Genomic DNA, 72,089 nt, shown 5'->3' with positions numbered 1-72,089 from the left:
AGTGGCTGAGCGGTTCTACGAGCTTCAGTCTGGAATCGCTATGACCACAGATCAGAATCCTGCCTCGGGCATGGATGCGTGCGATGTCCTTAAATTAGTTAGGTTTAAGTAGTTCTAAATTCTAGGGGACTGATGACCTCAGATGTTTAGTCCCATAGTGTTCAGAGCCATTCATCTTCTAGCATGTACGGCATTATGCCATAATAAAGCACCAAACTTGAAGTAATACAGCATTGATACTTCAAGCAAAATTTACATCCCGAAAACCACATTGGAAACCTTAATATCAGGTAGAGACCTACTTCATTGGAAATCTGAACATATGAATGTGCATTTAACCCGAATTATACATTTTAATATGGTTCACGAAATTCCGATGCTCTTGGAATATCCTCTGAAATCTTGTTTCTTTTTTGACATAATGTAAGATCTTTTAATGTTTTACACCCACGAATGTATGGGCTTCCTATGTCATCGTAGCTGAGCAAGTGCGGTGACGCCTCTTATGTGGCAACTGCTGAAATGAACCTGTGAACTGTGGTTTGAAAAGCATTACTTTCAAAGTAGATGAACTATTACGAGAATGTACGAGGAATTTCTTAAATCACAGAGCATTTTTCTTTCGCTTAGAAATCAACTCATTGATGATTTTTAAACAAAAGTCAAAGAAATTTGGAATTTTGACCCAGATCAGACATTTACGTCATTATTAAAATTTTTACTGGCACATTTGTGTGATGTAGCTTAAAGTGTAATATGCGAAAGAAGTTAGGCATTATATGCAAGAGCTTAGCTTCTCTTGTAACTTATTAATCTTAGAGACAAATATAATATATGAAGGCTTTACTTTTCTTGTAGCAAAAGTATGCATATTAATTTAAACTATTAGCTTTTTCCTGTTTTTGTGTTCGCACTGCTTAACAGTGATGTTGCTATTGGCCAACTCATCAATTGTCTTATGATCTGACTATCCGCTGTCATCAGCTGGCGAGATCACATGACATGAGCTATGACTGGCTTACAAAAGTGCATCACAACTCGATTTCAATGCTTCAGAAAGTAATGTGGTGTTCGGTGGAATTAGAATTCGTACTTTCGTAATACGAAAATATGCAGAGTACATGTTGCTGTACATTAAAGATATTTCCAAATCGTGGTTTTTGCCCCAAGTTTCGTTTTGTAAAGTAAGAGGAAATTCTACCTTACTGTATAAAACTACAACCATTCAAAGGATTGACAAAATTGTTCAGTTACAGGCTGGTGTTTATTTAAACTTTAGTTTCTAGATTACCTTTATTGTTAGTTTTATTTAGGGTTTATGATTTTTCTAATACTTTATATTTTCTTTTGTTGTTTGATTTTGGTTCATATTTATGTTTTTAGAGGGAATGTATATTGTCACTTAAAATGAAAAAATTGTATTTTCACTCTGGAGAAAGTGTATTTTTAACCAGGATTTTTTTCCTGGTCCATGTATACACCACAGTCTAAAGTAACAGTCGCAACACTCACTGCTGTAAAGGTTGTTAGCGTTTGACAACTGGAGCGACACTAGTGCTCCAAGCGGTGAGGAAGGAGAACTTCAGATGCGTCGTAAGCATAATATTTGTTTTGCATCTCTTTCCTACGTGATTTACGAAATATTTGAATTATTTTTTGTCTCCAAGAGTTTGTGTAATATCAGAAGACACAGATGTTTCTCAAAATTATTCTAAACACAAGTAGGGATAAAAATCATGAATCCAGTGGCAAGTTATAATACATTCATGAAGAAACACTTGTGACACTGAATAGAACTGTAGCTTACCATGTTGATAGCAACGAAATATAAACACATAGATTCACACATAAAAAGCACAGACATCTCTACATGCAAAAGGGATCGTCACTCCATTTGTCTTTCCATAGGGCTACTCTGTTTTAGTCACTTTTGGTCACCTGTTGCCCCGAGCACGACCTTCATCTTTATATTACTCTACATGGGACAAGCAACTGCCAAATAGTGCGGTAAATATACTATGAGTGTAAACCCCCAAGTCCTCATTTAAAGCCAATAACACTGTTAAAAGTACTGTCCCATGTTAAATTTGCCATTAGAGACGTTCTGTCCAATGATATATGCACTAGTTTATCAGTACCAAAGAACTTCTGCATCAAAAGGTGGAGCATATTGTCACTCAACCCACATTTTATTTGTATGCCTTCCACATACCTTTGTAGTGTACACACTGATGGAAACATAAAACGTCTTGACAAAACTTGTTTGCCTGAGTGCTGTAATATAATAAATCTAGAGCAAACAGCTTATTTTCGTCTTTCCATCTTCACAACAAGTAAAGGGAATCTTTTTTTTTGAGTAGAGGAGTCCTAGTCTTCAAAATTTGTTTGCCCTCCTTCACTTGGACCTAATGATACAGTTTCTGTTGCTGTCCGTACTTGACCTTGTCCCATAACAATTTTGCATGAAGTCTAGCGACCTGCGCATTCTGATACTCTTCACGCTGTTTCTAGATAGGAATAACTATACTTAATTTTACAACTTCATCGTCAAAGCAGGTCTGTGTTGACAATTCGGATGAATCTGGCACTGATATATGGAGAGTTGAGGTGGCTGCTTCTGTACCATAGGAGTGTTTTAAAGCTTTAGACGGATTGTCAAACCTTAGTGGCACTTTCCTCCTCATCGCCAGTTGGAGGACGCCATTTGGAATGTCAAACAATGTGGTTAACTGGATTCCACAGGAGCCTATTATTGCCTGCGTTCGTGAACTGGTTTTATTCGAGGTGTAGCGGACAAAACTTGAGATATTATAAAGGTAAACAGGGTATATTTTTTCATAAGATCTTGTCTGCTATTCACAGCCATTTCATGCCCCTTAAACGAAACATTAACCATCAATATTCATGTAATTTGCAAGTGAATCCTGACGATACAGTTAAAAAAATTAAAAAGAAGGTGACATGTTCCATATCCACGAGAATCTCCTCAACACGGATCTATGGCACGAAAACTAATCCAATCTAATCTAATCTAGTATATATAGCCCTCAGTCCTTAGGGAAACTACAAAAAAGATGCGATGTCTTCTTGTTTTTACGTTACGCTACGCTTACATGTGTAAAAACCATTGTACAAACGAAAATAAACAACTACTATTCACTTTCGCGTCGAACTCAACGGTTTAACTTACTGGCCGCTTGGCGCAATGGGCAACAAAATCGAGGCGAAGTGTCGCGACTGTGGTATATACCCTGTTAATGTTCCTCAGAAGTTGCGTGTTCTTCCAGCTTCTATCGAAACAGTTACACCCATCAGCCACCACGCCGCGGTTGTGGTTGGCAGCGGCAGGGTTGAAACGTGGGTTGAAATCACGATTTGTTCAGACTTAAGATTTGCTGAGTGTAGCACCCTGGTGTCAAGAAAAGTGCACTGTGTAACCTTTGCAAACACTACTTGAAGACAAACGCAGTGCCTGCGTCATTTTATGTCAATCATATCAGTTTTTTCCTGCACGAACATTATTTCATAAAACTTAAATCGCAGGAAAATTATCGATAAGTTAATGTAAAAACAGGTGCGAATTAACATGTGAACATAGGAAATTTGAAGGGAGCGATATAAAAAGCCATAAACGGCGAGAAAACATTAGTTCCGGGAACATAAAAGTGGGGTGATACTGTATTTTGTACATTGGCCTTCTTATGAGAATGAGATCACTTGAGTGTGATTTGCATGACGACATACACTATGTGATCAGAAGTACCTGGGCACTTGTCTGAAAATGACTTACAAGTTCGTGGCATCGGCCATGGGTAATACTGGGAATATGGCAGTGACCCACCTTAGTCTTGATGACAGCTTCCACTCTCGTGAGCATACGTTTAATCAGATGCTGGAAGATTTCTTGGGGAGCGGCAGCCGATTCCTCACGGAGTGCTGCATTGTGGAGAGACATCGATGTCGGTCAGTGAGGCCTGGCATGAAGTCAGCTTTCAAAAACATCCCAAAGGTGTTCTGTAGGATTTAGGTCAGGACTCTGTGCAGGTCAGTCCATTACTGGGATATTATTATCGTGTAACCACTCCGCTAGACGCCGCATTATGAACAGCTGCTTGATCGGTTTGAAACATGCAGTCGCCATCCCCGAATTGCTGTTCAACAGTGGGAGGCAGCTTAAAACATCAATTTAGGCCTTTGCTGTGATAGTGCCATGCAAAACGACAACAGGTGCAAGCCTCCTTCATGAAAAACACGACCACAGCATAACAGCATTGCCTCCGAATTTTACTGTTGGCACTACACACACTGACAGACGACGTTCACCGGGCATTTGCCATACCCACACCCTGCCATCGGATCGCCACATGGTGTACTATGATTTGTCACTCCACACAACTTTTTCCACTCTTCAATTGCCCAACGTTTGTGCTCCTTACACCAAGTGAGACGGTATTTGGCATTTACTAGCATGATGTGTGGTTTATGAGCAGCTGCTCAAGCATGAAATCTAAGTCTTCTCACTTCCCGCCTAACTCTCATAGTACTTTCAGTGGATCCTGATGCAGTTTGGAATTCCTGTGTGATGGTCTGGATAGCTGTCTGCCTATTAAACATTATGACCCTATTGAAATGTCAGCTGTCTGTGTCAGTCAGTGGACAAGGTCGGCCTGTACGCTTTTGTGTTGTAGGTGTCCGTTCATGTTTCCACTTTACTATCACATTGGAAACAGTACCCATGTATGTTTAGAAATGTGGAAACCTCTGTACAGCCGTATGACACAAGTGACACCCAATCACCAGACCATGTTCAAAGTCCGTGAATTCCGCAGAGTGCCACATTCTGCTCTCTCACGAAGTGTAAGGACTACTGAGGTCGCTGATATGGAGTACACGGCAGTAGGTGGCAGCACAATGCACAAAAACGTATGTTTTGGGGACTGTCTGGACACTTTTGGTCTCACAGTGTAGGTACTGCTACCTCTGATATTTCCTTTTTTGTCACACCTTTGTTGAAAACATTGATTTCAGTCCATCATCTAAAATTCATTGAAGGTCCTCTTAATCAGGATTTTGCCTGGTTTATTAGAAGCAACTTTTATCCATTAAAGCTTTGTAATGTTAACTTTCGCTGTCAAGAAATTTTTGCAGTTTTTTTTTAAATTTAACATCTATAATGAATTTTATGTGTTCTGGTGCACTGCATTTAATCTTTTTAGCTTTCCAATAGTGGCAAATTCATTGTCAAAATTTAGAAATGTGTCCCCTGACTAAGAATTTATGGTTTATTTCTGTGTACCCTACCCCCATGAACCATGGACCTTGCCGTTGGTGGGTAGGCTTGCGTGCCTCAGCGATACAGATGGCCGTACTGTAGGTGCAACCGCAACGGAGGGGTACCTGTTGAGAGGCCAGACAAACGTGTGCTTCCTGAAGAGGGGCAGCAGCCTTTCCAGTAGTTGCAGGGGCAACAGTCTGGATGATTGACTGATCTGGTCTTGCAACACTAACCAAAACGGCCTTGCTGTGCTGGTACTGCGAACGGCTGAAAGCAAGGGGAAACTACAGCCGTAATTTTTCCCGAGCGCATGCAGCTTTACTGTATGGTTAAATGATGATGGCGTCCTCTTGGGTAAAATATTCCATAGGTAAAATAGTCCCCCACTCAGATCTCTGGGCGGGGACTACTCAAGAGAACATCGTTATCAGGAGAAAGAAAACTGGCGTTCTACGGGTCGGAGTGTGGAATGTCAGATCCCTTAATTGGGCACGTAGGTTAGAAAATTTAAAAGGTAAATGGATACGTTGAAGTTAGATATAGTGGGAAATAGTGAAGTTCGGTGGCAGGAGGAACAAGACTTTTGGTCAGGTGAATACAGGGTTGTAAGTACAAAATCAAATAGGGGTAAGTTTACTAATGAATAAAAAATAGGAGTGTGGGTAAGCTACTACAAACAGCATAGTGAATGCATTATTGTGGCCAAGATAGACATGAAGCCCATGCCTAATACAGTAGTACAAGTTTATATGCCAACTAGCTCTGCAGATGATGAAGAAATTGATGAGATGTATGATGAGATAAAAGAAATTATTCAGGTAGTCAAGGGAGACGAAAATTTAATAGTCATGGGTGACTGGAATTCGAGTGTAGGAAAAGGGAGAGATGGAAACGTAGTAGGTGGATATGGATTGGGGCTAAGAAATGAAAGAGGAAGCCGCCTGGTAGAATTTTGCACAGAGCATAACTTAATTATAGCTAACACTTGGTTCAAGAATCGTAAAAGAAGGTTGTATACGTGGAAGGATCCTGGAGATACTAGAAGGTATCAGATAGATTATACACTCCTGGAAATTGAAATAAGAACACCGTGAATTCATTGTCCCAGGAAGGGGAAACTTTATTGACACATTCCTGGGGTCAGATACATCACATGATCACACTGACAGAACCACAGGCACATAGACACAGGCAACAGAGCATGCACAATGTCGGCACTAGTACAGTGTATATCCACCTTTCGCAGCAATGCAGGCTGCTATTCTCCCATGGAGACGATCGTAGAGATGCTGGATGTAGTCCTGTGGAACGGCTTGCCATGCCATTTCCACCTGGCCCCTCAGTTGGACCAGCGTTCGTGCTGGACGTGCAGACCGCGTGAGACGACGCTTCATCCAGTCCCAAACATGCTCAATGGGGGACACATCCGGAGATCTTGCTGGCCAGGGTAGTTGACTTACACCTTCTAGAGCACGTTGGGTGGCACGGGATACATGCGGACGTGCATTGTCCTGTTGGAACAGCAAGTTCCCTTGCCGGTCTAGGAATGGTAGAACGATGGGTTCGATGACGGTTTGGATGTACCGTGCACTATTCAGTGTCCCCTCGACGATCACCAGAGGTGTACGGCCAGTGTAGGAGATCGTTCCCCACACCATGATGCCAGGTGTTGGCCCTGTGTGCCTCGGTCGTATGCAGTCCTGATTGTGGCGCTCACCTGCACGGCGCCAAACACGCATACGACCATCATTGGCACCAAGGCAGAAGCGACTCTCATCGCTGAAGACGAAACGTCTGCATTCGTCCCTCCATTCATGCCTGTCGTGACACCACTGGAGACGGGCTGCACGATGTTGAGGCGTGAGCGGAAGACGGCCTAACGGTGTGCGGGACCGTAGCCCAGCTTCATGGAGATGGTTGCGAATGGTCCTCGCCGATACCCCAGGAGCAACAGTGTCCCTAATTTGCTGGGAAGTGGCGGTGCGGTCCCCTACGGCACTGCGTAGGATCCTACGGTCTTGGCGTGTATCCGTGCGTCGCTGCGGTCCGGTCCCACGTCGACGGGCACGTGCACCTTCCGCCGACCACTGGCGACAACATCGATGTACTGTGGAGACCTCACGCCCCACGTGTTGAGCAATTCTGCGGTACGTTCATCCGACCTCCCGCATGCCCACTATACGCCCTCGCTCAAAGTCCGTCAACTGCACATACGATCACTTCCACGCTGTCGCGGCATGCTACCAGTGTTAAAGACTGCGATGGAGCTCCGTATGCCACGGCAAACTGGCTGACACTGACGGCGGGGGTGCACAAATGCTGCGCAGCTAGCGCCATTCGACGGCCAACACCGCGGTTCCTGGTGTGTCCGCTGTGCCGTGCGTGTGATCATTGCTTGTACAGCCCTCTCGCAGTGTCCGGAGCAAGTATGGTGGGTCTGACACACCGGTGTCAATGTGTTCTTTTTTCCATTTCCAGGAGTGTATAATGGTAAGACAGAGATTTAGGAACCAGGTTTTAAATCGTAAGACATTTTCAGGGGCAGATGTGGACTCTGACCACAATTTATTGGTTATTAACTGTAGATTAAAACTGAAGAAACTGCAAAAAGGTGGGAATTTAAGGAGATGGGACCTGGATAAACTGGTTAAACCAGAGGTTGTACAGAGTTTCAGGGGGAGCAGAAGGGAACAACTGACAGGAATGGGGGAATGAAATACAGTAGAAGAAGAATGGGTAGCTTTGAGGAATAGTGAAGTCAGCAGAGGATCAAGTAGGTAAAAAGACGAGGGCTACCAGAAATCCTTGGCTAACAGAATAAATATTGAATGTAATTGATGAAAGGAGAAAATATAAAAACGCAGTTAATGAAGCAGGCAAAAGGGAATACAAACGTCTCAAAAATGAGATGGACAGGAAGTGCAAAATGGCTAAGCAGGGATGGATAGAGGGCAAATGTAAGTATGTAGAGGCTTATCTCACTGGGGGTAAGGTAGATACTGCCTACAGGAAAATTAAAGAGACCTTTGGAGATAAGAGAACTACTTGAATGAACATCAAGAGCTCAGATGGAAACCCAGTTCTAAGCAAAGAAGGGAAAGCAGAAAGGTGGAAGGAGTATATAGAGGGTCTATACAAGGGCGATGTACTTGTGGACACTATTATGGAAATGGAAGAGGATGAAGATGAACTGGGAGATACGATACTGCGTGAAGAGTTTGACAGAACACTGAAAGACCTGAGTCGAAACAAGGCCCCCGGAGTAGACAACATTCCATTAGAACTACTGACGGCCTTGGGAGAGCCAGTCCTGACAAAACTCTACCATCTGGTGAGCAAGATGTATGAGACAGGTGAAATACCCTCAGACTTCAAGAAGAATATAATAATTCCAATCCCAAAGAAAGCAGGTGTTGACAGATGTGAAAATTACCGAACTATCAGTTTAATAAGTCACAGCTGCAAAATACTAACGCGAATTCTTTACAGACGAATGGAAAAACTAGTAGAATCCGACCTCGGGGAAGATCAGTTTGGATTCCGTAGAAATGTTGGAACACGTAAGGCAATACTGACCCTAACGACTTATCTTACAAGCTAGATTAAGGAAGGGCAAACCTTCTTTTTTAGCATTTGTAGACTTAGAGAAAGCTTTTGACAATGTTGACTGGAATACTCTCTTTCAAATTCTGAGGGTGGCGGGGGTAAAATACAGGGAGCGAAAAGCTATTTACAATTTGTACAGAAACCAGATGGCAGTTATAAGAGTTGAAGGACATGAAAGGGAAGGTATCAGATAGATTGTGTTATTCAATCTGTATATTGAGCAAGCAGCAAAGGAAACAAAAGAAAAATTCAGAGTAGGTATTAAAGTCCAGGGAGAAGAAATAAAAACCTGTCAGAGACAGCAAAGGACTTGGAAGAGCAGTTGAACAGAATGGACAGTGTCTTGAAAGGAGGATATAAGATGAACATCAACAAAAGCAAAACGAGGATAATGAAATGTAGTCAAATTAAGTCAGGTGATGCTGAGGAAATTACTAGTGTTATTCTGGAAATGGAAACTAAGGTTGAAATTTGAAAACTGACTTTGGTAGTACATATTAGTATGAGTTAAGGTTGGTAAAGAGAGCATATTTTCTAAATCAAGTACTGCTCTAGATGTATTAGGAATTCGATTTTTTTCCCCTAGATTTCAAATAATGAAGTTTTAGTTTATTTCTGAACTCTGTCTTAGCTGTTCCAGAAGCTGCGATTTGACAAGCTAACGAATCACATGCTGTACACGTCTCTTCTTGGTTGTTTAAAGGATAGTTTACTTTTAAAATGCTTATTGTACATTAGATAACAGAAACAGTACTACAGAGTGCTGTCAGGATATTGTTTCTTAAAATCCGCATACAAATCCTGCATATATTCTGTCCCAGAATCCTGCCTCCCATAGTGGCGTACACCCCCTGGAAATGATTGTGTATGCTCATGAACAAGAGCGTTGTCATGAGTAAATTTTCACAGACTGGGTTAGCACTATTCTCAATTTTTACTAACAGCTGACACCTTTCACTGGATGCAGCAAAAATTTTGCAGAAAATATTCTTACAAACTTCTACAATTTCCCCTTTAACATTTGGAACAGTATACATCATGATTGTTTGACATCTATTTTTTTAAGCACCTCCACATGTACCGCACCTGTCTCTTGCAACATGCTTAACTTACATTGAGCCTAGAAGACTGTTTTGTTGTTTACAATGATCTAACTTATAAAAATCATCAAAGAGTGAATGTTTTTGGTCATAAGGTACATGTTTTAGCTGTAACATAGACCTTGCCAGCATTTCTCAACTTTGTATTTCCTTCAGATAATCTTCCTTCTCTTTTCAAGGCCCTCATCTGCCATAGTTTACACTGAACAACAATAATAAGCCTTTTCACTGTAGGCCTAGTTGCTCACAACACACTACAAAAATAGGCTGCAACATAACCTAACAAAGACAACTGACAAACACAAAGCACAGTGCTGGCACATCAGTAGTTGATCCCTTTACACGAGGGTGAGTCAAATGGAGACCTTAAATTTGTAATAACAAATTGAAATTTCACGCCGTTCTCCTGTAAGTTGGTAAGCATGTACAAACAGCGTGCAGAATGGCCTGTACGTGGCAGCATAGTGCAGATGCACACATACCATCACAGTATCAGTATAAAGATGGCCCGCGACTTGCACCAGGGAAGAACAGCGTTCTGTTATTCAGTTTTTGTGTAGTGTAGGTGTGAAACCTATTGAAATTCATCGACGAACGAAGTTTCAGTACAGTGAGGCATGTTTGCCACAGCAGCAAGTCTACGAATGGAGTAGGATGTTCGCAAATGGTGTGACTTCAGTGGAAGATGCTCCTTGTCCACGCCAGGCACAAAGAGTTGTGACTCCACAGAACACTGTAGCATTTTTACACATTAGTCATGGGCTCGGCACACCACATTGTGCATGATGTGCTCCAGAGTCTGCAAGATGAGGGCCATAGCAGCTGACTTCTAAAATGAGAATGACATGTTGATGCTTGTGAATAACTTCTTTAGTGCTTTGAACAAGAAGGTGATGGCTTCCTTGCAAGAATTGTTACTGGGGACGAAACCTGGGTTCACTTCCACCAACCGGAAACCAAGAGAGCAAGCAAGGAATGGCGCCATTCCTCATTACCAAGTGATTCCCATATGTTTGGACCATTCAAAGACCCAATGGATGGAAAGAAGTTCCGTTCTGATGAAGAGGTACGCCACGCGTTGTATGGGTGGTTGCACGCACAACCAAAATAATTTTTTTTCTAAAGGAATTTATGTACTTTGTAAGTGCTGGAGGACTTGCATTGAGCATGGGGGAGATTATGCTGAAAAGTGATACAGCTTTTTACCACTTCTGCACAATAAATAATATTAAAAAAAATTAAGGTTTTCATTTAACTCACCGTCATATATGCGGACCACCTGGCACATATACCCAGTATGTGCTATTATCGATTGCTGTATCTAATAGGTACATTCTTGGCATTGAGCCATAGATAACATTTTCAGTTAAAAAACAAAAGACATAGAACCCAATTTACTTTAAGCCTTCAAATGTCTTTAAATTACTCCGACAAACCGATTAAGCCAGAATAAGTCTTTGATCAGACAACGAAAACTGTTATCATTTGAAAACTGAAGCCTAGTACCAGGATGACTAAGAATTTGAATTTAGCTTAAATTGTATGACAAATATGTAGGCAACTGTAACAATCCTCTGAGGCAGATGTAAGCTTACTTGGCAGTTTTCCAGCAAAATGCCAAATGAGCAACACGCCAGTTACTCTTAACCCTCAAGTGTACATGAAGTTTTTCATAACATGAGCGAGCGCATGGTGTACTTTGCACATGTTTAAAAGAATAGCTGTCTGCATTACCAAGGTAAACATGCATGAGTAAAATCCAGTTTAATTAAACAAAAATAAAATGAACTTACATTATATGAGCTAAAGCACTGTTTATATATTCAGACTGAAAACATAGTCAAGAATTGTGCAGCAAACCAAAATTGGGGATATTGGTCTGTAATTTTACGGGTCCATTCTTTTACCCTTCTTATACACGGGAGTCGCCTGCACTTTTTACAGTCTCTTAGGACTTTTTGCTGGGCGAGATATACATGATGTATGCAGGCCAGGTAAGGGGCCAATGCTGTGGAGTACTCAACCGAACTGAGGTTCCAGCCAGACGTGGTGACTGATTTGGTTTCCAATCTTTCTGTTGTTTCTCTACGTCAAGGATGCTTATTACTGTGTTGTCCATACAGGAGTCTGTCGATGGTCAAATGATGGTATGTTTGCATGATTGTCCTGCGTGAATGATTTCTTGTATGTGAAATTTACAACTCTGGCTTTTGTTTTGCTATCTTCAACTGTTGCACCAGACTGGCAACAAGGGACTGAATGGAAGCCTGAGGGCCACTAGTGATTTTACACAGGTTCAGAATTTTCTCGTGTTCTCTGTCAGATCTTTTGCAAACGTGTGACGCTGGTAGCTGTTGTATGTTTCACACATAGATCTTTCCATAGACACATAAATCTCTACTAACCTTTACTTGTCATTTGTGCATTCTCTTTAGAATAATGAGTGCAACAGCCTTTGCTTCCTCAGAATCTTCCGAAATTCGTTATTAAACCATGATGGATCCATTTCATCCTTTATCTACTTACCAGGAACATAACTCTCCAGACCACAATTTACAATCTGCTTAAACTTTTCCCATAATTCCTCTACATCCATCTTACTGAAACTAAGTGATGTTAATTTACAGTCTGAGTGAGATGCTACTAACTGTGTACCCGCTCTACCTAACGCAAACACTCTCTAGTCTTCTTGACTGATTTATTAACTTTCATAAAACATTGCAGTCTATGCTCGGTAGGAAGTCTTCTCCAGCTAGTATTGCATGATCTGGGTATTTACAGCTACTGACAGTAGACTTTCTTTGAATGACACTAGAACTGTCACAGTGGAATCGGGTGGCCAGTAAAAACATCCAACAATGAACTTGGTTTCACCTACACCTGTTATATACAACCAGTTAACTTCACTGTCACACTCGACTTGAGTTGTCGGATGAAGGTGTTACCACACAGTAATCACCCACTCGAAGCATCAAACAGCACAGTTGCATCAGGGACCAGCCAACTGCCTCATTTTGGGATTGTGCTGCTAGTACGTAACTGAGTCACTTTCTTGCGCATATTGTAGTAGGAGCATTTTATACACAGGTGCGTCCACTAGTGTGTTAACAATGGACAGTAGAGCGCATCTTCATTTATTGGTTTTGGCGGATGAATCTCAAGGTGAAAATACTTGTTAAATAAGCAGCTGCTGTCTTCTCACAATATTTCGATTAAAATTACTTTCTGATTGATGTTTCTGTGAGTCGAGGGGCAGGAGACAGCCATTCAATCCTAGTTCTTTCTCGAGTGCCACATGCTTGCTGTGTTGCCTGTTTTGTAAGTATGTATAGTGCCTTTAGCACTATTCTGTATCATTTGCTCACTGTGTTCGTCGGTTCGGTAGGCGAGCACAGCGAGCGGTAGGTTTATTGCAAATGAGCCTCTGTGCAATTCTGTAAGCCGTTCAGTAGCAACTCAGTGTGGCTCCCAAGGAACCGAGGTGGGCCTGTACCATGTTGCTGTCTCTCCTTGTGGCAGCCAATCGAAGACAAATGACAAAAGCTGTGGGCACGCTCACCCCGCAGCACCCTCAGTGCCCCACACCCAAAGCAGCCAGCCAACACAACTACTAGACACACTATTGCCACTACTGTTCTCGATTGCAGCCACAGTGAGAATCCTCACAGCTTCGTCAATGCCCCGAGACACTTGGCTGACTCATGGCAACTGAGTTGTCAGCCCCTACTGCTTTTGATTATACCCATGTCCCAAGAGACATTGAATTTGAAGACTGATAAGAATTGTTCAACTGATTTAGTCATTCTAGGATTTGCTAAACAAATGTAAAGTACAAAGGGATGGCTGTAGCTTTTTGATGGGCCCTCATGTATGGCTGTAGTTCTTAAACCAAATTACAGACTGCCTCCCTGCTCAGTCTGTAAATTGCCACAAAGTTGCTCTCGGGTATTTCAGAGGGGCTCAGCTCATTCCGCAGATTACATTGTCAAATTACATGTTGCCGCATTTCCTCGAGCCACCTTGCACCTTGCCTGCGTTTGTTGCTCTTGCCTTCCTCTTAACAATGCCATGTGCACTTCCATGATTCTCAGCTGAAATATGCACTTTCCACTCGGATGTTTCCCGATGATTCATCAATAAAATCTAATCATTAAGTCTGAAACTAAAAATCATCCAATATTTCTAAAATAAGAGGAAGGGGAAAGATGAGAGCTTTCTTGTCAGTTACAGCTAGAAGAAAGGTAACTTTAACTGACAGCAGTCTCTTACAATGTTGCCAGCTAGTGTTGCACAGATCACTCCTCATTTGGCTCCTCCCCCTCCATCCTGTGTAACCTGTCCTGCCTGATAAGGCTCTGTATATTCTGTCAAAACAGAGTGAGCATGTGGGAGGGGCCAAGAAAGAACTGTTGCTAGCTGACATCTGACTCCAATCACCAAACTGATAACCACTAAATTATTACTTTAATAAACGATCAAGGCTGGTTGCTGTATTTCTTAAAGTAATATGATCCACAGCCACAGAGCTCAACAACTAGTAAAATGGATAAATTAATACTAAGCTACTTAAACCAAAGTGTAATAGGTTTTGACATCTTATGCAATGCAACTGTTGGCTTATCATGAACAGTGTCTACGGCTCATGGTCTTGCGGTAGCGTTCTTGCTTCCCGCGCATGGGGTCAGGGATTTTCTCTGCCTCGAGATGACTGGGTGTTGTGTGTCTTTCATCATCATTTCATCCTCATTCATTCGCAAGTTGCCATATTGGCACTAAAGAACTTGTGGAGCGGTGGCCACCAATGCCATACGCTCATATATCATGAAGAGTGGTCTTCCTTATACACAATGGCGGTTAGTGTTTAACGTCCCATCGATAACGAGGTCATTAGAGACAGAGCGCAAGCTCAGGTTAGGGAAGGATTGGGAAGGAAATCGGCTGTGTCCTTTCAAAGGAACCACCCCAGCATTTGCCTGAAACGATTTAGGGAAATCACGGAAAACCTAAATCAGGATGGCTGGAGACGGGATTTAACCGTCGGCCTCCCGAATGCGAGTCCAGTGCGCTAACCACTGCGCCACCTCGCTTGGTTTATACACAATGAATAATGTATGTGCAAAATGGGTGTCTTGAGTATATTGCATTAGGTACTATATCAAAAAGAGATGTCGCTTGCAGATTGAAATATTTCAAAATCGGGCATAAGAAGATGAGGAAAGTGCCAAATTTTCAATGTAACTGATGATCAACACAGAAAACATTCTCTGTCATAATACACAACGAATCACTATGACGGCAGTGATAGTCTCCACTCCATTTTCTGGTGCTTAGGTGTGCTGCAGTTTTCCTTGATGCACAGATTAGGTTGAAGCAGTTTCATGATTGGCTCTTATGGATGGGACAGCTGATGCTACTAAACTGGATTAATTAAAAACACCATATTTCATAATTTCTAGAAATATGGTTTAAACAAAAGGGTGACTTTTTACGCCCATACTGACTATTTCATCTAGTACCAAGCCTAAATAAAGGCACTTTGATACTGTTCAAATTCAGAAATTTTAATCGCATTATGGATATAGAAAAACAGTGAAATTGGCACATTTTAATATTAGTAAAACATCGTTTAAGAATGACTACTGCAAGGCTATTGCATTGAAAAGTCTATGGAATGCAAGAAAAATCCTTTAAAATTGTATTTATTAATCTGCACTTTGTACTGCTACACTACAGTTGGAGTTGTTTGTGTGATGTTCATAGACCACAACAGCATGTCAACCACTTCTCAGGACAAGGTGGGGAGCAATAATGATATAATGTGTAGGAAACTGAACACTGTGTTGGCACTGTGAAGTCTCCAAACATCACATAAAGAGCTCACTGTGAAAGTAGCCAACATTCTTATTGCCCAAAGTGCATAGTTTAAGAAACGGTTAGTTTAATCTCACATACTCTCTGCTGAACATTGTAATATTGTCAGATGATGTGGGTAAATCACTTATGAAAATAAACTTACCAGATTTATTACTATAGTAGTGGACATGCATATTGGAGAACATAGTGCATCCACATTGCTTTCACACATCAACTACTGTGCGGCCACATGCCTGACGCAGTGAGTGTGGCATAGCGATGAAACACCCATTGCTAAGTGTGTGGTAGTCAATGTGTTAAACCAGTGCGTGTACCTTTCCCAATGATATGGTATATGCAATTTTTACAGATGGTCAAACAATGGGAACTCCAGTTTGATATATCAGCAATATTAGGAAAAGGATAGTTTGCTACTCACCATAAAGATGACCTGTTGAGTTGTAGACAGGCACAACAAAAAGGATGTTACACATTCACACAGGCAAACACACTTCACATACACATGACGCCTACCACCACCAGCTCTCACCGGAATGTGACTGTCACACGAATAGGAATGGGGAGTGTGGCAGGGAAAGGGAAGGGATAGCAGGGTATGGGTGGGGATAAGGGCACTGTTTGGCAGGACGTGCAGGGCTAGATGGTGGCCTGACAAGACTGCCAGGCATCCCATTGGTTAGAGGGCACACCATTGAACAGTGGGATGCGGGGGAAAAAATTGCGAGGGGAAATGGACAGGAGCAGGGGAGGGGAAAGGATGAGCAACTGCATTGGCAGAGGGCAGCACAAAAGGAGAGTGAGGGGCTGTGAAAAGGGAGGAGGTGATAGGACAGAAGGGACAGTAGGTTACTGTGAGGCTGGGATAATTTTGGGAAAGGAGATAACTGCCATCTGCGCAGTTCAGAAACGCTAGTGTTGGAGGGGAGGATCCAACTTTCCATGGCCCTTCACCCTCATTGTGTGCTCCCCTCCGGCAAAGCACCTGCACGTCCTCTCTCCTTTACTGCACCTTTCTCAATTCCTCATTCTTTCCCCCACACCCCATGCCCCAAACCTGTGCCTTGCAGTCTTGTCAGGCCACCATCTAGTTCCTACATGTCCACCCAGACAGCGCTCTCCTCTCCTTCCACAAATACTCCAGCATCCCTCCCTGTTTTCTGCTCCATTCCAGATTCCAATTACATACTGAAGAAGAATGAGATTTTCACTGTGCAGCGGAGTGTGCGCCGCTGATATGAAACTTCCTGGAAGATTAAAACTGTGTGCTGGACCAAGACTCGAACTCGGGACCTGTGCCTTTCGCAGGCAAGTGCTCTACCAACTGAGCTACCCAAGCACGACTCACGCCCTATCCTCACAGCTTTACTACTGCCAGTACCTCATCTCCTACCTTCCAAACCTTACAGAAGCTCTCCTGCAAACCTTGCAGAACTAGCAAGGCATAGGTCCCGAATTTGAGTCTCGGTCTGGCACACAGTGTTAATCTGCCAGGGAGTGTCATATCAGCACACACTCCACTGCAGAGTGAAAATCTCATTCTGGAAACATCCCCCAGTCTGTGGCTAAGCCATGTCTCTGCAATATCCTTTGTTTCAGGAGTGCTAGTTCTGCAAGGTTTGCAGGAGAGCTTCTGTAAGGTTTGGAAGGTAGGTACTGGCAAAAGTAAAGCTGAGAGGATGGGGCGTGAGTCGTGCTTGTGTAGCTCAGTTGGTAGAGCACTTGCCCGAAAGGCATAGGTCCCGAGTTCGAGTCTCGGTCCAGCACACAGTTTTAATCTGCCAGGAAGCTTCATGCTGAAGAAGACTTAGCTGAAAGCTATAATGTGCAACATTCTTTTTGTCACACCTGCCTGCAACTCAACAGGTCATCTTTACAGTTAGTAGTAATGTTTATAGGGGTTCAGCTATTCTTAACGTAAAACCCAATTTCTGCATGATCTTTAAAACAACGAAGTGGAAACCCACTACTGTACTGAAATATTAAAACAACATAAGACTAAGGCTACCCTGTGTGTGACAATATGAGGTCTGTTCAAAAAATTCTGGTACATTTATAATTTTTCGTCAGTGGTGTGTTGGAGCAAAATGCGGTTGGTATACCTGCACACACCTCTGATTAATGTGTAACCGCCTTAAGTTTCATCGTAGTATGTCTGCTAGTTATTGTTCAGTGCTGTATTGAGTAGAAGGCTGTCACGCAGTTTGCGAATTTCAAGATAGGAGAAACACATCTCTATTAAATTTTGCATGAAACTCACAAATCCTTTAAGAGACACACCAAATGATGCAGGAAGCCTACAGTGATGAGTGCTTAAGCTGTATTTGATGTTACGAATGGTTCACACAGTTTAAAAATGGCCAGACAGAAGTTACAGATGATCCTTGTTCAGCACACACTTTGACAACTACAGACGACGCTCATGTCAGGAACGTCAAGGAAATGGTGCACACCAATCAGAGATTGACTGTCCGAGAGATTGCTAAAGAAAGTAACATTTCAATTAAAAAAAAAAAGAAAGTCATCAGGTCAGGTCAAATCTCAATGCCATGCTGATAGTTTTCTTTGACTTTGAAGGATTAGTCCATCATGAATTTGTGCCACAGGGACCAAATGTTAATCGATGGTACTATCAGGAAGTGTTGTGACACCTGTGAGAAAATGTGAGTAGAGAACGGTTTGAAATGTGGTGAGGTAATGCATGGCTCTTGCAGCATGATAATGCACCCGCACATTCATCCTGTTGGTGTACGACTACTGCACAAAAGACATAATCACTGTGCTGCCTCATCATCCATACTCTCCAGATCTGGCCCCTGCGGACTTTTTTTGCTTCCAAAGTTGAAAACCCCATTTAAACGACAAAGATTTCCAACGATTCATAGATGGTGCTTTGCATGATCCAGCAAGAGGCATACCAAGACTGCTTCCGGAAGTGGAAGAGGCACTGGGAGTGATGTGTCAATTGTGGAGGAGAGTATTTTGAAGGAGACCATATAAAATAAGTAAAAGATAAATGTAGAAAAATTTTGTGGACCAAGTATGGAATTTTTGTAACAGACCGTATATTACCATTTGATCCTGATGGCTTTATAAATTCTTTTCTTTGTGTGAGCAGGTTTATTACTTTTCCAATTACAGGAGAGTGTGCTATTTTTTAAAAATATTCAGAGAGGCTTCTTGGATCTATAATAATGGACAGCATCCTACTGGACAGATTTGAGTTCACCCTCAATAAGAGTATCATCTGGCTGCAGGGCCAGTGCTATACTGAGGTCACACTGAGCAGCTTGGTAATCACCGAGCCTGGGCCAAGCTTGTACAATGCTTTCACACTTTGTGCATCCAGTTCCAGTGCATGGCTGCAGTACATCCAAGCCTCACAGTAGACACTGAAGTGTAACCCTGTTATAACCAGATTTAGCAGCCATGCTAGTTCTGTGCTTGCTACAGCACTGATACACTCAGTTGAGAGCACAGCCTGTTGGCAAGAATATCACCAAATAGCAAGATTTTTATATTACTATTTTAAATCTATGTTAACAAAGAATAATACTCTACTGTATTACTTACACATTATGGGAACTGTACTCATTTACTAATAGTAGGGGGAAATTATTTTCAATATAACGTTTACTTGTTTATGGATGTGTGCATTGTATTGATGTAAAGTGATTAGGTCACAGATGTAACCTTATCGCATTGTGAGACGGTATGCTGTATTTACAACTTTGAAGTCCATAAAGTGGAAATATTTCGCAGTTCACATTAGTTCATTTACTTCCATGCATATCACTTCACCATATATATTTTTTTACACATCTGACAGAATTTTATAACTTATGTTTTAAATTAATCTGTGTTCATGCATAAGCAGTCCGTCAACACCATTCTAGTTGACTAAGCCAACGTTTCCAATTTTATCCCCACAATTTCCTAAGATACAGAAACAGATTATAAATATTTTTCTCCATGTCTGCATTTTTATTCGTACATGTTTCTGAAAATAATTTTTAATAAATATATCGGTGCTCTGATCGAAAGACAGATGGAGCAGTCGGTACGTTTAATTTGGAATTCTTTGGTGCCTTAGTGAAGCAGGAGAAGTTATACGTCCTGAAACTTTTGGACCCACAGAAGATCAAACTACGTGTCAAATTTCAAGTGTTCCTTGATGTTTTTGTAAAACAGACTGACAGAAATTTTGATTTACAAACAAATTTGACGGCTTACATATGCATTTATCAAACAAGAACCAACTAATTGCTGGACTATTATCTGTAATTTTGAGATACCTGGCAAATGACATAGATTTAAAGTTTCGTATCCTGCACTGCACATCATAAACTACTCTCTAGTGATAAAATACTTCATGACACAATTACACACAATGTGACATCTTCTTCAAAAGAGAAATAAGTTTGACCAATTTGGTTGGTACTGCACACCTGCTTGGCAGAAAACACTGAAATTGACAAACAGGTTTGACTCTTTACAGAGGCATTTATGTATACCACGTATCTCTAGTAAAACTGCTCTGTGACCTACAGTGAAATTGATACAAGACATAAGCAATTTACTTACATCTGGATGGATGGGTGGATGGTGATCTGAACTGCAGCTATCCTAAATGCAAGTCGAGTGCCTTCCCACTACAGCATCTCTATCTTTCCTATTTTCTCTAGCCTACTAGCATGCATGTGGTAGAATCCCTAGTTAATTTCCAGGCTGAATGGATGAACTGTCTCACGCAAGAAGTTCCAAACATTCTGTATGTAGATAATGATTCAATTTTTTTAGTGTCCAGAGATTAATACTGTTGTTGGTGGTGAGACTGCAAACCAGCTTTAAGTTTCATACCTACCTGTGGTAGGCTGATGTCAGTCATCCTGCAACATAACTTAACATTTGGTAATTTTATTTTCATGTATATAAAAATCCTTTCTGTAAAAATATCCAAAGCTTTTAGTTTGTGAAGTTATAATTAACACTGTTGTAGTCATGGGATACCTATTAATAACACTATTGTCTTGCAGATTGAAGATAAACCCATTTCAGAATTAGCACATCTGTATTTGGTAACAATCACCTGAGTTTTAATTAAAAACATATACCACTTTCTTCTGCTGGTATGGTCTACCAGTAAATGTATAACATTGCACTTTACTTTTTGTACCTGTCACCCCTGAAATAGTCACTTTGCAGGTTTGCAGCTCAAGCACTCACTGAAACATCATCTTGAAGAGGCGTTTCTCAGATTTATAGTAATGGACAGCATCCTGCTGGACAGATTTGAGTTCACACTTAATAAGAGTATCATCTGGCCGCAATGTCAATGCTATACCGAGGTCACGTTGGGCAGCCTGGTAATCCCCGAGCCTGTGCCAAGCCTGACCACGCCTGTACAGTGCTTTCACACTCTGTGCATCCAGTGCCAGAGCACGGTTGCAGTACATTAGAGCCTCACGGTAAACATTCTGACGTAACTTTGTTGCAGCCAGATTTTGCAGGCATGCTAGTTCTGTGGTTGCTGCAGCATTGATACATTCTGGTTGAGAGCGCAGCCTGCTGGCAAGAATATCACCAAGTAGCAAGATTTTATTTTAAACTAGAGTGAACAAAGAATAATACTTTACTGTATTAATTAACACAAATGAGAAATGTAATCAGTTATTGGCAGTAGGGAGAAATTATTTTCAATGTAACGTTTACTCAATTATGGAAGTGTGCATTGTATTGATGTAAAGTGAGTAGGTCATAGGTGTAACCTCAATAGCATTGTGAGAAGAGCATGGCATGCTGTATTTACTGCATTGAAGTCTATACACTAGAAATAGGAAATGACTGTTAACAGTTTCAATTCAAGTCATGACACCCTTGCATTTTGTGACCATTGTTCTTATCAATGGAGTTATCCTGGCATGCCCCACAGTCTGTCCCAAAATTCTGGAAATAAAGCTCCTGTGTTCTGCATGTTCAACTGAGTATCTCCTGCATACTTCACTGGAGTAGCTCTGTGGGAGGAAGGATACAACAGACAAACTCCTAAGTTCAGCCTAAGGATTGTTTCCAGAATGTATCTTTCAGTGTCTGTACTCCTTGTGTTAGAATATGGATGAATAAAATTATCATCCTCTCAAAGTATGAGGGTAGACTGAAAAGTAATGCCTTCACCTACATAACTCTTCAACAGTTGGCAGCATTGGTATGCAGCAGGTACTGGTTTCATCTACATCTACATCCATACTCCGCAAGCCACCTGACTGTGTGTGGCGGAGGGTACCCTGAGTACCTCTATCGGTTCTCCCTTCTATTCCAGTCTCGTATTGTACGTGGAAAGAAGGATTGTCGGTATGCTTCTGTGTGGGCTCTAATCTCTCTGATTTTATCATCATGGTCTCTTCGCGAGATATACGTAGGAGGGAGCAATATACTGCTTGACTCTTCGGTGAAGGTATGTTCTCGAAACTTTAACAAAAGCCCGTACTGAGCTACTGAGCATCTCTCCTGCAGAGTCTTCCACTGGAGTTTATCAATCATCTCCGTAACAATTTCGCGATTACTAAATGATCCTGTAAATAAGCGCGCTGCTCTCCGTTGGATCTTCTCTATCTCTTCTATCAACCCTATCTGGTGCGGATCCCACACTGCTGAACAGTATTCAAACAGTGGGCGAACAAGCATACTGTAACCTACTTCCTTTGTTGTCGGATTGCATTTCCCTAGGATTCTTCCAATGAATCTCAGTCTGGCATCTGCTTTACCGACGATCAACTTTATATGATCATTCCATTTTAAATCACTCCTAATGGGTACTCCCAGATAATTTATGGAATTAACTGCTTCCAGTTGCTGACCTGCTATTTTGTAGCTAAATGATAAGCGACCTATCTTTCTATGTATTTGCATCACATTACACTTGTCTACATTGAGATTCAATTGTCATTCCGTGCACCATGCGTCAATTCGCTGCAGATCCTCCTGCATTTCAGTACAATTTTCCATTGTTGCAACCTCTCGATACACCACAGCATCATCTGCAAAAAGCCTCAGTGAACTTCCGATGTCATCCACCAGGTCATTTATGTATATTGTGAATAGCAACGGTCCTATGACACTCCCCTGCAGCACACCTGAAATCACTCTTACTTCCGAAGACTTCTCCCCATTGAGAATGACATGCTGCGTTTTGTTGTCTAGGAACTCCTCAATCCAATCACACAATTGATCTGATAGTCCGTATGCTCTTACTCTGTTCATTAAACGACTGTGAGGAACTGTGTCAAACGCCTTGCGGAAGTCAAGAGTCAAGAAAAACAGCATCTACCTGTGAACCCGTGTCTAAGACACTCTGAGACTCGTGGACGAATAGCGTGAGCTGGGTTTCACACTGCTGTCTTTTTCGAAACCCATGCTGATTCCTACAGAGTAGATTTCTAGTCTCCAGAAAAGACATTATACTCGAACATAATACGTGTTCCAAAATTCTACAACTGATCGACGTTAGAGATATAGGTCTATAGTTCTGCACGTCTGTTCGACGTCCCTTCTTGAAAACGGGGATGACCTGTGCCCTTTTCCAATCCTTTGGAACGCTTCGCTCTTCTAGAGACCTACGGTACACCGCTGCAAGAAGGGGGCCAAGTTCCTTCGCGTACTCTGTGTAAAATCGAACTGGTATCCCATCAGGACCAGCGGCCTTTCCTCTTTTGACTGATTTTAATTGTTTCTCTATCCCTCTGTCGTCTATTTCGATATCTACCATTTTGTCAACTGTGCGACAATCTAGAGAAGGAAGCACAGTGCAGTCTTCCTCTGTGAAACAGCTTTGGGGAAGAAGACATTTAGTATTTCGGCCTTTAGCCTGTCATCCTCTGTTTCGGTACCATTTTGGTCACAGAGTGTCTGGACATTTTGTTTTGATCCACCTACCGCTTTGACATAGGACCAAAATTTCTTAGGATTTTCTGCAAAGTCAGTACATAGAACTTTATTTTCGAATTCATTGAAAGCCTCTCACATAGCCCTCCTCACACTACATTTCGCTTCGCGTAATTTTTGTTTGTCTGCAAGGCTTTGGCTATGTTTATGTTTGCTGTGAAGTTCCCTTTGCTTCCGCAGCAGTTTTCTAACTTGGTTGTTGTACCATGGTGGCTCTTTCCCATCTCTTACGATCTTGCTCGACACATACTCATCTAACGCATATTGTACGATGGTTCTGAACTTTGTCCACTGATCCTCAACACTATCTGTACTTGAGACAAAACTTTTGTGTTGAGCCGTCAGGTACTCTGTAATCTGCTTTTTGTCACTTTTGCTAAACAGAAAAATCTTCTTACCTTTTTTAATATTTCTATTTACGGCTGAAATCATCGATGCAGTAACCGCTTTATGATCACTGATTCCCTGTTCTGCATTAACTGATTCAAATAGTTCGGGTCTGTTTGTCACCAGAAGGTCTAATATGTTATCGCCACGAGTCGGTTCTCTGTTTAACTGCTCAAGGTAGTTTTCAGATAAAGCACTTAAAAATATTTCACTGGATTCTTTGTCCCTGCCACCCATTATGAACGTTTGAGTCTCCCAGTCTATATCCGGCTAATTAAAATCTCCACCCAGAACTATAACATGGTGGGGAAATCTACTCGAAATATTTTCCAAATTATTCTTCATGTGCTGAGCCACAACAGCTGCTGAGCCCGGGGGCCTATAGAGACATCCAATTACCATGTCTGAGCCTGCTTTAACCGTGACCTTCACCCAAATCATTTCACAATTCGAATCTCCATCAATTTCCTTCGATACTATTGCACTTCTTATCGCTATAAACACGCCTCCCCCTTCACTGTCCAGCCTGTCTCTGCAGTATACATTCCAATCTGAGTTTAGGATTTCAGTACTGTTTACATGTGGTTTCAGCCAACTTTCTGTCCCTAGTACTATATGGGCATTGTGACCGTTTATTAATGTTCCATAGCCTTTTCTCTACAGCTCCAGTTGGCACTTAGCATTGAACAGTTGTGTTGTTACAGTGTAAAGTATGGAACCCTGCGCAGACAGTCAGTCAATGCGATGTAGGCAATGTGCAGGCATTGAATTCTCGACAGCAGAACGTGTCACCCCAAAGGAGATTCATCAGAGAATGAAAGCAGTTTATGGTGATTGTGTTGATGTGAATACTGTGCATCTTTGGGCAAGTAAGTTTAAAGATGTTGAGGCAGGAACATCTGACCTGTGTGATAAACAAAGAGTTGGACGTCCTGTGACAGCAACCACAGAGTTTCACAAGCAAAATGTTGACAGATTGATTCAGGATGATTGTCATATCATTCAGAGAGAAACTGCAAGAACAATCGGCATTTCACAAGAATGTGTGGGTCACATTATTGCTTTGCTTGGTTATCAGAAGGAGGGTACCCCGGATGTTGACTCCTGAAATGAAAGCGCACAGACTTGAAACTTGTCAGGAACTCCTCTCATGTTACAATAACGAAGATGCACAGTACTCACATCAACACAATCCTTATAAACTGCTTTCATTCTCTGATGAACCTTCTTTAGGGTGACACCTTCTGCTGTCAAGAATTCAATGACTGCACATTGCTTACATCGCATTGACCGATCGCAGTGCAGGGTTCCATATTATACACTATAACAACACAATCATTCAATGCTATGGCTTCCTGCCAACTGGAGCTGTAGAGAAGAGGCAACGGAACAAGCCAGTACCTGCTGCATACCAATGCTGCCAACTGTTGAAGTGTTACGAAGGCGGGGCATTACTTTTCAGTCGACCCTCATATATTCAGAGTTGCTTTTAGGGCATGAGTAAAATTTTTGGGATGGAAGTAGTCAGCAAATTCTGCGTATGTTTGAGAGAGAAGGAAAGGGGGGTAGGGATCAAAACATACCGTAAACGCTATAGTGGTTCTACAGATGTGAAGATGGCTACAAGAGAAAAGTAATAATATGAAACAATGTTTTCAGAAATTATAGTCCTAAACATGTTAAAAAAAAATCTTGACAATGGAGACTACTGTACTTAGTATTCTGGAATTGACCACACAGCAGAAAAATATAAATTTTGAGGCATATCCAGAAACATATGGGAAGTGAGGATAGTAAACTGACACAAAGTACCTAAATATAGAAAATTAATCTAGGTGTCAGTCAATACTGTAAATATTGTATTTGATACCAAAATTGTGGAGAGCTGAGTCGCAGATAGGCACAATAAAAAGACTGTCAAACAAGTAAGCTCTCAGCTGAAAGGCTTTCAATGGAACTAGACAACACACAATTCTCTCCGAAAGATTACTTGTTTGACAGTCTTTCTGTTGTGCCTATCCATGACTCAGCATTTCTGCTATATGGTGAGTAGCGATCTATCCTTTTCATAATATTGTCATTATTCCATCCTGGATCTTCCACTGTATTTGATACCAACAAGACATAGCAATTAGAGACAACATTTACGGACAGTAAGTCATGCAGAAGGCATGTTGTTGCCCACAGATGAACACAAATTGCAGTTTTTCTGAATAAATATCCACATAAATGATTTGATGGCTAAATAGAGAAAAACTTCACTACTTTACCACTTTTATGTTAAACAACACTGATAAGCTAACAATTGCTCTCAGTTCCATTCACACCTGCTGCTGAAAAACAGGTGTGTACAATCAATGCTTTATCAAAGGCGGCAATAGTGTTTCGCAGAAGTAAAAATAGTTGGTTTGACAGTAAATGCAGCATGTGTGATCCTCAAAACAGGTGAGACACTCTCCTCTCAGGGTTTCAGAGATCTGCCCTTTCTTTTTAACCTTCCCCAACCTAGCCCTCTTTCCTTCCTAAGAAAGGGCTAGTATTTCTGGGAACTACAATAGTTTTGTGTACTTCCATGTTTGTGTGTGTTTATTGACAGTACTAAAAATTTTGCATCATGAAGTTACGTGCTGGTCAGCAATTCTGTCTCATAATTTTAAATTATATAATTATCGACTTAGAGTAGTGGATTCATGGACTAAACTCCTTTCTTACATCATTTTTTTTACCTTATTTATGAAAACATATCAGATCTTACCATTCTATATACCGGAGAGCTTTTTGATATTTAGATTCTGCATTCGTCATATTTCCTTTCCTGAAGTAATGGTTTCCAGAGTTCTTTATCTTCATTATTGCATCTTCAATGTAATTCATCTAGAAAGGGAACAGTGTAATAAAGTTACTTAACATTTCTCAGGAACATTCTATGGTAAAAGCAATGGGAAATGTGCTTATTAATAATATAGATAGAATAAAGAAGAGAAGAGTGAGTTATAGTAGTAGTGGTGGTGGTGGTGGTGGTGGTGGTGGTGGTATTATGTGGCTGTGACTCATCATTGTCATTCTAGAGTTTGAATCATGGTACTTTTTAGTCTCTTTACCTAACCTTTATATGTTTCACCTGGGGATTATATGTGTTCCCTTCCTCTTATAGCACCAATACATCTATCATTATATTCTACTATGCACAAAAAAATATTTTTTTTCATGCTATACAAATATGAGTGGACATAACCAACCACCTGCAGGTGAATGGCAGTTCACATCCTGTGTACTCCTTCTGTTTTACTAACTGAACCATTCAAAAACAGTCCTAACACTGAATTCACCACAAAACGACACTTAAATTATAATACAATAATGAATTCATATAGATGGTCACTTCCTAGTAGATGGCCTTTTCACGTAAATAATTAAAAAGCTTATTTGGGCACTGAAATTAAATTACACACACACACACACACACACACACACACACACACACACACACACGTAATAAAAGCAACACACCAAACTATTGAAAAATCCATTACAGAATAACAATAATAATATGAAAAGGATAGACTGCTACTGACCATATAATAGAGATATTGAGTCGCAGACAGTCACAACAAAAAGACTGCTAAACACCAAACATTTTAGCCAAAAATCAACTGCACTTAGCTGCCCTACCTTTTCCCCTTCTCTAACCCATATGCTCCCACAAGAAGCACTTTACTGTCCCCCACTGCTATCTCTCCCCTCCCATTCCAGCCTCATCTTTTTTTTTTAGCAGTCTTTTTCTTGTACTTGTCTGCACTCAAGGCTTCCACTATAAGGTGATCAGCAATCTATCCTTTTCACAATACTGTCATTATATCAAACTATTCATTAGAAAACTTGCTGACACAATAATATTAAGTGAAACCCAATAATCAAATGAAACAATCTTAAACAGTTGATTTATTTTCATTTAATTCCCATCATTATATGGCACAGATGTTCAAAAATAAAGAATGTTTTGATATAAAAAAAAATACTAAGACAATGTACAAATTTTATTTGAGACTTGAGTAAATACAAGCAGATGACACTGTTATTAATTTAATGTGTCAAACATCTGTTGACATATCTGTAAACACTGCACTTCTGAATACAAGTTCGCTAGTAAGATGGCCATCAAGAGTGAAGCTTATAAAAATGAAGTCTTGCTTTTCAAGTACAACTTCTTTAGTATGGGATGCTGATAGGCATCCTGACTGACTCTTTGTCATTCTTTTGTGTTTGCATATGTTAAACCAAAGAAATGTGGTGGCTATTCAAAACATCTTTATGTCAGACAGTGAATGAGTAATATGTGCAGCCGGACAATGGACGCCCTTCCACAACTTCAAACAGTTGCCTAAATTTATAACAGTTGACTAGTTTGATTGTTGCTATTCTGGGACTTTCTTGGAAAAATAATACAGAACCCTCACATTCTCAAAAATTTCTGGGTGAATCTATTATTTATTTCTTGAAGCACTGGAGTTCATTTTTTTAAGGAATTGCAATAATGTATACAACTTTGTGACGGACAAACTGTACTCTGCCAAGCCAGGAAGGAAAGGTTACTTAGTAGAGGGCAACGTGGACATCTTCACATCCAGAACATAGGGACTGCTGATCACACATTTTATTTCGACAAATATTAAAAATAAACAGCTGTTCGCTGCAACATCCTTTAATACTCTTAGACAAATGAAGTTGCTCTGGTTTACTTCTGACATGAAAATCTTACTGTAAATGACATGACCAACCACAGGAATTACCAGTAACCACTGGCCTCCAGATAATGCTAACAGTGTCTCTGTACGTAGTGTTTATGTTATAAGCATTTCTAAGCACCCACAGCGAAATCACACAGTAACATTTCTTTCATTAAACTTACATACATTAACAATGGAAGCCCATATATAGCCTACCAGGGTAGGTCATTGATGATTTGCTTAAAAAAGTTGAAGCACATACTGGAAACATATTTCTACAAATTGTTTTGTAAACTGAAGGTGAAGGGTGAAGAAAAGAAAGGGAAGGAACTAAGGATATCAGCTGCATCAGGACTTTATGCGAAATCAGCAGTGACAAGTGAAAATATGTGCTAGACTGGGACACGAACCCAGGAACACCTGCTTACTAGACAGTTGCATTAACGACTGTGCCATCAGGACACAGTCCTTACGACAAATGCGCAGACCACCTTGGCACGCTCCACAGCTGATTTACATTCCAACCAAGCACCACCTCTCCACAGTCGCAGTCCTTGTCCTCTATTCTCACTACTTTTGAGCTTCCCACTGGAGAATGAACATAATTGTGAAGCAACACTGAATGTTGTTTATTTGTTGCCCATTGAGGCGAATCAGTTATATGAATGACACCATGCATTTATATAATATTTCTAACACTCTGATTAAAATTAATGGTATTTTATGTGTGCCAAGTCACACTACAGTGATGCCACATTGGGTACCAACTGCACCTTTTTCAAGGCTTGGACAACAGTGAGAGGGCAACCAACGCAGGTAGGATACAGTTGCTGCTATGGTCATTAACATTTAAATGGGCTACTGATAGTATCATAATGGATTACATGCACACAACACACTGCAAGTGAACATATAAACTTTAGCACAATGGCAATGTCAGATTGTATGTATGTGAACTGAGAGCTTTAAATGGAAGAACAAAGTTCAGAGGTGAGAAGTGTTACGTAACAAGAAATTTGATCAGAGTGTAACAGTCAACTGAGAAGATTTATAACAATAATGGGAATTCCTAAATGGAACAATATGTACAATAAGTGAAAGCAACTGCTCACCTATAGTGAACTGATGTGTGGCATGTAGACATATGTAACAGGTAACAATATTCATGCTAGCTTTTGAGCTCTTTGTAATTTCTTGCAAAAGTCAGGGCTGATGGATGTGGAGAGGGGATATGGACAGATGCACAAGACAAGGAGGGACAGCGGGATAATGTGAGGCTGGTCTTTCACTAGATGACTCAGCAGCTGCACAACGAGAGGATAGAACATACAATAGAAACAGAGAGAGCGAGGGGGGGGGGGGGGGGAGCATAAGGGAGGAAGTTGGAGATGTTGGAGAAGGCAGGGAGCAGATATACAAACAGAGAGGGGCAGAAAAAGGGGGAAGGAGACAGGGAGAGGGAGAGGGGGGAGGAGAGAGGGAGAGGGGGGAGGAGAGAGAGGGAGAGGGGGGAGGAGAGAGAGGGAGAGAGGGAGAGAGAGAGAGAGAGAGAGAGAGAGAGAGAGAGAGAGAGAGAGAGAATATGCCTGTGTGAGAGTGGGGGAGGAAGAGTGGTTGGACAAGGCAGCATACAATGTGGGCTCAACAAATTAGCAGAGGTTTAGGCCAGAGGGATTGTGAGAGTACAGGGTATGCTGGAGAGAGAACTCCCATCCGCATAGTTCAGAGAAACTTACGCTGGAAGGGAGCATCCAAATGACCTCCACAGTGAAGCTGTTGAAATAATTTGTGTTGTAGTGTGCAGCTTGTTTGGTGGCTAGATGGTCAAGCCTGCAGTTTACTTTTGTTTGGTGGTGGCCATTCAAGCAAGTACACAGTTAGTTACTTTTGAAGCCCACATAGAATGCCGTGCAGTGCTTGCAACATACCTGATACACAAGGTGTATCATAATTAATTACATAATTCACAGAGTTGAAAGTATGTGATACCATAAACATGTTTCAGTTAACATGGACTCTAAAAATACAAACCAATGCTATGAGCACTACTTCACCTTCAATATTTTGAAAAATCTCTGCTTTCCATATTTTGAGAAGTGGTAGTATGGATAAAAATATGAAAAAAATACCCAGTAAACATGGGCCCTAAAATGTGTACATGAAGAGCTTGGAAGGTAATGTCAATGTACTGTAGCTGGACTGAGCCAATATGACATGTTACCTTCCAAATGATCTGTCACTGAGATTACCTCTGATACTTCTTACCGTAATTACTTTCTTGCACTATCACTTTTCTTGAATTTTCTTGGTGTACTAGATGTGCTATGCATGCCACCAATTCTTGCTGTGTGACTTTGTCACCTTCTGCGCACACTCTAGGACTGGAAGAGAACTTCAAATGATTCAAGCTATGAAATTATGTAACCACTTTTTAAATAACTCTTCTGTATTTTGTTACACATAACAATTACAACATTAGGCAAACAGATATCTTTATTAATTCTTATCTAACAACAAACTATTATAACATGCATATGTCTTGCTCCGACATTAGCAATTGAGAGAGGGACTGTTCTAACAATGGTTATTTGGTTGTTTTATCATTTAGATTCTTGCATGTGTCCTTTTGCTCCCTGTCCTCCAAGGCACCACCAAGCATGATGTACAAAGAACAAGCGAACTTCGACAGCAGACAGCGATGCACAATTGCCATTTCACCTTGTCGAAGTATGGAGCCCACAGCCTTTGCAGCTGATATGTACATATGTTAATAATATCTCTCACAAAACGATGTCCCGATACTTACAAACCACCTAAACTACATTTCAAGTTAGCATGAACACCTTTCGCCAGCCTACGACGATATATGTGAAGAATGCCATGTTACACCTCAAGCTGTGAACACTTCTTTGTCTTCAGTCCTGTGAAACACACCTCTTTTACTGAACAAGTGCTCATAGCTCTTAATATTATCATTTTAGAGGCCATGTTTACTGGATATTTGTTTTCTTGTTTTGGTCCATAGTACTGCCTCTCAAAATATAGAAAACAAAGAGCTTGCACTGGAAGAGATTTGTTTCACAGTATCGACTAAGAAGAAGAGCTCATAGCTCCTAAAGTACTCATTTTAGAGCCAATGTTTACTGAGAGTTTTTTTGCTTCATGTGTTGCGTATATTCAACTGCATGCATTTACACCATTAATTGTGATACATCCTTATAGCATGGCTGATTTTACACAGTCCTGCCTTTTACTGGTTAGAGAACACCTGTGACTGGACTGCGGTAGGTGGTGGTGGTTGGGTGTACGGGACAGGACCTGCACCTAGGCCAACCACAAGGGAATGGCCTACCGTATTTACTTGAATCTAAGCCACATCTTTTTTTCGGTTTTTGTAATCCAAAAGACCGCCTGCGGCTTAGAATCGAGTGCAAAGCAAGTGGAATTTCTGAAAAAAGTTGGTGGGTGCCGCCACAACTTACTTCTGCCGTTGAATATATGTAGCGCTACACAGGCATGCTTTGTAGGCACAAAGATAAATACTGGTGCCAAAACCTCTGCGCCGATAAATAAATTTTTTAAAAAAAGGTGGGAGACGAGCTATTTTCTCCGCCCCGAGTTCCGACCAGTGCATTTTCGTACATTATCCAACGAAGTAAATACAAATTTCATCTTAGATTCGAGTAAATACGGTATGGGGCACAGGATTGGGAGCAGGAATGAACAGGGATCTTCTGTGGGTTGGGTGGGCAGCAGAACATTACTTTTGGTGATGCAGATAGGATATCACACCTATCAGGACACAATGAGAGGTAGTCAAAGCTCAGTTGACAGATGAGGTTGAGCTTTTAAAGGCCAGGATGATATTGGATGATGGGTGCTGGTCAGTGGATCATTAACAGGTTTACTGGTGCCAAGTGAGAAGACCTGTTTATGAAAGAGCAGGATACGATGTTGTCTGTCAATAAAGGCTCTCGTAAAGTTATCGGTATATTTTGACAGCTCCTACTCTTCACTGCAGATGCGGTGTACACAGGTGGCAAGGCTGCCAGTAAGAGACTTTTTGAGTTGGAACAGATAACTGTTCTCAAACCGCAGGTTGGTAGCTGGTTTGCTCAATTTGGCCAGAAGTGCTTATAGGGTCATCAGAGAGATGGAGATCAAAACCTAGGAAGATGGTTTGTTGAACTGAGGACTAGCTGCAATGGATTTGATAGTAGGTATCCGGAGTATAGAGGAAAGAGCACAGGTTGTCTGTGCCACAAGTCCAAATCATAAAAATGTCATTGATGAATCTGGACCAGACAAGATGACCCATAAATAAATTGGCATAGGATGGTGCATTGCAAGTACACATGGCAGTATCACAGATTCATTTATAAATTTGGCCTCTGAAAGCAAAGTAGTTGTGGGTCAGGATGCAGTAGGCCAGGAGAGTTAGAAAGAGTTGGTGGGTTTTGTATCACAAGGACATATGGAAAGGTAGTGTTCTATGGCCAGAAGTCCATAGACATGAGGGATATGGTGTATACGGATGTCACACCCAAGTGACCAACAAGGAGTTTCGTGATAATGGAACTGGAACTGAGGAAAGGTAGGGAAGGAAGTGAGCAGTGCATTGAATGCAGGATGAGAGATTGTGGACAATAGTTATGATGTATTGGTCAACAAAGGCAGAGGTTTGTTCTGTGGGAGCATTGAACTGAGCCACAATTGGGTGATCAATAGGGAGGCCTGTAGGTTTTGGAATTTGGAGAGTTGATAAAAAGTAGGAGAGATTTGGGAGGGGGGAGGGGGGTGTTGCTGGTGTGAGAAAGGAAAAGGGGACAGTTGTCAGGTTTTGGGGTGGACATAAAGCCTTGAGGAGAGGCTGGAAGTCATATTGGATTTCTGGTATGAGACCATGGTAGGGTGCAGAGCTATCAGAAAGTTGGTGAAGACCCTCAGCCACACAGTCACTTCAATTTATGACCACTCTGGTCGATCCTTTGTCTGTGGGAAGGATAATATGGTCTGAATTGATTTTCAGGTTATTGATAGCTTTGTGTACTGTAGGGGTGATGTTGGATTCACTGGAGAGGGATTTAGGGAAGAAAGGTGTGTGTATGCACTACCCATTAGTCCTGTATAGGTGACAAGATTTTATTCAGGTTTAATTGAGTTAACAGATGAATTGCAAAAGGGTTTTGTTAGTGGTTAGGTCACAGCTATAATTTATACTCCTTGGCAACAAAAGGTTATATCCTTTCCACAAAACTATTAAAAATAGCTTTCATTCTAGAAGAGCCATTTAGAATGTTTGTGACTACCAAGCAGGGCACTCAAGTTCAGTTCCCAGTACTTTCAATACTTTTTCCTTGGTGGGAGGACTGGAATGAATGGCACTGGGCATAATGACAACTGAGGAGCTACTGGAAGGATAGGTGGTGGCTACTGTTTGTGAGAGCCAAATCTAGGAAGGTGGCTTGTTGAATTGAGGACTAGCTGCAGTGGATTTGATTCTACACTATGTGATCAAAAGTATTTGGACACCCCCAAAAACATATATTTTTAATATTAGGTGCATTGTGCTGCTACATACTGCCAGATACTCAATATCAGAGAGCTCACTAGCCATTAGGCACCGTGAGACTGCAGAATGGGGCAGTCTGCAGAACTCACAGATGTCAAACGTGCTAAGGTGATTGGGTGTCATTTGTGTTATACAACTGTACATGAGATATCAACACTCCTAAACATCCCTATGTCTACTGTTTCCGATGTGACACTGAAGTGGAAACATGAAGGGACACGAACAACACAAAAGCATACAGTCCGACCTCGTTTGTTGTCTGACAGAGACTGCCGACAGTTGAAGAGGGTCATAATGTGTAATAGGCTGAAATCTATCCATACCATCACACAGAAATTCCAAACTGCATCAGGATCCACTGCAAGTAATATGACAGTTAGGCAGGAGGTGAGAAACTTGGATTTCATGCTCTAGCAGCTGCTCATAAGCCACACATCACACTGGTAAACGTCAAACAACACCCTACTTGGTGTACGGAGCGTAAACATTGCACAATGAACAGTGGAAAAACATTGTGTGGAGTGATGAATCACAATACACCATGTGGCGATCCAATGGAAGGGTGCGAGTATGATGAATGCTCGGTGAACGTCATCTGCAGGCGTGTATAGTGCCAACAGTAAAATTCGAAGGCGGTGGTGTTATGGTGCGGTCGTGTTTTTGGGGGCTTGCACCCTTTGTTGTTTTGTGTGGCACTATCACAGCATAGGCCTACACTGATGTTTTAAGCACTATCTAGATTCCCACTGTTGAAGAGTAATACGGGGATGGCGATTGCATCTTTCAAGACGATCAAAGAACTGTTCATAATGCACAGCCTGTAGCAGAGTGGTTACATGACAATAATATCCCTGTAATGGACTGGCCTGCACAGAGTCCTGACCTGAATCCTACAGCACATTTGAGAGGTTTTGGAATACAAACTTTGTACCAGGCCTCACCGACCGACATCGATACCTTTCCTCAGTGCAGCACTCTGTGAGGAATCGGTTGCCATTCCGCAAGAAACCTTCCAGCACCTGACTGAATGTATGCTTGCTAGAGTGGAAACTGTCATCAAGCCTAAGGGTGGGCCAACACCTTATTGAATTCCAACATTACTGATGGAGGGCACCATGAACTTGTAAGGCATTTTCAGCCATGTGTCTCGATACTTTTGACCACGCAGTGTAGGTATCGAGATTATAGAGAAAAGAGCACAGGTTGTCTGTGCCACAAATCTAAATCATAATAATGTCACTGATGAATCTGGACCAGACAAGATGACCCATAAATAAGTTGGCATAGGATGGTGCCATGCAAGTACACTTGGCAGTATCACCGATTCATTTATAAATTTGACCTCTGAAAGCGAAGCAGTTGTGGGTCAGGGTGCGGTTGGCCAGGAGAGTTAGAAAGAGTTGGTGGGTTTTTTATCATGAGGAAGTATGGAAAGGTAGTGTTCTATGGCCAGAAGGGCATAGGCATGAGGGATTTGGTGTATACAGATGTCACACCGAAGTGACCAACAAGGAGTTTCGTGACAATGGGACTGGAACTGAGGAAAGGTAGAGAAGGAAGTGAGCAGTGCATTAAATGCAAGTATTGGTCAACAAAGGCAGAGGTTTGTTCTGTGGAAGCATTGAACCTAGCCACAATTGAGTGACCAATAGGGAGGCCTGTAGGCTTTGGAATTTGGAGAGTTGATAAAAAGTAGGAGAGACCGGAGAGGGGGGGGGGGGGTTTACTGGTGTGTGAGATGGAGAAGGGCATAGTTATCAGGTTTTGGGGCGGACATAAAGCCTTGAGGAGAGGCTGGAAGTCATATTGGATTTCTGGTATGAGACCATGGTAGGGTGCTTTTTGCACAAGATAGTGCCTTAGGTATTAATTCTACAATCAATGTAAAACTGAATGGTGTACTCAACTGATAGGTAGCTGAGGCTGTAATATACCTGTTCTGTGAGTCAGAGTTTCTGTGTTTGACTCTTGTTTACTTATTTCAAAGTCATGTTAAGCAAATTATACCATTTAAAGAAAGGGCTTTTACACATTTTTCTCTAAACTTTGCACGCACACACTCAACTTAGGAAGTGCCAGTTCACTATGTCTTAAAAAGTCTTATGCTGTGTGTAAGTGTGATATCCTAAAAAGAACAACAGATGAGCACAACAAAAAAGATGCATTTTTAACAGGCTACCTCTTTGGTAGGAAACTGCCAGTCTTCAGGATATGGTGGATAAATGTCTTCTGTGCCATCATTCTCATTAATCCCCCAGTCTTCACCATAACAAAGCTCTCCACAGCCAGATACCACACAATCCTTCATAGAAACAAAACAAAAATTCTGAAGTAAGCAACACAGAATGATAACTGTTTATTGACAAATATACATGACAAAAATGAGAGGAACCAGTTTGGTGCTCCAAAAAAGATTCATAGCATTCACTGACAGTATCAACTTGTAATTGAGCCATCTGCTGGAATTACAAGGTGTTTCACATACAAATCTTGTGCTGTGCCTGATGTTGCATGGGAACCAATACCGGGGACATAGACTCCAATCACCGCATATGCTATAGCTGGTTCCTCAGATTCTGGCAGATGGTGTATTGGTTTTAGCCAAACGAGAGAAAGTTGTAGTAGCATTGCAATGAAGTTCAGGAAAAACTGTTGCACCATTTAGCACGTCAGACTGATATTAATAAATTTAATTTATATAATTATAATTAAAATAATTAATTATATTGGAATAATATTATTAATAAAATAGTTTAATTTATCAACTATTAATAATGTAAAATATTTGATTTCAGCAGTGTCTCTTCATAAACTCAAACTGAAACCTTCCAAAGTAATGTTAGTGCATTAACTCGTTGCTCTCCTGTTCAGTTTTTCATAACAGATACTCCTGAAGCCACATCAAGGGAGTTCATGTACGCTGATGAGTGAGCACTTGCAATGAGAACAGAGATCTAGAAGTTACCAAGTCTGTATTGAACATCGGTTTATCAACTATTGATGTATGCCCTACAAACGGAGCTTGCAGCCAAGTACCACTATGACAGAAGTCTCGATGGTCCACCTAAACAACAGGTTAGCCAACGAAGAGCTTACAGCCTACTTTGAAGGAAGGCTACTCTGTCATAACAGGAACCTGAAATATCTATGGCTCACACATTACTCGACTCTCATTTACAAATTACATCTGTTAATAACATCTGCCTACATTAAAACTTGCTATAACATTCTCCAGAAGCTCTGTAGCATGGCATGGGGCTCACCTGTGTCAACACTCTGCACTTCAGCTCTGAGACTGGTATACCATGTTGCAGAATATTTCTCCCCTGCTTGGATAAATAGTACTTACATGAGACTGTTAGACACACAGCTCAAGCATACCATGTACCTTATAATTGGCACAATGAGATGTACACCTACTTGCTCACTACCCATGCTTATCCACATACCACCTCCGTCTCTACAGTGGGAGTGCAAACTACAGGGTGTCCCAAAAAGAATGACCCAATTTTAACTTGTAATAATATTGAGACAAATGTCACTAGATAACTGAAACAGCACTAGATGTAATCGGCATGGTCTAGAGTTTCACAAAAAAATCCACTAGATGCCGCTACGAGTGCTGACCTAGAGCGTGCAGCCAGTCTCACGCAATATGGCGTCCGCACAACAGAAGGCGTATTGTATTACTGAATTGAGTCATACTGAAACAGTGATCGCAGTTCAGCATGCATTTCATATTCAATTTCGTGCTAAACCACCATCACCAAATAACATTTGACGGTGGTATAAACAATATGAAGAAACAGTGGAACAAATCCGATGAGCATTTGAGTGGAGCCCCCGCAAGTCTACACTTTGTGCGAGCCGAAAACTTGTGTTACTGCTCATGACAGTGTGGCGTGTGGTACGGCGTCGTTTGGCCCTTACACCATACAGAGTACAACTGGTACAAGCTCTTCAAGATACTTAAAAAGTGAAGCGAGTGGACTTCAACAATGCTATTCTAGAGGACACTTTAATGTCACTTTTATATTCAGCGATGAGGCAACTTTCCATATTAGCAGTAAGGTTCACCGTCATAATGTGCATATACTGGGGCTAAAAAATCCTCATGAAACAATTGAACACAAATGTTATTCACCAAAAGTGAATTTTTTTGTGCTGTTTCACAAAGCAATGTTTATGGACCCTACTTTTTTGAGGAAGAAACCATAACAGGACAATCATATCTAGCAATGCTATGGAACTGGTTCTTCCCACAACTTGACTCTGACAGTTTCATTTATCACCAAGATGGAGCACCACTGCACTGGCACAAGAACGTGCACAGTTTCCTCAATGCCAATGTGCCTCAACTTTGTGTAGGGCGTATAGGACCGCGAGACAGGCTTTACACTCTTGGCTTCCTAGGTCCCAACTTAACACCATGTGATTTCTTCCTGTTGGGATATGTTAAACAATGTGTTTACGTTCCTCCCTTACCCCGTGACACTGATCAACTAAAAACCAGAATATCAGCTGCTGCAGCTTCAGTGACAGAAGACACCTTACGCTCAGTTTGGGATGAATTCGGCTATCAGATAGATGTCATCCGTGCAGCCACTGGAGGACATACTGAACATTTATGTTAGATTATATGAGTAATTTAGTATGCAATTTGTTGGTGTTAAGCCTTTCTTTTTAATAAATAATTCTATTTAAAATCAGGTCATTATTTTTGGGACACCCTGTACAAAAAAAAATCCTCATCTCCCTGATCACGCACACATTCAAAGCATTAGCAAAGGAAGGCTTCGCTCTCATCACTCAAATCTGGAAACCGCAAGGATGTTAGCTGACAATGGCCTCAATATTAATTACTACTGCAGACATACGAGGTGCATTCAAGTTCTAAGGACTCTGATTTTTTTTCTAATTAACTACTCACCCGAAATCGATGAAACTGGCGTTACTCCTCGACGTAATCGCCCTGCAGACATACACATTTTTCACAATGCTGACGCCATGATTCCATGGCAGCGGCAAAGGCTTCTTTAGGAGTCCGTTTTGATCACTGGAAAATCGCTGAGGTAATAGCAGCACGGCTGGTGAATGTGCGGCCACGGAGAGTGTCTTTCATTGTTGGAAAAAGCCAAAAGTCACTAGGAGCCAGGTCAGGTGAGTAGGGAGCATGAGGAATCACTTCAAAGTTGTTATCACGAAGAAACTGTTGCGTAACGTTAGCTCGATGTACGGGTGCGTTGTTTTGGTGAAACAGCACACGCGCAGCCCTTCCCAGACATTTTTGTTGCAGTGCAGGAAGGAACTTGTTCTTCAGAACATTTTGGTAGGATGCACCTGTTACCGTAGTGCCCTTTGGAATGCAATGGGTAAGGATTACGCCCTCGCTGTCCCAGAACATGGACACCATCATTTTTTCAGCACTGGCGGTTACCCGAAACTTTTTTGGTGGCGGTGAATCTGTGTGCTTCCTTTGAGCTGACTGACACTTTGTTTCTGGATTGAAAAATGGCATCCACGTCTCATCCATTGTCACAACCGACGAAAAGAAAGTCCCATTCATGCTGTTGTTGCGCGTCAACATTGCTTGGCAACATGCCACACGGGCAGCCATGTGGTCGTCCGTTAGCATTCGTGGCACCCACCTGGATGACACTTTTCGCATTTTCAGGTCGTCATGCAGGATTGTGTGCACAGAACCCACAGAAATGCCAACTCTGGAGGTGATCTGTTCAACAGTCATTCGGCGAACCCCCAAAACAATTCTCTCCACTTCCTCGATCATGTCGTCAGACCGGCTTGTGCGAGCCCGAGGTTGTTTTGGTTTGTTGTCACACGACGTTCTGCCTTCATTAAACTGTCGCACCCACGAACGCACTTTCGACACACCCATAACTCCATCACCACGTCTCCTTCAACTGTCGATGAATTTCAATTGGTTTCACACAACGCAAATTCAGAAAACGAATGTTTGCACGCTGTTCAAGTAAGGAAAACGTCGCGATTTTAAGTATTTAAAACAGTTCTCATTCTCGCCGCTGGGGGTAAAATTCCAGCTGCCGTACGGTGCTGCCATCTCTGGGACGTATTGAGAATGAACGCGGCCTCATTTTAAAACAATGCGCATGTTTCTATCTCTTCCAGTCCCGAGAAAAAAAATTGGAGGCCTTAGAACTTGAATGCATCACGTACATGGCTGATTAATGCTACTATGGAACAACTAAGATGCTGTGCGAATCGACCTGGCTTTGAATTGCAACACAAGATATGGTCAGTTCTTGACCAAATTAGAACCCACACTTAAAAGTGTGATGATATTATGTGGAAGTGGAATAAAATATCTTCTTCAAGTTGTGACTGTGGCATTGAACAGCAGACTTTCACCATGTAATTCAAGAATGTCCTCTGATAGCTTGCCCTGTTACCAACAGAGTTGATTGTGGTGATGGAGGGATCAATAGATAACATTTGTGACCTTCTATGTTAGCCTGTAATTTGATACAACTGTAAATACTTTTTTGTGATGTAGCTAAATAAAATAAATAAACTGTACAATTCTGATACTGTTGCTCGATGTCAGTACTGTAACCAACTATTACAGTTTCTTCACGAAAGAAAGGTGGATCCTTAAATGCTCATTCTTTCTGATGAAGCATGGCTGCATTCTTGAACTCTCATTTACATAATATTTTACCAGCCAACCATAAGTTGTGATTGGTACATGAACAATACACTGCAGTCTTTTCTCAGTGAAATAACAATTAATGAAATGACTTAAGGTTATTTCGTAATGGACAATGAAAGAGCAGATCTCACAATGTTTCTATTACCAAGTACTTTTTATGATAGGAACTATCCATGACTCATCAGAAAAAGAGCATCTTTCTGTCATGCAAAAACTGCAATATCTATCTGCGAAGCAGATGTCAAGCAAGGGTATCCGAATTGTTTAACAGATGCCATGCGATTACCCTGTAAGGTTTCAGTAGGTGGTAGGTGTGTGATCAAATTCTACTGATACTGCTGTCTCAGTTGCTTAATGCAACAATGATTTCTTCATACTTATTTCCGAGACCTAGGAATGTCTAATTCAATTGAAGCTGATGTCCAACATACAAGAGTGTGAGGAACAGGCCGCAGTGTATGTGGCAACTGAGGCCTACTGTTGCAGTATGGTCTTTAGACAGGCCTTCACAACCACAGAATTCTACAGCAGGGCTCTGCAATAGTGCTACAGCACCCTGCAATGTGATGTTCTACCATCAGTGGCAGACCAGGTTGCTACTCAGTGTAGCAAAATGCCATTTCCACAGCCAAGCATGTGATGGAAGTCTGTCTCCTGTAATAACACACCTGGCCAGAGGGAATATAAGGGGTGTTCAGAAAAAAAAGGTGTGAAACAACACTGTGGATATAACTGGAGACTTGATTCAAAAATAATCACCAGAGGTCTGGTCATAAATATCCCACTGTTTCATGTGCTAAAGGATTCCTTGTTCCCAGAATTCCTGTGGCTGTGACAGGAACCAGTCCTCCATGTGTACCTCAGTTCATCATCCGAGTTGAAGCGCTTACCTTTGAGATGTTTTTTTTAGTGGACAAGGCACTCGGAAATTGCAGTGTGACAAACCAGGGGTGTGGGGTGGATGATCACCCTGCTTCCACTTGAGCTTTGCCGTTACATTTGTTTGACCTTGCAGACATGTGGACGTATGTTACCATGTAGCAGAATCACTCCCTCCAAGAGCGGCCCAGGCCCTTTACTCTTGATGGCATAAATTACAGTGTGTCTCAGAGTACACATAACTATTATTATTTTTTTTGGTGAGGAATTTGATTCAATGAGGATCACTAGCCATCTCAAACACTGAAAAAGACTGTGAGCATAACCTTCCCTGCTGGAGGCACAGCTCTGAATTTTTTACCAAGAGGTGATGACACACAGATCCATGACAGACACTACATTTGTGTCCCTACATGTCTCTCTATGTTATCCTAAAGCAGCGTATAAAAATTTCAACCAGTTGGTTGTTATGTCACTTCATACCTTTTCATTTGAACTCTCCTTATACAGTCTAAAATACCCACTTCTGTCTAGGGTGTCTCAAGACGTGTCTTTGCTCCTCATCAGGGCTCAGTTCAAAGCAGGACTCATCGCTGAAAACAGTTCTACTCCACTAAATGAGATTCCAGACCAAAGACGTGCATGGACGTGCCCTGGACAGATGTGGGATGCCAACCTGAATACCACACGGCATACTGCCGACCACCAGGAGTGATAGTCTGGGGTGCCATTTCTTTTCATGGCAGGACATCTTTGGTTGTCATCTGTGCAATCCTTACAGCACAACACTGTGTCTGCAATATTGTATGCCCTATTGTGTTGCCCTTGATGGAAAGCGACCCTAGGCTTATGTTTCAAAAATATAATGCCCGCCTGCACATGGCTAGAGTTTCTAGTTGCTTGTCTTCATGCTTACCAAACATTACTGTGGCCAGCAAGGTCACCAGATCTCTCCCCAATTGAGAACATTTGGAGCATTACGGGCAAGGCCCCTAAATTGGCCCAGGATTTTGATGATCTAAGGTGCAAATTGGACAGAATTTGGCACGATATCCCTCAGGAAGACATCCAATAACTCTATCAATAAATGCCGAATAACTGTTTGTGTAACAGCCAGAGGTGGACCAACAGCTTACTCATTTCTCGGTTCGTGATGCTCATTCTCTTGAACAAATGATCCCATTTTTCTGAAGTTGTAGTCGTTTGTTTCTCTATATATGCACATCACATCTACTAATTTCCACCCCATCTGGCTAGTTCCTTCATGGCGTGTCTTTTTTGTCTTTGTATATAACTGCTCCTAGCTCAGATAGTAGCAGCATTACTTCAGCATTGTGCATTTGACCAGTGCAGTCTCTGCATAAATTGTTGGCACTTGCCATGGCACTGGAGAACTTGTCTCACAGCTTCACACACACAAAACATCAGTCGGAAGTGGCAACCAGCATCTCTGGTGTCAGTAGGTCAGTACCTAAAAGCAACGTGGTAGAGAGATGATCTGTGGCATCTCCTCTATGTAGTGAGTGGAAAATAGCTGTTTCGTACACACTAGGGTTGGGCATGCAGCATCTAACCACCTGAACAGGAATTCTGGACATAACACTAGGGAATGTATGGAATGTCATGGTTGGGACTCAAGAGGTCATAATTAGGTGTGTTCAGGGCCAGGAAGTACAACTGTCTTGTTGGTGCTGGTTCCTCACCAAAAGATTTTTTCCTGCTACTGTGGACACAAACTACACAATGAATGAATCTGAGCTTGACAATGTTACTGCAGTGGCAGTCCAGAACTTACTGAGGAATATGGTGCAAATTCATCAGACAATTCAGAGCTGCACAAGGAGCTGAGTGCTTTAAAGGATGGTAGGAAGAAACAACCCTTGTCTAGTGTGTCAGCACCCCTCCAAGTTGCTATAACTACTAACCTAGTCTTTCCTTATTCGGTTATGGTGGGAGAGAACATGTTAGTAAAACACCCGTTAACAGCTGCAAACCTGAGATGTAGGTCAGAGGCACACTCTTTTTATATATATGGCCAAATTATATTTGATGGGCGGCATTAAGGCATTGAGTGCTTACAAAATGCATGGATGTTTGAAATTCTGAGGGGTGGGCTTGGTGCAGTTGGGTTGGGTTGTTTCAGGAAGGAGACCAGACAGCGAGGTCATTGGTCTCATCGGATTAGGGAAGGACGGGGAAGAAGTCAGCCGAGCCCTTTCAAAGGAGCCATCCCGGCATTTGCCTGGAGCGATTTAGGAAAATCACGGAAAACCTAAATCAGGATGGCCGGACACGGGATTGAACCGTTGTCCTCCAGAAAGCGAGTCCAGTGTGCTAGCCACTGCGCCACCTCGCTCGGTGCTTGGTGCAGTGATGCAGAAGAAAAAATACCTGGAGATATGACAGGGAACAGTTTGACAATGTGTTGCAGAAACAAGAGGAGTCCAAATCTTTGCGGGCAGCATTAGAAAGCTAAACATCAATACATATTATCTGTCTGATAGTGATAATAAGTACAGGATCCTTTCCCAAGAGGCACAACGGAGGGCACGGGATGCAATTTTGTGGGGATCACCATGCAACTTGTCAAGAAAAGTATTGGCAGCATTTTGTAAGAACTTAGGTGAAGCAAAGAGAACACAGCTGAGTGTGACAGCATTAAAAGAGATAAAGTTGGGTTGTTTGGGGGAGGAGACCGGACAGCGAGGTCATCGGTCTCATCGGACTAGGGAAGGAAGGGAAAGGGAGTTGGCCGTGCCCTTTCAAAGGAAACATCACTGCATTTGCCTGAATTGATTTAGGGAAATCACAGAAAACCTAAATCAGGGTGGCCGGACATGGGATTGAACCGTCGTCCTCCCGAATGCGAGTCCAGTGTGCTAGGCACTGCGTCACCTCACTGGGTAAACCCAGTGACCCAAGTTCATGACAGGAAGAGTGCTTTTATCACAGGAATTCGATGTTACAGTTGTGGATGGATGGGCCTCATACAGAGGGAATTCTGTGAAACGCAATGCAGAAAATGCAGGCATATATGACATCTGGAATGAGGTTGCAGACAGCTCTAGCAGGCGGCACGATAGGTGGAAACAGGATGAGAATAGTAACCCACTATTAAACAATGGGAATTGGATTAAAAAACACACCAACCACATTCTAGATCCTCAGAGACAGACTATGGTACAGAATGACATCTAGACAATGTACTATGAATTTAAATGCCATAACTGTCCTTGCAAAAAACATAGATGAGCACATGTTGCTGTTAAGGAAAGTGTTTAAGTGGATGTACTTGGTGAGTCTAATATTCAAGATTAGGAAAGTGTGACTTTCATACTTCATCGCTTTCTTCTCCATGACTCCATTGCTTAGCTTTAACACTGACCTTTACCCAAATAATTCTCTTCTCTTCTCTAATCTTGTGTAATTTCTAAGGTAATTGTATTACACTTAAAGATACATTCTTGGCCATGGTCGCTCTGTCACCCATGTTCTTTGAGTTACTGCCCTAATTTATATGTGGCCCCTCATCTTCTGTTTTTCTACAGCATAATTTAATGCTACAGTAAATGGAACTGAAATCTTCATATTTTCTATTGTCTGTTTCCGCTGACAGCATCATTATAATTATTAGTTGTTGTTGTTGTTGTCTTCAGTCCTGAGACTGGTTTGATGCAGCTCTCCATGCTACTCTATCCTGTGCAAGCTTCTTCATCTCCAGTACATACTGCAACCTACATCCTTCTGAATCTGCTTAGTGTATTCATTTCTTGGTCTCCCTCTACGATTTTTACCCTCCACGCTGCCCTCCAATACTAAACTGGTGATCCCTTGATGCCACAGAACATGTCCTACCAACCGGTCCCTTCTTCTGGTCAAGTTGTGTCACAAACTTCTCTTCTCCCCAATCCTATTCAATACTTCCTCATTAGTTATATGATCTACCCATCTAATCTTCAGCATTCTTCTGTAGCACCACATTTCGAAAGCTTCTATTCTCTTCTTGTCCAAACTACTTATCGTCCATGTTTCACTTCCATACATGGCTACACTCCATACAAATACTTTCAGAAACGACTTCCTGACACTTAAACCTATACTCTATGTTAACAAATTTCTCTTCTTCAGAAACGCTTTCCTTGCCATTGCCAGTCTACATTTTATATCCTCTCTACTTTGACCATCATCAGTTATTTTGCTCCCCAAATAGCAAAACTCCTTTACTACTTTAACCGTCTCATTTCCTGATCTAATTCCCTCAGCATCACCCGATTTAATTCGACTACATTCCATTATCCTTGTTTTGCTTTTGTTGATGTTCATCTTATATCCTCCTTTTGAGACACTATCCATTCCGTTCAACTGCTCTTCCAAGTCCTTTGCTGTCTCTGACATAATTACAATGTCATCGGTGAACCTCAAACTTTTTATTTCTTCTCCATGGATATTAATACCTACTCCAAATTTTTCTTTTGTTTCTTTCACTGCTTGCTCAATATAGAGATTGAATAACATTGAGGAGAGGCTACAACCCTGTCTTACTCCCTTCCCAACCACTGCTTCCCTTTCATGTCCCTTGACTCTTATAACTGCCATCTAGTTTCTGTACAAATTGTAAATAGCTTTTCGCTCCCTGTATTTTACCCCTACCACCTTCAGAATTTGAAAGAGAGTATTCCAGTCAACATTGTCACAAGCTTTCTCTAAGTCTACAAATGCTAGAAGCGTAGGTTTGCCTTTCCTTAATCTATTTTCTAAGATAAGTCGTAGGGTCAGTATTGCCTCACGTGTTCCAACATTTCTGCAGACTCCAAATTGATCTTCGCCGAGGTCAGAATTCGCGTTAGTATTTTGCAGCCGTGATTTATTAAACTGATAGTTTGGTAATTTTCACATCTGTCAACTCTTGCTTTCTTTGGGATTGGAATTATTATATTCTTCTTGAAGTCTGTGGGTATTTCGCCTGTTTCATACATCTTATTCACCAGATGGTGGACTTTTGTCAGGACTGGCTCTCCCAAGGCCGTCAGTATATCCAATGGAATGTTGTCTACTCCCGGGGCCTTGTTTCGACTCAGGTCTTTCAGTGCTCTGTCAAACTCTTCACGCACTATTGTATCTCCCATTTCATCTTCATCTACATCCTCTTCCATTTCCATAATATTGTCCTCAAGTACATCGCCCTTGTATAAACCCTCTATATACTCCATCCACCTTTCTGCTTTCCCTTCTTTGCTTAGAACTGGGTTTCCATCTGAGCTCTTGATATTCATACAAGTGGCTCTCTTTTCTCCAATTATTAGTGTAGTACCTTAAAATATTTCTAATTTATATTATATTATTGAGTAGGATCAATAACAGAAAGTTCAAAATAAATTAATTTTTGAATACGTCATGCACCAATAGAAACACTGTTGGATTGAAACACACACACTCACACATGCTGAAGATACAGAAGCAATTAACTGCAAGTTAAATTATTTTAATAACTGGGAATGTACATGACCTCACCTTTAGTGGGCGGTCATTCTCATCAGTGGGCTGTTCAGCAACACACTTAACAACACCCATTCCCGCTCTGACCTCACCAAAAGCAACATTTTTCCCATCAAGGTGTGGGCAAGCTACAACAGTGATAAAAAACTGTGACCCATTGGTGTTGGGACCAGCATTTGCCATGCTCAATACACCTGGCCCCAAATGCTGCAACAAAGTAAAATAGACATCGCTTTATTAGAATGTTAACTGCACAATATGTTCTGCGCAACCAAGGTCTTTCATCAAGTACTGATATTTGAAGGTTTTTAATTCATTCATTCAAACAACGCGTTCTATAAGACTCATCATGAAAGAATACTTTGTGGGACATGGAAAGAATCAAGTTATACATTAAATAGCTGAAGCAGTCATTCCAGGATATTTCTGTAAAGCATACTGACAGCTGATTCTGATTATTAATAATCTATTTACATTGATAATTATTGGAATTACTTCTAGATTATATGATGTACAGTATACGGAGAAAAGCAGCTACTTTCATAAAAAGTCACTGCTCTTCATCTCACACTACTGAGCTGTTATTTTTGTCTACTAGTTCATACAACATTATAAATGAAATTTGAATTCCTGGGGCCAAATATTCTGAAAAGTGTAGGAGGAGTGGCTAATAAGAAATTATTTTGTTTTCAAATGTCTTGAGATGGGATGGCCTGTCCTGTTTCCTGTCTACTGTCTACTAGCAACCTGTTGCAGACTTTTGCACCAAAACTGCATTGTAAGCCCTAGACAAGGATACACTGAAAATATGTAAATTAATTCTGCTTCTAGTATTGTGGTTATCAATTTCACAGTGTGACCAAAATTCACTCTTATCAACCACAAATACGGAGTAAATGTATTGGGATGTGAGAGCAAGAATCCAAAACTCCATGGAGACGCTTCTGCAAGTTGTTCAGTTATCGTCTTTATACATCATTTTTATCGCACAGTTCTGTATAAAAGCATGCATTAGTCGCACTGCCCCACACATCAAAATTCAGTAAAAGTATGCAAATTATGTTAACTAAATTTAGTTTTATTCCTATGATATCATTTTGTTAATGTGACTGCATTTTTTTAATCTTTTGAGTTTTACAAGAGCTAAGGTTTGTCAAGAACCCTTTACAACAGGCAGATTGAGCAACTGTTGAAAGTTTATTGTCAGAAAAGTGGTTCAATGTTCTGTTGTAAGTTACTGTCTTAAAAACTTCTGATAATGCAGGAAGAATGGCGATGGATCTCTAACTAGATTCACTGTCTTATCTCAAATTTTATAAAAGGGTACTACTATTTCATATCTTAGTCTTTCAGGAAATACAAATTGATTCATCAACTGACTACAAAGATATCTCAATAGAACTCCATCACTATGCAGATTCTGTGTTACTCACTGGCCACAAACAGTGTAAATACTAAATAAGAAAATAAGTCTGCAAACTGCTCTATTTTACCCATGGAATGAAGTCACAGATATTTTGTAGTGATATGGCCAAGAATTTTCTAAATGGTGACAATAGCTTCAGTGCACAATAATACTAATAACATCATGTTCATATCATTATTTTAGACTCATCATAGGTAGAGAAATACGATAATACAATGTCATGGGGAATAAGTACGGAGTCAGTGGAAAGCTATTTATCAAAACTAGCAGTGATTAATTACAATTTAAAGCCATGCTGGCTATTTATTACTGCACAACAATTTTTGTTGTATTAAACAATATGATGTAAGTGTCCTTTATCAGTTTGTAAACAGTCAAAGACAAGACCCATTTAGTCACAGCAATGGATGAAATTGAATATGTTACACGAAAACAGCCATCTCTGATAAATACAGCAGGCCACAGCACATGCCAATAAAGAACTTAACTACCTCTTTAAGTTAAATCTTTTTGATCTCTCGAATTTTCTCGGGATGACTGTTATGTATAAAACTGCAACAAATCTCGGCAGAACACCGAGAAGCACACTAGTAATTAAATGTTTTTGTATTGCTATTTTGCCTGATGATGAAGTTTTTACCACAAAATGTATTACGATATTAAATAATTTAAGCCAGTTAATACAAAACTGTGACAAGTTGCAGTCTCTGAATAATATTTACATAAAGAACTGGTTACAACATGTTTCCCAGGCGTTATGCAATGAAATTTGTGATGAAAAATGTGTTTAAACTACGATATGAATCAGCCAACATTGTACAATGTGAAGAGGTGCTGCTGCAAATTTAGAAAATTTTCTCTATTTATAATATTTTGGTAGGCCTACTGCTGACTTACCATTGTTCAAAATGATTTTTTGAACACTAATAATACAATATTGAAATTTAAACCCTCAAAATAATATTTTTTGTTTAGTTTTGGGCTCGCTCTAAGCACTAGGGGACTTAACATCTGAGGTCATCAGTTCCCTAGATTTAGCCATGCCTGAGGCAGGATTCGAGCCTGCGACCATAGCAGCAGTGCAGTTCCAGACTGAAGCACCTAGAACCGCTTGGCCACAGCTTTAGTTTTGGGCACTGACAATTCAAGATTAGCAATATTTATAATCAAAGGAAAAAAATCTTGCTTTCCAATGGCAACTATTCTCATTGTGTAATTTCCACTGAGTGATACCATAAATGAAAAACATTTTTTTACTACTAATTTCTTTGTTTAATGCCTGAGAAACATTTGCCTTGCATGCTGCATTCAGTTAACACCAGAGATAATTTTATTTGCAAAAAGTTCAGAAACAAACCAATTTTCTTAGCTGCTGTGCATTAAGTTTTCCAACAACCTAGTTTATACTTATGGAAATATTTCTGCCATGTTCAGTTGCAGTCTAAAAACTAAATATTTCTTTGCACAGCCTATGTACTTATCATCCTTCAACTATTTCAGTTTCACATGTACACTAAATCAATAAAATATTAATATTCGTAACTTCAGTAGATTCTGTTTCACTGGCACTAAATGAAAGGACACACTTTGATTAATGATACTGTATCTAATATCCCATCCAGAGTGATTCTACAACTGCCCTCTAAAAACATGAAGATGGACCCAATACAGTCAGCGACGATAGTGTAATCAACATCACAGCGTGAATGGCTGATGAGACCACAACCCACGAAGCTGGTCACATTGGCACAACCCAATACCCGAAGCTAGCATACAGGGGACAGTACTGCTGCTCTCTAACACTTCTCTATTTACTTTTTGTGGTGGTTATTGGAACATATCTGCACACAAAGTATATCAGACTGACTTTCACTATGATAGTGGTCGTTTCATTCTTGACTATGTATATGCATGTTTCATTGACAATTCTCAGCTTTATATTATTGACTTGTATGGATCAATTGCATAGACTTGGTATGAATGAGCCTGGTCTCAAATGGTTATTAAAAACCGTAGAGGAGAGGAGACTACTCATGAAAAAGCAGAAGAGTTATCAACAGGCATACACAAAAATAGAAAGACAGCTTGTTGGCTTTTGGAGTAATCCATTTGTGAGATAGAGTACAAATATGCACAGAAAACACACACACACACACTTGCCTATGCATCTAAATGGTGCCGACTGGACACACAACGCCGATGCTGCGGTTCAGCAGATGGACTAGGTTGAGTTGGGGGTTGTGTCAGGTGAGTTGGGTAGAGCCAGAAACTGGCCGGAGCAGGAGGGGAGGTTGAGGATCAGTCACGTGTGGCTCGGAGGGAGATGGCTGATTTGCTAGCGACAGAGGAAGGGGAAACTGTTGTGTGGAGGTTGTGGGGACGGTGGGTTACCAGAGATTGAGGTAATTTCCATCTGTATAGTTCAGAGGAGCTGGGTTACAAAGCAGCCACTGAAATTGAGCATGTTATGCTCAGCTGCAGGTTGTGCCATTAGGTGGTGCTCAACTCTGTTCTTAGCGACTGCTTTGCAGTGGCCATTCATCCTGGTGCACTACTGGTTGCTAGTCATACCAACATAAAGAACTATGCAGTGTTTGCAGCAGAGTTGGTATATAAAATGATGGGGGGAGTTAAGCCTGAGGCATGGCTGGAGGAAGAAGTGCTGTGTGAATGGATAGGACATGTCTTGCACCATGGTCTTCCTCAGGGACCTGAGACCTGTGGCATAGGGATGGACTAGGATGTTGTGTATGTTTGATGCGTGACGGAACACCACTTTAGGAGGGAAGGATCTTGGGAAGGGTGTCCTTTATTTCAGGACATGATGATAGATAATCAAAGCCCTGATGAAGGATATAGTTCACTTGTTCCAATCCAGGGTGATATCGGCTGACTTAAATCATCCTCCCAGTACACAAAGACTCCACCACTGTTGTGATGGACTGCAGTGATTTCTGACTTTGTAGCTGATCCTTGGAGGTGGGAGGAGGATTGGGCAAGTGACTTCTTGTCACTGTAGAAGTGGTTCTAGGATGGCTACTCCCTCTGCGAGATACTGTTACTGTGTAATCCTTCTACATACAAAACATTCCTGAAACTGAAACCCTTGCACTCCAATAATTGGGAGAGCATTCCAGACATTTCTTCTACAAACTGTCCAGCTTATTGATAACATATTGCCACCTTGGGACACCACTATCCATCAACAACTATCCTGCTCACAGTGATACCCATTGTCATCTCCTCATAGCACCCAGACCACGCATATCTGACTTTTTAAACTTACTTCATCATACAAAACTTCTTCCCAACATCCCACAAAATCCAGAACCCCAAAACATTTGTAAAACTGTTGTTAACCTCTCAACCAAACAGCTCGGCTCCACAGAAGTTTCAGTCCTATCGAAAAGCCACATACCCAAGTTTAGACATGTTGGACTTGTCAAATTCCTACTCTCCTCCTCTGGAGGAAAAACTTGTTTGCCATCAATCTCTCAAACCAAAGGTAACATAATCCCAACATTGAACCTTGCCTCTCCCTGTTCATACCACCAACCAACCATGACCCTCCCACCTCACCACTCTGTGGAAACCTTCCAGGAATTAATTACATCCGATTTGGGCTCATTCTCCTTGGTCAGATAACTTGCTAAGCACACTAGCCTTTCAGCAGAAGAAAGGACAGCTATGCACAACATCAAAACAAATCCCGACTTAAATCATCCTCCCAGTACACAAAGACTCCACCACTGTTGTGATGGACTGCAGTGATTTCTGACAGAAGGCTTCTTCTAACTGTCCAATTCCTCCATCTACAAGCTCTGCCATAGTGATCCCACCCCTGAAGACCAACATAACCTCCATTTACTGCTCAAAGGCTCTTCCCAGCACCTCTCCCCCCAAATCCATCTCCCTCCTCATCCCAATTACATCCCCCACACCCACTGTCCACAAGCTGCCCAACATCCACAAACTCATCAATCCTGGACACCCCACTGTAGCTATTTTGTTCCCAATGAAAGGATTTCTGCTCTTGTTGACCAATGCCTCCACTAATTGCCTGAAAAACAGACTCCCACATCAAAGATGCTAACCATTTCCTTCACTGACTGTTCATCATCCCCACTCCCTTTAGCTCCAGAATACCTACTTGTCACTGTTGACACCACCCCCCTCTACACCAGCATCCCTTGTGCACATGACTTCGCTGCTGTTGAATGCTATCATTAGCAACATTCTTCAGACTCCAAACCCACTACCTCATTCCTTGTACACCGTACCAACTATATCCTCACACATACCGGATTTTACGAACTATAAGATGCTACAGACTACAAGACACACCTTAATTTTTACATACTTTTAAAAAAATAACATTTTTACCATTTTTATTGATAGATTGCAAAGCAAGACTAAAAAAGTTCTTAGTTTATACAACCGAACTGACCTTTGAAAGTCCTGAAAATGGTCATCTGCACTTTCTTCTTCGTCTCCTTCGTCGTCATCGTTGTCCTCTCCATACATAAGATGGTCTTCACTACCATCGGGAGCATTACTTATCTCAAATTTCTTGAGAGACTTAACAATAATATCTTCTCTTACTTTAGACCATGACTGTTTTATCCACTGACACACTTGTTTGATTGTAGGTCATTTTTAACTCCCTTCAGTTTGAATTCATGTTCAGTTTCATCCACCATCCATTTGTTCCACTTCTCCCCGCAACTAATGTTCATCGGATCGGTGCACTGCTACAGACAGTTGAACCCAATGTTGCTAGATAGTGATAGGCTTCCCATGGTGTCGAACATATGGCCATTTTTAAGACTCCCAGAAATTTTAAATAAAATGCTGGACATTTTTATATTAATTCTGAGTGTAAGGTGCACTGGAATTTTTGAGGCAATTTTTTGAAGAAAAAAGTGCATCTTATATTCTGTAAAATATGGTAACTATGTTTCCTTTGAAGGGAAGGTATTCAAACAAACCTGCAGCACAGCCATGAGCATTTGCATGGCAGCCTCCTACACCAATCTCTTTATGGGCCATCAAGAGGCAACCTTTCTAGCTTCCAAAAGCACCCAACCCCTTGCCGGTTCAGGTTCATTGATATAACATCCTCACGAGCTGGGCTCAAGGGGCAAGACATCCTACCCTCATTCCTTCACAACCTTAACACCTCTCCCATTCAATTCACTTGGTCCTCCTCAACCCAATGTGCCACCTTTCTGGACAATAAACTTCACCTCTCTGATGGCTCCATCCACACCTCTGTCCACATTACGTCCATAACCACCAGCAGTATGGGCATACTGATAATTGCCATCCCTTCCACACAGCCTGGCCACCCATGGATGACATATCTGCAGTGACAAGAAACTCCCTTGCCCAGTACGCTAAAATAACACAAAGGCCTTCACAGACAGGCACTTCCACCCGAACATAGTCTGCAAACAGATTCCCCATGCCATATCTTCACCCCCCCCCCCCCCCCAAAGAATCAGCTACAAAGGAGCAGACCCCCTTATCACTTAATATCACCCTGGACTGGGACAGCTGAACCAGATCCTTTGTCAGGGCTGTAATTATCTATCATCATGCCCTGATACTACCTGAAATTGTTTCCATCTGTCCTAAAGTGGTGTTCCATCACCCACCAAAACACATCATCACAGTCTGTCCCCATGCAAGTCCCAATCTCAACCCCTTGCCATAGGGATCATATCCCTGTGGAAGTCCCCACATTAATAATCTTCTCCACTCCTTTCGAAGTGGTCAATTTCACTGCCCTAACCTGGCCATTACTGGTTGAGAACTATTCGCAAATGTTCTGCTGTACAAAATGAGTCATGTTAGATGTGCTACACCTTTCATTTTGTGCACAGTTCAATAATTTCTAATAAATACCAGTACACATGGGAACACACAGTTTTGCTGTTTTATTAATACTCTTTAAGTCCTGACCCATTGAGATACTGAAGCAATCATATTATTATTATTATTATTATTATTATTATTATTATTATTATTTTGGGATGGTATTTATTTTAATGGCATTTCAGAATTCTTGAAGTGGTGTGAACTTTGGTATAATGATAGTTAATGTTGGTGTTGAAACTTGCCACAGATAATATGCTACAACTCAGAGGCAAGCAGGGGGCTGCAATCTATGGATGCAACATAAACACTGTCAAGAAGTCTCTCGTGCATGCACCATTGTTATATGTGGTATGAAGACCAGGGCTACCACGAGATATGTATTACAAGGTCAGCTATGATCTCTGCAAATTGAACTGTATGCTAACTTCTAATGCATCAGAAAGGGATTAGGAAAACTATTTCCAATATGTGTGTTTCCCCAATTTTAGATGAACAGTTTTAACGGAAGTAACAATTTTCATGCCTCCTGCTGCTGTCCATCAACCAACCACCTGCCTTCTTAGGTGTACCACCACTACAGTCGTGCCTGAAAGAGAAATACCGCACGTCTATATTCAAAAATAAAATATTAAATCCTACATTGTTAAAAACCTTCTCTAAACTGTCTTGGTGCAAATAAGAATTTGGGCATGTTCCACGAAATTCTTGTTATTAGCCAACTGTACAGAGGGCATTACATCCCTATTTATTCTCCTTATTTGCGTATATGTCATCTGATGAGGTATCAATAAGAGACAACATTCTTTGTAGCTGGTGCAGCATTTTTGCTATTATTATAAGCACTATTATTGAACACCAATATGAAGCTGACGTACACTGCAGATGACTTATGAATAAATGTCAGGAAATACAAATACTAGAGATACTGATTTTAACATAAAATATTAAAAACAATGAAACAGAATTAGGAAAAACACACTGACATCTGTAAACATTCGCAAATAATTTCATTGGTACTGTACTATATGTTTCGACTTTTAATCCCATGTCTTCAGGTAGTAATTGATATAATTTACAGTAGTTGTATCACTTCGATGTTATTTCTTTTCTGTAGTTTTGTTGTATAAGGTCACGATAGGCCTGGCCTAAAAATGACTGTTTTTAAAATTATGAAAAGTATTACCAGAACGTACACAGGGAAGGGGCTGGATGGGTGAAGAAAATGACAAAGGTTGAGGCCACAAGAGTTATGGGAATGTAGGTTACATTGCAGGGAGAGTTCCTACCTGCACAATTCACAAAAGCTGGTGTTGGGATAAGGATCCATATGGCACAGGCTGTGAAGCAGTCACTGAAATGAAGGATGTCATGTTGGGCAGCATGCTCAGCAAGAGGGTAGTCCACTTATTTCTTGGCCACAGTTTGTCAGTGGCCAGTCTTAAGGACAGATAGCTTGTTGGTTGTCAAGCCCACATAGAATGCAGCACAGTGGTTGCAGCTTAGCCTGTAGATTACATGACTGGTTTCACAGGTAGACCTGCTTTTGATGGGATAGATGATGTTTATGATCGGACTGGAGTAGGTGGTGGTGGGAGGATGTATGGGACACGTCTTGCATCTAGGTCTATCACCGAGATATGAGCCATGAGGTAAGATGTTGGGAGCAGGGACTGTGTAGGGATGGATGCGTGTATTGTGTAGGTTCAGTGGACGGCAGGATACCACTGTGGGAAGGATAGAGGGCAGGACGTTTCTCATTTCAGGGCACAAGAAGAGTTAGTCGAAAACCTGGCGGAGGATATAATCCAGTTTCTCCAGTCCTGGGTGGTACTGAAATACGAAAGAATGCTCCTCTGTGACCGGATGGTGAGACTTTGGGGTTGTGGGCAACTGGAAAGATAAGGCACGGGAGATTTGTTTTTGTAGAATGTTGGGAGGATAGTTACGGTCTGTGAAGGCCTCAGTGAGACCCTCAGTATATTTCAAGAGGAACTGCTCGTCACTGCAAATGCAACGACTATGAGTGGCTAGGCTGTATGGAAGGGACATTTTGGTATGGAAAGGGTGGCAGCTGGCGAAGCAGAGGTATTGCACGTGGTTTGTAGGTTTGATATGCACAGAGGTACTGATGTAGCCATCCTTCAGGTGGAGTTCAACATCTAGGAAGGTGGTTTGTTGGTTAGAGTAGGACCAGATTAAGCAAATGGGGCAGAAGCTGTTGAGGTTCTGAAGGAATGTGGATAGGGAGTCCCCCCCCACTCGATCCAGATTGCAAAGATGTTCTCAATGAATCTGAATCAGGTGAGGGTCCAGAATTCTGGGTGTTTAGAAAAGATTCCTCTAGATGGTCCATGAGTAGGCTGGCATAGGATCGTTCCATGCGGGTGCCAATAGCTGTACACAGGGTTGGTTTGTAGGTAATGCCTGCAATGGAGCAGTAATTGTGGGTGATGATATAGTTGGTCATGGTGACTAGAAAGGAGATTGTTAGTTTGGAATACATCGGACGCTGTGAAAGGTAACGTTCAACAGCAATGAGGGCATGGGAATTAGGAATGTTAAAGTAGATACATCGGACGCTGTGAAAGGTAACGTTCAACAGCAATGAGGGCATGGGAATTAGGAATGTTACAGTGGGGGAGGTGGCATCAATAGTGATAAGGAAGGCACCATGTGATAAAAGGACAGGAACTGTGGAGAGTCGGTGGAGGAAATGGTTGGTATCTTTTATAGGTTCCGAGTAATAGGTTGAAGGTGTTGGTCTACAAGAGCAGAGATTCTCTCAGTGGGGGCACAGCAACTGGACGCAATGGGGCATCTTGGGTGGTTGGGTTTATGGACTTTAGGAAGCATATAAAAGGTAGGAGTGTGGCGAAAGGATTTGGGGAGAGACTGAAGATCCTGTTGGATTTCTGGAATGGGGTCACAATGTGTCAAGGTTTGTAGCTGGATGTATCTGACAGCAGGTGGAGTCCTTCTGCCAGGTAATCCTTGCAGTTCAAAACAACAATGGTGGAGCCTTTGTCCGAGGCAAGGTTCGAGGTTACGAAATTCTGGAAAGTTAACAGGGGATGATTTGGGGGCAGTGGGGGGTTGATCTCGGTTAGATGGAGGAGTGAACTGAGTGAGGCAGGGTTCAACATTGGTCTTTGGTTTAGCCTGATTGTAGAGTTGGTGGCAAAGAAGTGTTTCCGCTGTAGGAGCAGGAGAAGGAAAGAAGGTCTTTCACAAGTCCTGCATGACTGAATTTGGGAGTAGGGCCAAAGGTGAGGCCTTGGGAAAGGACTGATATTCCTGTGGAGCTAAGGCTTCTGGAGGAAAGGTTTGTGATTGTGTTTTGGGCTGTTTAGGTTCTGGATTCTGTGTGGTGGTGGGAGAAAGTTTTGAAGGGTAGGGTAAATGTAGTAGGTCCGCAAGGCAGGGTTTGTCAGCTATGAGGGGATGTGGGGGAGGTTTGGAGGCCATTGTAGAGGTGGTGGACAGTTGTACTCCAAAGTGGGAGTAGGAAGTGAGGAAGGAGGGTGGAGGGATTTTTTGAGGTGGCGCTGTGCATGTTGCTCTAGTTCCTGGAGGGCAAGACTTATGTGTGTTATTGGTTGCAGAAATTTGGGATTGTATAGCAGGAGAATTTTACAGGTGGAGAGGAGGTATTGCAAGGAGGTTGGGCTTAACTGATATGGTTTCGCAGGACTATGTTGGTGACGACTAAGGATTGGTGGAATATGAACAGATGGAGGTCATTGTGGAAGGAGGGGTGGCAGCCGGAGATGGGTAAATTGATGGTAGGGCGATTTGGGGGGATTCCATAAGCCACGCAATAATACAGGGTGTATTTTTTTTGGACGTAAGTTTTCCTATTTTTCCACCAGTATGGATCTTGCTCTTTCCATCTGTGTCAGTACAGAAAAATTTCCTAATCCCCAGCCGAACCCATTTCCATATACTGTTCGTGCATTTTTGCCCTCATTCCACCAACATACCCAGTCTTTTTACTTCTCTCCTTTTTCACTAATCAGCATATCACTGTCCCCTACCATATCCTGCTATCTCCCTTCTCCCTGCCCCAGCCTCCACCTTACCCCGCCCAGTTTCCACTCCCATCATGCACTGCTGTTGTTGCTCATAGCGTGGTTTCAGCTGCCAGAGGCTGCAGTCGTGTGTGTGTGTGTGTTGTTACACTCCATCCTGCATTTTCCATTGTTTGAAAAGTATTACCCATAGAGATCCAAGCAAGACAATTTTTAAGTGGTGTTAAGAAACTTAGAGGACTATGTATATTTAGTATGTTGACAAAAAATTTCGTAATATTATTTAACTTCAAATTTATAATGTTCAGTTAATAATTAGTAATATATTCTTTACGATTAGCTCCGTTTCTCTTGCAATGTTGGCACAGTTTCTCTGGTCCATGTTTGAAGACATTTATCAAAATCATGATGATAAGGATGATGATGAAGTAGTAGTAGGCAAATAAAACTTAGTAAGCATCTTCATAACTGAAGCAGTTCTTCCAAAGCATGTTGGATAGACAATAGAAAAGGTGGAAGTCCGGTAGTGCAAAAATATCTAGAGGATGTGGAATCACATCTCAACTAAGTTCCTGATAACTTCTGTTGTAATGATGCTATGAAAACATGCATGTTCCAAAAGCACTTGATGCGATATTCTTATTCAGTGAGTTTTCTTTAATTGCGGCTTCAAGCTGTTCCACTTGTTGGAAATTAGGCCAGCAGGTGCGGTTACATTCATAAAAAGTAATACATACACAGTGTAACAAATTGACACTGACAAACTTCAGGAAGTTGTAGAGGACGTCTTGAGTAATAAATTGGTTGTAAATGTCATCTACCAATGCCAGATGTGCTGCTAGGCCACCACTTTAGAAGAAGATGTAAGTTTGTTCATTGGCGGACATTGGTTGCGGCGACTGAACACAACATTGCTGTAGAGACTGCTTAGCACAGTGACAGCTGAGGCGTTCACATACAAACTTGCATTTGCTGCCAAGGGTGTGCCCTAAAAATAGGTGTTGCCCCATAATTTCAATGCTCTTAAGTCTTATTACTATCATCACTGTTATTTTGTAGATGGGTATATATACTACTTTTCACTGTTAAGGTTCCCCCAATCTTTCCCTTTTCTACATCAACATAGTGAAACAATTTTTCATCGCCAGTAACAACTCTTGGGTATGGATGACTGATGTTAATTATGAGCTTCTTACCTGTTCTTATCAGGACCAACATATTTTGAATATTTCTCAGTTATTTGCTGGGTGGCTTTGTCAAGTAACTGCGATATTTCAACAAGCCAACTTCTTGCATCTTCAGATGTTCCGAATGGCTGATTGGCTTTCGCTGGGTGCTAGCTTTATATCCACTACTTTCCTCCCCCTCCAACTCTAGAACCGGCTATTTAAAAGCATGGACCTGGTACATTGGTGGGGAAAGCATGTTGTCAGTTCACAATTCGATATCATCAGACTCAGAGTCACCAATGCAGATTGCTGTTATGATTTGACCATGCACAAGGCTGGGTCCCATGCCTTCCTTGAATGAAAATGGACTGTTGCAAAAACTTGGTGCTGTCATAACTCACAAAATGTCTGAGAGAGAGGCAGTGCTCTGCCACAGCAGCATTTGTCCATTGTTCATTGTCTGTGTGGCTTTTACCCTCATATGCTCAGTGTGTCGCTCCTGTACCATCCACAGTGTCACACCTACATACATTTTTTCACACTGGCAAGTGATGTGATAGACTCTCAGTTTCTGGAGTTCTAGGCCATCCTTGTTTGATCCAAACAAGGCTTTTGCCTTGGCTGGTGTGTGGAACATGCACCTGATGTTATTTACTTATAGTATTCCTGATGTTATTTACTTACAGTATTCTTCTGAGTTTTGCTGATGAGTTACCGACGTATGGTGTAATCACCATCACAAGAAGTTCTCCTTTAACCTCAGCAGGCTGTGGCCTCTTTGGTATTACTGCGCAATGTATCTGGCGTTGCTGTAACTGTTCATATGGAACATAGCCTACACGTGCCACAATTCAGATGCTACACTGTCTTGGTCCAAGATTATGCTTGCTCTGTGAACTTGTGCGCCTAGGGCGCCTCCTCGTTGTTAAGGGGTGTGGCAGTTAGAGGCATGCAGGTACAAATCTGTATGTGTCGGATGATTGATGAGCACATCCACAAACAGAAGTCGATTACCTTCTTCTACCTGCAATGTGAATTTTATGTTTTTGTGCAGAAAATTATTGTTGCAGGAAGTGTTATAGGTGGTATTGAGCTTTTGGGCAAGTTACGAAGGTAGCATTTACATATTGAAAAAAGCACACAGACTCATAGACTGCTGACTTCAGTGTTTGTTCTTCAAATGCCTCCATAAACATACTTACCACCATTTGTGATAGTGGGCAGCCCATCACCATTCCATTGGTTCTTCATAGTGGACCATCACTTGTGGTGGTGGGCAACCCATCACCACTCCCATCTGTTTCTTCATTACAATTTCTGTTGAATAAAAAGTAGGTTGACTTAAGCACTAATTCAAACAGTTTAGTTAGTGCTGGTGTTATGAAGTTTATGAAGCCTCTTCGAGGTACCCTTGTAAAGAGACACACAACACCAAAGCTCACCATCAGGTCTTCTTGGTCCAGTCAGAAGTTCTGGAGCTGCTGGATAAAATGGGTTAAATTCCGTATGTGGTGCTGCCATTTGCCCACCAAGAGTCAGAGCATCAGTATCAGGTGCTTTGCTAATTCACATTTGTGTGCTGATGTTGCTAACAACTGGGCATGATGTCATTCCTTCCTTGTGGACTTTAGCTCGTCTGTAAAGTCTAGGCAGCATGTCTTTTTGTCATGCAGGTGAGAGCATATCAACAAAAATTGGTAGAATATTCCGGAAACATAATGTCATGTGTGTGTCCCACCCATCATCCAAGATGAAAGCCTTTTTGGGATCTTCAAAGATGACCTAGGACTCCGGAAACCAGGAGCCTCCAGCATCCCTTGCCTGTGTGAGAAAATGTATGTAGGCTACCCGGACTGCACAGGAGAGATGCACAGAGTATAAATGTCACACAACCAACCAACGAAGTTGCTCTGCATCTCTCACAGACACGTCATAAATTACAACAGCACTAATACCTTCAGGGATTGTATTTTAAAAGAGGCTATATAAATCCAACTACAGAAGGAACTAGTAAACAATGACTAGTTTTCAATTAAACAAGACCTGGGACTCATTGTTAACCATAGTCAGACTACAGTAGCAATCTGTATGGAAATCTGCCCGTCACGTCCACTGAAGAGGACAAGGCTGCACTTTCGCCGTGCCAGCACAGATCCACACCTATTTCAGTGGCAGTAGCGAGAATGAGACATCGGTGACATTCTTCCCCCACCACTGCACCAGGTACACTGGCTAGATGCCGCAGGTGAGTGGGGTGGGGGGTAGGAGGGTTGGTAGTTGATATAGTGGTTGTAGGAGGGGCAGGAGTTGATATAGTGGTGGCGCCCAGCGAAAGACAATCGGCATTAGCAAGACCTGCAGGTGATAAGAAGTCAGTTTGCATAAATATTGTATCTCCTGTACGATGCCACCCAGATGATTACCCTAGAAATATTAAAAAATCTCCCCAAGATGGGACAATCTAAAACCAGGAACAACATTGTTTATGTAAAAAATATTGTTGCAATAATAGAGATAAAATACCACATACAGATGTATAAATTATATTAAACTAGTAAAAAAGATGAAGGCTAGTAGAAATCCTTGGGTAACAGAAGAAATATTGAATTTAATTGATGAAAGGAGAAAATATAAAAATGCAGTAAATGAAGCAGGCAAAAAGGAATACAAACGTCTCAAAAAAGTGATCGACAGGAAGTGCAAAATGGCTAAGCAGGCATGACTAAAGGACAAATGTAAGGATGTAGAGGCTTATCTCACTACGGGTAAGACAGATACTGCCTACAGGAAAATGAAAGAGACCTTTGGAGATAAGAGAACCACTTGTATGAACATCAAGAGCTCAGATGGAACCCAGTTCTAAGCGAAGAAGGTAAATCAGAAAGGTGGAAGGAGTATATAGAGGGACTATACAAGGGCGATGTACTTGAGGACAATATTATGGAAATGGAAGAGGATGTAGATGAAGAGGAAATGGGAGATACGATACTGTGTGAAGAGTTTGACAGAGCACTGAAAGACATGAGTCGAAACAAGGCCCCTGGAGTATACAGCATTCCATTGGAACTACTGACGGCCTTGGGAGAGCCAGTCCTGACTAAATTCTACCATCTGGAGAGCAAGATGTATGAGACAGGCGAAATACCCTCAGACTTCAAGAAGAATATAATAATTCCAATCCCAAAGAAAGCAGGTGTTGACAGATGTGAAAATTAGCGAACTATCAGTTTAATAAGTCGCAGCTGCAAAATACTAACACGAATTCTTTACAGACAAATGGAAAAACTAGTAGAAGCCGACCTCGGGGAAGAACAGTTTGGATTCCGTAGAAATGTTGGAACACGTGAGGCAATACTGACCCTACGACTTACCTTAGAAAATAGATTAAGGAAAGGCAAACCTACGTTTCTAGCATTTGTAAACTTAGATAAATCTTTTGACAATGTTGATTGGAATACTCTCTTTCGAATTCTGAAGGTAGCAGGGGTAAAATACAAGGAGCGAAAGGCTATTTACTATTTGTACAGAAACCAGATGGCAGTTGTAAGAGTTGAGGGGCATGAAAGAGAAGCAGTGGTTGGGAAGGGAGTGAGACAGGGTTGTAGTCTCTCCTCGATGTTTTTCAATCTGTATATTGAGCAAGTAGTGAAGGAAACAAAAAGAAATTCGGAGTAGGTATTAAAATCCATGGAGAAGAAATAAAAACGTTGAGGTTTGCCGATGACATCGTAATTCTGTCAGAGACAGCAAAGGACTTGGAAGAGCAGTTGAACGGAATGGATAGTGTCTTGAAAGGAGGATATAAGATGAACATCAACAAAAGCAAAACGAGGATAATGGAATGTAGTCGAATAAAGTCGGGTGATGCTGAGGGAATTAGATTAGGAAATGAGACAATTAAAGTAGTAAAGGAGTTTTGCTTTCACTGATCAAATATTAAATGCTCTGAATAACCGGACATCACCCATTGGTATTTGTTGTGATCTCTCAAAGACCTTTGACTGTGTAAATCATGGAATTCTTTTAGATAAGCTAAATCATTATGGTTTGAGGGGGGCAGTGCACAAATGGTTTAATTCATACTTAACTGGAAGAATGCAGAAAGTTGAAATAAGTGGTTCATGTAATGTTAATACAACAGCTGATTCCTCAAACTGGGGGGCTATCAAGCACGGGTCCCACAGGGTTCGGTCTTAGGTCCTTTACTGTTCTTGATATACATTAATGACTTACCATACCATATTGATGAGGATGCAAAGTTAGTTCTTTTTGCTGATGATACAAGTATAGTAATAACATCCAAAAACCAAGAACTAAGTGATGTAATTGTAAATGATGTTTTTCACAAAATTATTAAGTGGTTCTCAGCAAACGGACTCTCTTTAAATTTTGATAAAACACAGTATGTACAGTTCTGCACAGTAAATGGCACAACTCCAGTAATAAATATAGACTTTGAACAGAAGTCTGTAGCTAAGGTAGAATTTTCAAAATTTTTAGGTGTGTCCATTGATGAGAGGTTAAGCTGGAAGCAACACATTGATGGTCTGCCAAAACGTCTGAGTTCGGCTACATATGCTATTAGGGTTATTGCAAATTTTGGTGATAAGAATCTCAGTAAATTAGCTTACTATGCCTACTTTCATTCACTGCTTTCATATGGTATCATATTCTGGGGTAATTCATCGTTGAGTAGAAAAGTATTCATTGCTCAAAAACGTGTAATCAGAATAATTGCTGGAGCCCACCCACGGTAATCTTGCAGACATCTATTTAAGGATCTAGGGATCCTCACACTATATATATATATATTCACTTATGAAATTTGTTGTTAATAATCCAGCCCAGTTCACAAGTAATAGCAGTGTGCATAGCTATAACACCAGGAGAAAGGATGATCTTCACTATGCAGGGTTAAATCTGACTTTGGCACAGAAGGGGGTAAATTATGCTGCCACAAAAGTCTTTGGTCACCTACCAAACAGCATCAAAAGCCTGACAGATAGTCAACCAACATTTAAAAATAAATTAAAAGAATTTCTAGATGACAACTCCTTCTACTTATTGGCTGAATTTTTAGATATAAATTAAGGGAGGGAAAAAAACTAACTTAAGCATTAGTGTCATGCAATATTTTGTGTAATGTAATATCTTGTACAGACATCTTTCATTTACCTGACACGTTCCACATCATTACGAAGTGTCGTATTCATGATCTATGGAACAAGTATTAATCTAATCTAATCTAATCTGGGGAGCAAAATAACTGAGGATGGTTGAAGTAGAGAGGATATAAAATGTAGACTGGCAATGGCAAGGAAAGCGTTTCTAAGAAGAGAAATTTGTTAACATCGAGTATAGATTTAAATGTCAGGAACTCATTTCTGAAAGTATTTGTATGGAGTGTAGCCATGTATGGAAGTGAAACATGGCCGATAAACAGTTTGGACAAGAAGAGAATAGAAGCTTTCGAAATGTGGTGCTACAGAAGAATGCTGAAGATTAGATGGGTAGATCACATAACTAATGAGGAAGTATTGAATAGGATTGGAGAGAAGAGAAGTTTGTGGCACAACTTGACAAGAAGAAGGGATCGGTTGGTAGGGCATGTTCTGAGGCATGATCACCAATGTTCTGAGGCAAGGGATCACCAATTTAGTATTAGAGGGCAGCGTGGAGGGTAAAAATCGTAGAGGGAGACCAAGAGATGACTACACTAAGCAGATTCAGAAGGATGTAGGTTGCAGTAGGTACTGGGAGATGAAGAAGCTTGCACAAGATAGAGTAGCATGCAGAGCTGCATCAAACCAGTCTCAGGACTGAAGACCACAACAACAACAGTAATTTGGTAACCAAAATTGCCACCGTACAACAGGATACATCTCCACAATCAGAGAATGTAAAGCTAAGAAGAAAAATCAGTTTCTTGATGTCTGACTTACATCTCTCAACTCCAAGACTAAGTCTATGTAGTGTTTTTAATGTTGTCAAAGCTTTTTCACTGTATGGCAGGAGACAGCCAGGGTCAAATCCAATGAGCTGTAAGCATAAGCATCTGGTATTCCAATATGCTAATCTCTGAGATGGCAGTGGATATGAACGCCCAATGTGGACACCGAATCACATGGGAGAAGCTCTGCTAGACCCCTGCCACATATGGTGTGCTTCTCCGGACTTCAGCCTTGAGTGGGGAGGCTTATATCCATGTAGCTGGGTGTCCCTTAACATTTCTGCCTTAGCTCTCCCAAATCTAGCTGCCACATCTCACATAACATCTGTGAGTGCAATGCTTACAAGAACTAGGCAGTCACATAGTGCTGATCTTAAAGTTGTGTCTATGAAACTCTATGTTACGCAAGAAAACTGACTGCATAACAGAGCTCTGGAACAGTCTCCTGCCTCTCCCCACCACATAATTCTCCTTTTTGCTTATACATGCTTCCTCTGTTCTTCTGCTTGCTCCTGCTCCTCCGTTTCATTTGTTCTATGTTTCCAAGAGGCAGATGTAAGCTGATTTTGTTTTACTGAAACTTATGAAGGCTGATACCATAGTTGTGCTAAATAATGTCAGCGAGTATACAATTTTCCATCAACTTGACTTCACTGATCTCTTTGCAATTTTCTTGAAAATTCTGAACAAATTGTTCTCGGTGCAAACAATGCCATCTGATTTGTTCACAATATGGATGCTAATCATAATGAACCAATTGCTTTACCAGAATCTTCATCTTCACCATTTGATGACAAATGAAACCGAGGCATTGACAGAAATATAATTGCATGAGCAAACTTGTAATCAGTTACAATTTACAACATAATGAGAAATTCAAAAGCTCCTGTTAATTGTAAAGCTAAATGGATTAATTTATATTGCAGCTAAGAGAGGTGTAATACAACAATGGTCAGTGTAGGCCAACTGACAACTGTGACATCCGAGCACACCTCACAGTCAGAGTCGAAGCTTCAACTTGCAATAGGTTTCCCTTTCTACCTCCCTTCCAAATTCACAGTCTCTCCCATGGTGCTGTGTAACTTGCATGTCCAAGAGAATGGATGCAACAATGAGTTTGTGTTATCCTCGATCTTACAGTAATTGCTGAGGAAAAATTGGAAAGCCCTTGACAAATTCATGTTTTGAACCATCTGCTCAAGAGGCATGCTCTGATACTGCTACTCATAGCACACTGCTCATTGAAAGGCAGAGATGCAGCTTCAAATCCCAGCACATTTTTACCATCACATATAATGAATGCAAGGGTTACGTCATAAGGAAAGACAATTACTCAAGCAATGGAAAATTCAGGACAGAATAACAACAATGTTATGAAAAGGATAAACTGCTACTCACCATATAGAGGAGACGTTGATTTGCAGACAAGCACAACAAAACAACTGCTATACATTTTAGTTTCAGCCACAAGGCCTTTTTCTAAAGTAGAGACATTCACAAGCACAGCTTGGACACACATGACCACTACATCAGCAGCCATAAACAGTAGTCACGTTTGTTTGACTTGCACTTGTGTAAATGATTTCTGCTTTTTAAGAAGTCCTTGTGGTCAAAAGCTCAAATGTATAGCTGTCTTTTTGTTGTGCCTCTTTGCAACTCAATATCCCCTCTCTATGTTGAACATCAAAGGATTCATTTGCAGTGTTGACTTGTTTAGTATGGCATGATCCATTGCCCCATATGAAAAAGAATATGGACATTCTGCTGCATAAGCTACAACAGATTTTCTGAGGTTCCACAACCCATGCCAGTTGGCTTGCAGTGAATACAATTTCCAACAAACACATTGTACTTGGTGGTTCTTGTACATCAGAATTCTGTCTACAGTTACTACTCAACATTTTGGTGTTATATGGTGATCCAAAAGAAAGCTCCTTCATGCCACTTGTAATTTCCTTGTCTTCTTCTTGATCTTTAGGTGGAATTGTAATTTTAAAGGAGTTGGGGCTTCAGTTGAATTTTTCTCTCTACATTCTGAAATGTGCTAGGACATATATTTAAAAAAAAAAGGTGGTTACTTGTGCATGTATTGAGAAGGACTGGGGACAAATCAATATACTGAGACATACCATTAAAATCTGGTTCCTCCCACAACTACACAATATTTCAAGAACAAAAAATATCAAACACTGAGGAGGCACTTTACTATATCAGTCAGGTGGGAATTACTTGTGGTTTTTTAGATTAAATAAGAAGATAAAGCAACATACTAGTGTCAGCTGCATTTAAGTTGATGGAAACAGCATCTGTGGAATTCAGTTTTCAAAGCCATCTTGAATATGTAGTGTTAGATAAAGTAATCTATTTGGTACGAACACTGGTACTCCAAAACTGATGCCACCCATTGAAACCTGGGGTTTTGAACTTGTGGTAGCTATTAGCAGTTTTTTTTATTATATTACACATTTTAATGCAACATTCTTCCTGATAGTCTTGCAAACCAAAGAGGTCACACAATGGAATTTCCCTTCAGTAATACTGTAAAAATGCTGATTTTGATGGTCTGAAACCCAAGTGCTGCGCTTGATTGTTAATGTTGCTCATGAAAAAAATGTGAACTATTTACTATCCTAATGCTTCACTGCAAGATGCCATAAAGCAGCATCTTTAAGATAATGTCTCTAGTAGTTAAAGAGAGGACAAAACAAATGACTATAGCTGTTACAAATTTATAAACAATACACTGCAATGCAATATTATCTTGTGAATGAAGATTTTGGCAATAAGATTGATCTTTGAGCAACAAAGTTTCAATATCCTAAAAATAACTTTTTGTTGAAGTTGAAAGAGCACGGATTTGATAATGGGTCTCAATAGCACGGTACTATCTGGCATTTGAGATCACACAACAATTTTAGAACTCTTAAACAACAGTTAAGAAATTGTGAAATGGGTCAGGTTCCCCATCATGTGTCTGAGGAGAGGAAACCAGATCATAAACAAATCACACAAAGAGCTGTTAATGTGCCATGACACAGAAAGGAAGCAATATTTGAATAAGACCGCTGCTAGATTTAAACAGTAATGCGTGACTCAAATAAAAAACTTTGAGTTTCAATTCAAGTTGGATTTTGTTTTGGGCTTATTTCACCCCACAATGATTTGTACAGGTTATACGGAAAATGCCAAGATACACAATAGTTCGGAACCCACAATACATTGTAGATTCCCATTCCCTTATGGCTAGGAGGGAAGTTACTTCAAATGTTGGGCAAAACAAGGGAATAGGCCGATTCCCTCGAATAACACCAAGCCAAGTATAGCATTGCATTGTTCAAACAAACCTTCCATCTGGACACATTCATATTTTTAGGGAGGGGAAAAGCCTATAAATAGGATGGCAAAATTTAATGTATTTTATTATAGCTATAAAAACCAACTAAGGCATATATCTTAAATCGTTCTACATCCATTGATGAGGTTGTTGACTGTACGATAATATGTTCTAATTTTGACAATGGCATATGTGAACTTAAAAAAGTGGTATAACTATCTTCAGGATACAAGAGTGCAATTACAATTACCTTCCTTTCAAATGTTTCATCCTCAAAGTCGCAGCCATATATGCTTTCTCCTCCAGTGCCATCAAAATTTGTGGTGTCACCTCCCTGTATCATGAATAAGCTAATGGCCTTGTGGAAAACTGTATTCTTGTAGCACAAGGGTTTGCCTGTGCTGCCAATCCCTCTCTCTCCCGTACATAACGCCCTAAAATTTTCAGCAGTCTTTGGAGCAGTATTCTTGAAGAGCTCTAGAACTACTCGTCCCACTGTAATTGAACAAAAAGAAAAAAAAATGCTACTAAAAGCTCTTGACATATGATACTATCATGCGCAATTTATTTTTAAAACAAATTACGGACCTTTTTCGTCTCCGACTGTTATATCAAGATAAACAAAGTAATTGTTCTCATCCATTTAATTACAAGGCGAAGCTTTCATTATGTACATAGTACGAACCACTCACTGACAGCTGATGCGGCAAATGTAAATATCTTGTACGAAATATACTTTCAAGGGTGATTGATAGCCCCACACAAAAACATAAATCCTGGTTCCAGAGTCATGTTATGTAGTATGCTACAAAGATATTCTTCCATATTTCTACCATCGCAAATACTGTCATTCGCAACAGTACACATAAATACCTTCTCATCAAGCAAGCTTCGAATTTTGTAAACAAAATACACACACTTTCTCAGATTCAAATTCCAACAGTGTGTTCAGTCTTCAAAGAAACACCACTTTGCAGTTACGGAAACTACATACACACTATATCTCTGGAAGTGAAAGGTAAACAAGAAGAAAGTTCTTGGCAACAATTGCCGCAACAATCCACTGACACACGAGGAATTTATCTGCTACTAGCAGAGAAACCCGGGGTTGTCTAGGTATTTATTCATAGCTGTGCGTCCATGGACAAAATCTTTCCAAAATTAAGCTTAGCAAGTGATACGCACAACTATGCACAATGAATACATTGTGAATAAAATAACACACTATGGTAACAGGTTTCAGATCATCTCAGTTACTTCTAAACCCAATTTATTTTTAGAGCAAATGACTTTTCAGCGAAAACCGATTCAACAAGCAGCAGGGAGTTAAACAAAGTAATACCTTAAAGGTAATGAGCAGCTTAGAGGAAGTAGGAGGGGGGGGTTTTTTTTTTTAAAAAAAAAGAGAGGGTGGGGAAGAGGGAGGGGGCATAGGGAGATGATGGTGTTTTTTTTCCAAGTATCATGATGTTTCTAGTCTTCAGTGTGGCTTACGAATATTAGGTTTTATAGCAGTTTCCATAGTGTGCTGTTTTATTCAGTTTAATGTATTCATAGTATTTATATTATAATCCTGTAAATCATATCCTGTACATTTTAAATAAACATTGAACCCTGACAGTATGATTTTCATATTAGATGTCTTCTGCACTTTAGCCTCCCCCCTCCCTATATCTTTCCTTATTTGTAATTTTGGTATTTACTTTAATCACTAATTACATAGTTGAGGCTGCCACTCGCTAAGTCCAATTTTGATAAGATTATATCTTCTCTAAAAGAGTTGCATGTGTACTGACACGAGATTGTGCATATTCATAATGTGGTTTGAAATGTATGTCCTTTGTGTCTTGAGAGTGGCCTATACGTGATAGAGTTAAATTCCAGCCACTATGTTTTGTCATTTTATTTTGTGGTACACAATATTTCCAAAAGTAATTTTATGTATAATTGTGGAAAATATTTATTCTAATGCAGAGTTCTCATCATTCTGGAAGGCACATGGGATCAACATAAGTAGGCATCTATCCATTGGAACGATGTCTACACATAAATGTAGTTTATTTCCCTTGATAGGCTGGCATCTACCTGCAGCTTGATGCAACATGTCCCACAGCTCACAGAGTATGTGCAGGGCTTGAAGAGCACTAAGATGAGTTTGTCATACGCCCTTGACCACCAAACTCCACAAATTAAAATTCAATCGATAGTCTTTCAGACCACCTCGATCAGACTGCTGTGGCCATGGATCCTCAAACAAGAATCCTAGCACAGCTGGCTACACCACTGCAATCGGCATTGCTCCACATCCCTATTTGTACCTGCCAGAACCTCTTGTGCTGCATGTCTCAGTATGGTCCCTGACGCAAAACATGGCTTGAGGCTTTTGCCAGATGGTCATATTAATGTGACTGGAGAGTGTATTTTGCAGTGCTCTTATAGTCACGAAAAACGACTAAACCTCTCAGTGATTCTGACACCAAATTTGACCTGCAAGACTTAATGGAGTCGATAAGGACTGGAAATGAGTGACCTAACATTATTAATCACATAGCAGAAGAAATGAAAAACGCAAGTGATTAAAACTATTAACGAAATAAGATCAAATATATCATTAATTATTTATAGGAGCACAACAATTAGCCAATTATCATCTTTAATAGTTTCTTTACAAACCAAACTCCCTGACATGAGAGAGACCACAAATATTTTCCTTGGTATAGTTGAGCTAAATAATGTTACTGATGAAGGAGGTATTTGTAA

At 41.1% G+C, this 72,089-nt stretch overlaps 1 protein-coding gene across 3 annotated transcripts; it reads right to left on the bottom strand.

Annotated features, from left to right (window-relative positions):
• Positions 1-20,753: 20,753 nt before the first annotated feature.
• Positions 20,754-70,325, bottom strand: LOC126281167 (uncharacterized). 3 transcript variants are annotated; one of them, XM_049979844.1, is made up of 6 exons: positions 69,918-70,325; positions 69,580-69,824; positions 47,558-47,749; positions 36,659-36,781; positions 26,936-27,054; positions 20,754-21,417 (listed from the first exon to the last, which is right to left on the bottom strand). In XM_049979844.1, exons 1-6 carry the CDS (start codon positions 69,970-69,972, stop codon positions 21,075-21,077), a joined length of 1,077 nt encoding a protein of 358 aa, XP_049835801.1. In that variant the 5' UTR covers positions 69,973-70,325; the 3' UTR covers positions 20,754-21,074. The 3 variants fall into 3 exon arrangements, with proteins under 3 accessions (XP_049835801.1, XP_049835800.1, XP_049835802.1); XM_049979843.1 differs by having other exon boundaries at positions 20,754-21,420; positions 69,918-70,284; XM_049979845.1 differs by lacking the exon at positions 36,659-36,781 and having other exon boundaries at positions 20,754-21,420; positions 69,918-70,284.
• Positions 70,326-72,089: the final 1,764 nt, after the last annotated feature.

The sequence above is a fragment of the Schistocerca gregaria genome, chromosome 7 (assembly GCF_023897955.1).
Source record: "Schistocerca gregaria isolate iqSchGreg1 chromosome 7, iqSchGreg1.2, whole genome shotgun sequence".
In the NCBI taxonomy this organism is placed as follows: domain Eukaryota; kingdom Metazoa; phylum Arthropoda; class Insecta; order Orthoptera; family Acrididae; genus Schistocerca; species Schistocerca gregaria.
This window is presented reverse-complemented; position numbering and strand designations above follow the sequence as displayed.

Coding starts and splice junctions, on each gene's coding strand:
- LOC126281167 (XM_049979843.1), bottom strand. CDS start 69,972: ATGGATGAGAACAATTACTTTGTTTATCTTGATATAACAGTCGGAGAC. Junction 69,825..69,917: donor AACAGTCGGAGACGAAAAAG/GTCCGTAATTTG, acceptor GTTCAATTACAG/TGGGACGAGTAGTTCTAGAG. Junction 21,421..26,935: donor GCTCTCCGGTATATAGAATG/GTAAGATCTGAT, acceptor TATTCTTGCCAG/CAGGCTGCGCTCTCAACCAG.